Source organism: Staurois parvus, unplaced genomic scaffold (genome assembly GCF_062004578.1).
Source record: "Staurois parvus isolate SC_StPar_1 unplaced genomic scaffold, SC_StPar_1.0 ptg002511l, whole genome shotgun sequence".
Lineage (NCBI taxonomy): Eukaryota > Metazoa > Chordata > Amphibia > Anura > Ranidae > Staurois > Staurois parvus.
The window spans coordinates 1-63,083 of NW_028320307.1; the positions used below are offsets into that span (position 1 = coordinate 1).

The window sequence follows — 63,083 nt, forward strand, 5'->3', positions numbered from 1 at the left end:
ATCTGTACTACCACCCCTGCGAGGTCAGCATTCACTGCAACCAAATCTGTATTTCCGCCCCTGCAAGGTCACCATTGGCCACACCCAGTCTGTATTTCCACCCTGCGAGGTCAGCATTCACTGCACCCAATCCGTATTCCCGCCCCTGCAAGGTCACCATTGGCTACATCCAATCTGTATTCCCGCACCTGCAAAGTCACCCTTGACCACACCCAATCTGTATTTCCACCCCTGAGGGGTCACTATTCACCACACCCACTCCCTATTCCCAGCCCTGTGAGGTCACTATTGACCGCACCAAATCTGCATTCCCATCCCTGCGAGGTCACCATTCGCCACGCCCAATCTTTAATCCCACCCCTGTGAAGTCACCATTTGCCACGCCCAATCTGTAATCCCAACTGTGCGAAGTCACCATTCGCCATGGCCAATCTGTAATCCCACCCGTGCGAAGTCACCATTCGCCATGCCCAATCTGTAATCCCACCTGTGTGAAGTCACCATTCGCCATGCCCAATCTGTAATCCCACCTGTGCGTAGTCACCATTCGTCACGGCCAATCTGTAATCCCACCCCTGCGAAGTCACCATTCGCCATGCCTAATCTGTAACCCCACCCCTGCGAAGTCACCATTCGCCATGGCCAATCTGTAATCCCACCCCTGCGAAGTCACCATTCGCCATGGCCAATCTGTAATCCCACCCCTGCGAAGTCACCATTCGCCATGGCCAATCTGTAATCCCACCCCTGCGAAGTCACCATTCGCCATGGCCAATCTGTAATCCACCCCTGCGAAGTCACCATTCGTCACGCCCAATATGTATTCCCACCCCTGCGAAGTCACCACTGGCAGCACCCAATCTGTAATCCCACCCCTGCGAAGTCACCATTCGTCACGCCCAATATGTATTCCCACCCCTGCGAAGTCACCACTGGCAGCACCTAATCTGTATTCCCACACCTGCGAAGTCACCACTGGCAGCACCCAATCTGTATTCCCACCCCTGCGAAGTCACCATTCGCCATGCCCAATCTGTAATCCCACCCCTGCGAAGTCACCATTCGCCATGGCCAATCTGTAATCCCACCCCTGCGAAGTCACCATTCGCCATGGCCAATCTGTAATCCCACCCCTGCGAAGTCACCATTCGCCATGGCCAATCTGTAATCCCACCCCTGCGAAGTCACCATTCGTCACGCCCAATATGTATTCCCACCCCTGCGAAGTCACCACTGGCAGCACCCAATCTGTAATCCCACCCCTGCGAAGTCACCATTCGTCACGCCCAATATGTATTCCCACCCCTGCGAAGTCACCACAACCCAGATTTAATTCATATTCCTGCCAAAGTAAAGTCACTGCCAGCTAGACCAGACCTGTATACCTGTTCCTGTGAGGTCACCGTCTGTTGCACCAAATCAGTGTTCAAGCACGGGTGAGGTTACTGCCCACTAGACCCATCTGTATCCCCGCCCCAGAAAGTTCACTACCCACTGCAATCGATCTGTATTCCCACCCCAGTGCGGATGTGGCTCACCAAACCTGAGCCATAGTTTCCATACTACCAAGCCCCAAGTGGGGTAACCAACAGATGGACTCGATTTGAATCCCTGCCCTAGTTAGGTCACCTCCTGCCATTCCCGGTCCGTACTTTAGACAGTGCGAGGTCATTGCTCACGGCCCCGAATCTGTATTCCTTCCCCTAGCAAGGTCACCTCCCACCAGACCCGATTCGTATTCCGGCCACAGTGAAGTCACCCCTTCTGTACCAGATCAGTATTTCTGCTCCAGTTGAGGTCACTGTCCACCGCACCCAATCCACGTTCTAACCCCAGTGAGGTTAACGCCCACCGGACCCGTTCTCTGTCCCTGCCCCAGCGATGTCGCCACCCACTGCAATTGATTCGTATTCCCACCCCAGCGAGGTAGCGGCCCACCAAACCTGATACATATTGCCACAGCCCAAGTGGGGTCGTCACCCATTGGATCTGATTCGAATCCCTGCCCCAGTGAGGCCATCTCCTGCCAAACCCAATTCCTATCCCCCTTCCCAGTGAGGTTGTTGCCCACTGTCGCCATTCCATATTCCTGCCTCAGTGAAGTCGCTGCCCGCCCAATCCAATCCGTATTCATGCTCCAGTGAGGTCACGGTCTGTTGCAGCCAATCCATGTTCCTGCACCCGTGAGGGTACTGGCCCCTGGAACCCGGATCTGTATACCTGCCCCAGTGGGAACAGGACCCAGAGAAAATAGGATTTTTTTTGTACTCACCAAAGTCTATTGAGGGACACAGCTCTATTAAGCTACCTAGGTAATACTGCCACCTACAGGAGAAATGTCCACTAGGCACATAGGAAAAAAAAAAAAAAAAAGGATCTGGAGACCAACCCCCAAGGAACTATAATCCCTCCCACAAAATACTGCGCAGGTGTAGGGAGCTGTCCAAAAGATAACAATCAGAGAGGACTTTTGAGCAGGTAAACACAGGTGAACCAGCCTCCTGCACATCCTTACAGGGTTTAGAAACAGCATGCACAGAAGAGCAGGATTCTGTAGGAGGAGTTATAGTTCCTCAGGGGCAGGACTCCAGCATCCTTTAGGTGTTTAGTGTCATGGTCCCGTAGGTGGCAGTATAACTCTGGGATGCCCAAAGAACCTGGTCCTGCACTGGATGATAAAGAAACACAAATTAACCTATCAGTGCAATTTGCCTATTTTCTTGTAATTTGGATGGGGGGGGGGATTAGACCCTCTGTTAGGTTCTCACTGCTGTCTGTGTCCCCGCTTGGGAAATACACCCTCTCTACTTATTCCAGTGACCATGACAGGAAATGATGAAAAATCCAACATGTTATAAAGGTCACCAGACCGAACCTGTCCTGGTGACAAGTTTCTGAGAAGGGATTTCCACAACTTCCTGATGTGTCACCGGGACAGGAACTAAAGGAAATCTCCTCAACCAGACGCAGGCAGCAAACAATACCCTTTCCCTATTTAATCTACAAGAAAAAAAGAAATGTTTTGGCAATACATACATTTTAAGCCAGGGGTCAGCAACCTGTCAATAGCAATCTACCTGTAGGCAGCTAACAGGTAGATCTCAAACACAGCTTTGCTGGCCCTTCATCTTCAAAGCAGAGCGGGAGGCAGCACAGTACTGGACGGAGGGCGGGAGGCAGCGCAGTACTGGACGGAGGGCGGGAGGCAGCGCAGTTCTGGACGGAGGGTGGGAGGCAGCGCAGTTCTGGACGGAGGGCGGGAGGCAGCGCAGTACTGGAGGGCGGGAGGCAGCACAATACTGGACAGAGGGAGGCAGCGCAGTACTGGACGGAGGGTGGGAGGCAGCACAGTACTGGACGGAGGCGGGAGGCAGCGCAGTACTGGACGGAGGGCAGGAGGCAGCGCAGTACTGGACAGAGGGTGGGAGGCAGCACAATACTGGACAGAGGGAGGCAGCGCAGTACTGGACGGAGGGTGGGAGGCAGCACAGTACTGGACGGAGGGCGGGAGGCAGCACAGTACAGGACGGAGGGCAGCACAGTACAGGATGGAGGGCGGGAGGCAGCACAGTACTGGACGGAGGGCAGGAGGCAGCACAGTAGTGGACGGAGGGCAGGAGGCAGCACAGTAGTGGACGGAGGGCAGGAGGCAGCACAGTACTGGACGGAGGAGGGGAGGCAGCACAGTACTGGACGGAGGAGGGGAGGCAGCACAGTACTGGACGGAGGAGGGGAGGCAGCACAGTACTGGCCGGAGGGCGGGAGGCAGCACATTACTGGACGGAGGGCGGGAGGCAGCACCGTACTGGACGGAGGGTGGGGGGCAGCACAGTACTGGACGGAGGGTGGGAGGCAGCACCGTACTGGACGGAGGGCGGGAGGCAGCACATTACTGGACGGAGGGCGGGAGGCAGCACCGTACTGGACGGAGGGTGGGGGGCAGCACAGTACTGGACGGAGGGCGGGAGGGCAGCACCGTACTGGACGGAGGGCGGGAGGCAGCACAATACTGAACAGAGGGCGGGGGGCAGCACAGTACTGGACGGAGGGCGGGAGGCAGCACAGTACTGGACAGAGGGCGGGAGGCAGCACAGTACTGGACGGAGGGCGGGTGGCAGCACCGTACTGGACGGAGGGCGAGAGGCAGCACAGTACTGGACGGAGGGGAGGCAGCACAGTACAGGGTGGGAGGCAGCACCGTACTGGACGGAGGGCGGGAGGCAGCACAGTAAACCAGCCAGTGACTTGGTGGCTAGGAAGTCGGACAGTCCTAGCAACCAATCACCAGCTTGTTAATATGAAAAGTTAACTCTTGCAGCTCCCACTCTCCATCCAGTACTGTGCTGCCTCCCGCTCTGCACACCTACTGTAAGGTTGGTGACTCCTACCTGCACACTGCTGGGTTTGTGTCAGGGGGTGATGTGAAAGGGGCCAAGGACACTGCTGGGGAGGCAGAGGACACTACTTTGCGGAGGGGGGGAATCAGAGGACACTACTGTGGGGGAAGGAGCAGAGAACAATACTGCAAGTGGAGGGGGGCAAATGACACTACAATGTGTGTGTGGGGTGGGGGTAGAGAATACTAGTGGGGGGCAGTGTGATGTGATGGGGCAAAGGACACTGCAATGGGGGGGGGGGGGAAAGAGGACACTACAGTGGGGGGGGTATTGTAAATGGGGGTGCAGGACACTGCACTGAGCAGACACTGCAAAGGGATGGAGGGGGGAGTGAAGGGACAGAGGACACTACAGTGGGGTGATGTGAACATAGCAGAGGACACTTCTGTGGGGGGGGGGGGGGCAGAGGGCACCACAGTGGGGTGTTGTGAAGAGGGACAGAGGACACTTCTATGGGGGGGGGGGGGAAGGAGGACACTACAGTGGGGTGATGTGAAGGGGACAGAGGACACTACAGTGGGGTGATGTGAAGAAGGCAGAGCTCTATGGGGGGGGGGGGACAGAGGCCATTACAGTGGGGTGATGTGAAGGGGGCAGAGCTCTATGGGGGGGGGGGGACAGAGGACATTACAGTGGGGTGATGTGAAGGGGACAGAGGACACTGCTATGGTGGGGGGGGGGGGGGACAGAGGACACTACAGTGGGGTGATGTGAAGGGGGACAGAGGACACTTCTATGGGGGGGGGGGGGGCGGCAGAGGACACTACAGTGGGGTGATGTGAAGGGGGCAGAGCTCTATGGGGGGGGGGGGGGGGGACAGAGGCCATTACAGTGGGGTGATGTGAAGGGGGCAGAGCTCTAGGGGGGGGGGGGGGGGACAGAGGACATTACAGTGGGGTGATGTGAAAGGGCAGAGGCCACTTCTATGGCGGAGGGGGGACAGAGGACACTACAGTGGGGTGATGTGAAAGGGCAGAGGCCACTTCTATGGGGGGGGGGATAGAGGACACTACAGTGGGGTGATGTGAAGGGGGCAGAGGCCACTTCTATGGGGGGGGAGATAGAGGACACTACAGTGGGGTGATGTGAAGGGGGCAGAGGACAATCCTATGGCGGAGGAGGGGGGGACAGAGGACACTACAGTGGGGTGATGTGAAGGGGGCAGAGGACAGTGTTCTTCAGATTGTCTTTTTATTGGTTTTACAGTGTTTTTTTGTTTTTTTTTAAAGGGTGGCCCCCCCCCCCCCCCCCTTGGGGATCGTTACTTCCTTCATGTTGTCCAGTTGGATCTCACTCTCTGACGTTGCACACCTCAGCTTTCGGCTCTCATTCCTTGTTGCTGAAACTTCAATTGTTTGATCCTGAGACCTTCGACCACCAAAAGAGGGATGAAGATACACCGACACTAGAGCGCCCCCTGCTGCCCAGGACCCCCATCACACCGCAGGAAGACAGCAAGTTGCAACATTTTTAAAAAAATCTTTTTGTTTCATTACAGGAACTCTATGGCACTATAATCAATAACAAATATTCTACAGATATACAAGAATCCAAAAATAAGTGACATCACTTAGATTGCAAGCTCCCGGACACGACTCAAAGCACACAGCAGCTCAGTGCACGACACGCAGATCACTTTGGTGCAGAAGCCAGAGAAAAAAAAAGCTCACGAGTTTTGGAAAAAAAAAAACAAAAAGGAACAAAAATTTAAAAAAAATAAAAATCGCTAAACTGTCCTCCAGGGGGTTGGCTAGTCTGTGCCTGGACCCTGAAGATCCTCCCCTGGGGGGAGGAGTTAATAAATACATTCGTTATACTGGTAGAGATTGTCTGACCATGTCGGGGGATGGGAAGGGTTTGGGGGGGGGGGGGGGGGGGCACACGGTATAAACAGGATGGAAAGGAAGCGGAGCACCTGGATTTGTACCTGTCTAAACTTTCACATTTATATATATAAAAAGAAAATTGATCCCGGGTTCCCATCACAGTGGGATGTGTTCTTGAAGCCCCCCCCCCCCCCCCCCGCTAGATGGTCATCAGCGGGATACAGCCCACCCCGACCCCGCCTTCGTGACACACCATGGGGGCCATAAACGTCCAGCGGTTGGTCTCGGGGTCGTACATTTCTACAGAGTTCAGGTTGGACTGGCCGTCGTAGCCTCCCACGGCGTAGAGCCGCCCGCAGTTGGCGACCAGGGAGACGCGGCTGCGGCGAGTGTTCATGGGGGTGATGAGGTACCACTGGTCGGCCATGGAGTTGTAGACCTCGGCCACGCTGAGGAAGGCGGAGCCGTCGTACCCGCCGCAGATGAACATCTTGCTCCCCAGGGAGGCCGCTCCGTGACGGCAACGTTTGTTCAGCATGCTGGCCACGGGGTGCCACGTGGTGGTGTGGTGGTTGTAGTATTCCATCTGCGGAGGAAGCGGAGAGAAACGGAAATGACAAACACTCAGAGCACCAAGACGTAGTGAGGGGGGGGGGGGGGGTCACCAAACCACCGACTGCCCTCCGGTGGGAAAGGGGGAGTCTGATGGGGACCCTGGTGTAAGGGGGAGGGGGGAGCCTCCGATAGGGATCTTGGTGTAAGGGGGAGGGGGGAATCTGATGGGGACCCTGGTGTAAGGGGAAGGGGGGGGGACACCGATGGCGACCCTGGTGTAAGGGGGAGGGGGGACACCGATAGAGACCCTGGTGTAAGGGGGAGGGGGGACACCGATAGAGACCCTGGTGTAAGGGGGAGGGGGGACACCGATAGAGACCCTGGTGTAAGGGGGAGGGGGGACACCGATAGAGACCCTGGTGTAAGGGGGAGGGGGGACACCGATAGAGACCCTGGTGTAAGGGGGAGGGGGGAATCTGATGGGGACCCTGGTGTAAGGGGGAGGGGGGAGCCTCCGATGGGGATCTTTGTGTACGAGGGAGGGGGGACACCGATAGTGACCCTGGTGTAAGGGGGAGGGGGGACACCGATGGGGACCCTGGTGTAAGGGGGAGGGGGAGTCTGATGGGGACCCTGGTGTAAGGGGGAGCCTCCGATGGGGAACCTGGTGAAAGGGGGAGGGGGGACACCGATAGTGACCCTGGTGTAAGGGGGAGGGGGGAGCCTCCGATGGGGATCTTTGTGTACGAGGGAGGGGGGACACCGATAGTGACCCTGGTGTAAGGGGGAGGGGGGACACCGATAGCGACCCTGGTGTTAGGGGGAGGGGGGAGTCTGATGGGGACCCTGGTGTAAGGGGGAGCCTCCGATGGGGAACCTGGTGTAAGGGGGAGGGGGGACACCGATAGTGACCCTGGTGTAAGGGGGAGGGGGGACACCGATAGCGAACCTGGTGTAAGGGGGAGGGGGGACACCGATAGCGACCCTGGTGTAAGGGGGAGCCTCCGATGGGGACCCTGGTGTAAGGGGGAGGGGGGAGCCTGCGATGGGGACCCTGGTGTACGAGGGAGGGGGGTGCCTCCGATGGGGATCTTGGTGTAAGGGGGAGGGGGGACTCTGATGGTGACCCTGGTGTAAGGGGGAGGGGGGACACTGATGGCGACCCTGGTGTAAGGGGGAGGGGGGACACTGACCCCACTCCCTAGTAAAACACTCCCTGCACACAGTTAACCCTTTGATCGCCCCTCATGTTAACCCCTTCCTCCCCAGTGCCATTAGTACAGTGTCGGGGCTTTTATTAGCACTGATCACTGTACTGGTGTCACTGGGGATGTCAGTGACACCAAGTCAGTCCCCCCCCAGTGTCAGAATGCCCTCCGCAGTCCTGCAATAAGTCGCTGATCGCCGCCATTACTAGTAAAAATCTAATTTAAAAAAATAAATAAATCCCCGTATCTTTCCCGCCATTTGTAGACGCTATAACTGTCACGTAAACCAATTCATTTCCACGTCTCGGGATTTTGTAGCAAAGTAATGGATGGGAGACATTTTGGCTGAAATTTATGAGGAAATTTGATTTTTTATATTTATTTACTGGACGTGTTTAATAGCAAAAAGTCAAAAATATAGTTTTTTTTTCCCTCAAAGTTGTCGGTCTTTTTTTTTCTTAATAGCGCAAAAAAAATTTTAAAAACCGCAGAGGCGATTAAATACCACCGAAAGAAAGCTGTATTCGTGGGAAAAGAAAAGGACGTAAAATTTATTTCGGGTGCGGCATGACCGCGCAATTGTCAGTAACAGGAACGCAGCGCCGTAATGCAAAAAATGGCCTGGTCAGGAAGGTGGTGGGGGAGAATCCTCTGGAGGGGGAGGGGTTAGAGAGCTCTGTGTTGTTTACCAACACAGAGCTCTCTTCTGTCATTTGCCTAGCCGATCAGTGGGCTCCGGACACAAGTCATTGGCCAGGACCCACAGACCGGCAGTAGCGAATGACAGCACAGCCAGGGAGCATGCACGCCCCCTACCCAGGAGAGGCGGATCAGGTACATGATCCGGTGCAGGCAGGGCGGGGGGAGGGGCGCTCTCCTGCAGTAGATCTGTGGTAGGTGGTCGGGAAGGATTGTACAACAGGGAACAATGTGTATGGTGGGATTGATAGAAGGAAGGAATGAGGACGTACCGTGTTGAAGATCTGTAGTCCATCGTGTCCACCCGAGACATAAATCCGACCCTCAAATACAGTGACACCGGCCGCGCTGCGATTGGAGCTCATCGGTGTCACCACCGTCCACCTGGAATAAAGAGCACAACACCCAGATTACCTGAACCCTCTCATCACCCTGTGATTTGCTGCAAGGATACAGTGTTCTACAACGTTACAATGTACAGTCTGATCACTGGGGGAGGAGACTGAGGAAATGCCTCCTCCTCCTTCTACAACGTTACAATGTACAGTCTGATCACTGGGGAGGAGACTGAGGAAATGCCTCCTCCTCCTTCTACAAAGTTACAATGTACAGTCTGATCACTGGGGGAGGGGAGACTGAGGAAATGCCTCCTCCTCCTTCTACAACGTTACAATGTACAGTCTGATCACTGGGGGGGGGGGGGGGGAGACTGAGGAGATGACTCCTCCGCCTTCTACAAAGTTACAATCTACAGTCTGATCACTGGGGGAGGGGAGACTGAGGAAATGACTCCTCCTCCTTCTACAAAGTTACAATGTACAGTCTGATCACTGGGGAGGGGAGACTGAGGAAATGACTCCTCCTCCTTCTACAAAGTTACAATGTACATTCTGATCACTGGGGAGGGGAGACTGAGGAAATGACTCCTCCTTCTTCAAAGTTACAATGTACAGTCTGATCACTGGGGAGGGGAGACTGAGGAAATGACTCCTCCTCCTTCTACAAAGTTACAATGTACAGTCTGATCACTGGGGGAGGGGGGGGGGGCTGAGGAAACGCCTCCTTCTCCTTCTACAAAGTTACAATGTACAGTCTGATCACTGGGGAGGAGACTGAGGAAATGCCTTCTGTTGCCTGCAGCAGACTGATGACATCATCTTAGCCTAGGCACAGTCACTGGAGAGACTCCAGGACGGCCTTTGATGACGGTTCCTGTATATTGTGACACGTCAGGAAGCCCCGCCCCTGTAATCGTTTAGTTTGGTATACATATCGGATCTTTTCGGTACATTGGAGAGTCATGTGATGCGGACGAGACCCAATCATAGGATGGAACAACTGTCACTATTACTACTACAATCACAACTGTCACTTTTTCCGAATGTGAAATCCTACCGCCGGGACTCCTCGTATTGGTCTTACTTGTCAGTCTCGGGACTGTAGGTCTCCACAGAGTTCAGGGAGCAGTTCCCATCATAGCCCCCGCACACATAGATCTGTCCGTCCAGCACCACCGTGCCCATCGCACTGACAGGAAAAGAGATGAAGATAAGAAATACAGCACCCGGCCAGGACCCTCCCACCTGCCATGATCTGCCTGTACTGCATAGAGAGATACAGAGATCTAGCAAGTTTTAACCCTGTCAGATCATGTAGAATAATAATAGTGTGTGACTGTGGGGGAGGGGACAGTAGAGTGTAAGCTCCTCTGGTGCAGAGACTGATGGGACTGCGGGGGAGGGGACATTAGAGCGTAAGCTCCTCTGGTACAGAGACTGATGGGACTGTGGGGGAGGGGACATTAGAGCGTAAGCTCCTCTGTACAGAGACTGATGGGACTGTGGGGGAGGGGACATTAGAGTGTAAGCTCCTCTGGTACAGAGACTGATGGGACTGTGGGGGAGGGGACATTAGAGTGTAAGCTCCTCTGGTACAGAGACTGAGGGGGAGGGGACATTAGAGTGTAAGCCCCCCTGGTACAGAGACTGATGGGACTGTGGGGGAGGGGACATTAGAGTGTAAGCTCCTCTGGTACAGAGACTGAGGGGGAGGGGACATTAGAGTGTAAGCCCCCCTGGTACAGAGACTGATGGGACTGTGGGGGAGGGGACATTAGAGTGTAAGCTCCTCTGGTACAGAGACTGAGGGGGAGGGGACATTAGAGTGTAAGCTCCTCTGGTACAGAGACTGATGTCACTGTGGGGGGAGGGGACATTAGAGCGTAAGCTCCTCTGGTACAGAGACTGATGGGACTGTGGGGGAGGGGACATTAGAGTGTAAGCTCCTCTGGTACAGAGACTGATAGGACTGTGGGGGAGGGGACATTAGAGTGTAAGCTCCTCTGGTACAGAGACTGATGGGACTGTGGGGGAGGGGACATTAGAGTGTAAGCTCCTCTGGTACAGAGACTGATGTCACTGTGGGGGGAGGGGACATTAGAGCGTAAGCTCCTCTGGTACAGAGACTGATGGGACTGTGGGGGAGGGGACATTAGAGTGTAAGCTCCTCTGGTACAGAGACTGATAGGACTGTGGGGGAGGGGACATTAGAGTGTAAGCTCCTCTGGTACAGAGACTGATGGGACTGTGGGGGAGGGGACATTAGAGTGTAAGCTCCTCTGGTACAGAGACTGAGGGGGAGGGGACATTAGAGTGTAAGCTCCTCTGGTACAGAGACTGATGTCACTGTGGGGGAGGGGACATTAGAGTGTAAGCTATTCTGGTACAGAGACTGATGGGACTGTGGGGGAGGGGACATTAGAGTGTAAGCTCCTCTGGTACAGAGACTGATGGGACTGTGGGGGAGGGGACATTAGAGTGTAAGCTCCTCTGGTACAGAGATGGTCTCTGCAGGACGATACAATAACGGGATCTCTCTCACCTCCTTTTGCTGTTCATGCTTCCCACTTTGGTCCACGTGTCCGTCTCAGGGTTGTATACTTCCACAGTGCTGAGCCGTGATTGGCCGTCGTATCCCCCAATGGCGTACAGAAGCCCGTTCACAACAGCGACGCCCACTCTGCTGCGAGCCGTGGTCATCGGCTGACATTTCTCCCAGCGGTTGGCGATGGGGTCGAACACTTCCACCACGTTCAGAGAATCGCCTGCGTAGAAATGTGCTACTCGTCTTAAACATTTAACAGGGAATTCACATTCTGGAGAAACAGTTCAAACAGCACCGCAGATCCCCTTTCCGGTCCCTCCTCATCCCCCCATAATCCTGGGTCATTCTCTATGCAATGCAGGCAGATCGTGGCTGGAGGGAGGGGCCGGCAGGGTGTTGTACATGGCTTCCTGAAAACATCGCAGCACCCTGCCTCTGTGCTCCTCTCAAGAGCCCTCAGTGATGCAAGCAGTGGGCGACTCTGGAGAAGTTTTGCAAATATCATCGTGCCCTGATGGGTGGAGGTCAGTCTGGAGAAGTGGGTGTTCCTAGGCAGGCTGTACTTGTATGATAACACCCACATGTGATTCGGGGCCCCCCCCCCCATACTGAAGGAACTGAAGTCCAGTGAATGAAAGGGGTAGGGCCAGGGACAGTCAAGCTGGCGAGGAAAGAGCTGGATGATGCTGGAAGTCCTCCAGCCAGAAAATGAGGCAAAGATCGCAAGACCAGGAAGAGCGAGGGATCACAAGACCAGGAAGAGCGAGGGATCGCAAGACCAGGAAGAGCGAGGGATCGCAAGACCGGGAAGAGCGAGGGATCGCAAGACCAGGAAGAGCGAGGGATCGCAAGACCAGGAAGAGCGGGGGATCGCAAGACCAGGAAGAGCGAGGGATCGCAAGACCAGGAAGAGCGAGGGATCGCAAGACCAGGAAGAGCGAGGGATCGCAAGACCAGGAAGAGCGAGGGATCGCAAGACCAGAAAGAGCGAGGGATCGCAAGACCAGGAAGAGCGAAGGATCGCAAGACCAGGAAAAGCGAGGGATCGCAAGACCAGGAAGAGCGAGGGATCGCAAGACCAGGAAGAGCGAGGGATCGCAAGACCAGGAAGAGCGAGGGATCGCAAGACCAGGAAGAGCAAGGGATCGCAAGACCAGGAAGAGCGAGGGATCGCAAGACCAGGAAGACTAGAGACCAAGAGATCTGAACACCAGAAGACCAAGGGATCCAAAGACCAAGGGACCAGAGGTCCAAAGGATGAGCACACTGTTCCAGCAATGGACATTCCAATTCATCACAATGATGCTTAGTAGGGTTGAGCCAGGGTCAGTCAAGCTGGGGAGGAAAGAGCTGGATGATGCTGGACGTCCTCCAGCCAGGAAATGAGGCGAAGCTCTGTCTTGCTGCAGCTACTAATGCACATTGTGAGATGTTCACAGAGAAAGCCATTTCAGTCCAGGAGAGGAGCCGGTACAACTGTGCAAGATAAGGAAAGGATGGAGGTCAGATTAAAAATTTAGCTGGCTCCCCTTTGAAGCCATAACATCCTCCACTCTTCTGGGAAAAACATTGAACAAAATTTTGTAGGGTGTCGCTGGAGATTTGTGCCCATTTGTGAGGTCAGGTGCTGCGGGACGGGAGGATGAGAGGTGGAAAGACCAAAAGGGAACAAAAGGGATCAGAAGACCAAAAAGCTATGTACAACACCCTGCCGACCATCCCACCAGAAGACCAAAAAGGGATCGGAAGACCAAGAAGACCAAAAAAAGGGATCGGAAGACCAAGACGTCCAAAAAAAGGGATCGGAAGACCAAGAAGACCAAAAAAAGGGATCGGAAGACCAAGAAGACCAAAAAAAGGAATCGGAAGACCAAGAAAAGGAATCGGAAGACCAAGAAGACCAAAAAAAGGGATCAGGAGACCAAAAAGGGATCGGAAGAGCGAGGGATCGGATGACCAGGAAGAGCGAAGGATCGGAGGACCGGGAAGAGCGAGGGATCGGAGGACCGGGAAGAGCGAGGGATCGGAGGACCGGGAAGAGCGAGGGATCGGAGGACCGGGAAGAGCGAGGGATCGGAGAACCGGGAAGAGCGAGGGATCGGAGGACCGGGAAGAGCGAGGGATCGGAGGACCGGGAAGAGCGAGGGATCGGAAGACCGGGAAGAGCGAGGGACCAAAGGGGATCAGACGATCGGGAAGAGCGAGGGATCGGACGATCGGGAAGAGCGAGGGATCGGACGATCGGGAAGAGCGAGGGATCGGACGATCGGGAAGAGCGAGGGATCGGACGATCGGGAAGAGCGAGGGATCGGACGATCGGGAAGAGCGAGGGATCGGATGACCGGGAAGAGTGAGGGACTAAAGGGGATTGCAAGACCGGGAAGAGCGGGGGATCGCAAGACCGGGAAGAGCGAGGGATCGCAAGACCGGGAAGAGCGAGGGACCAAAGGGGATCAGACGATCGGGAAGAGCGAGGGATCGGACGATCGGGAAGAGCGAGGGATCGGACGATCGGGAAGAGCGAGGGATCGGACGATCGGGAAGAGCGAGGGATCGGACGATCGGGAAGAGCGAGGGATCGGACGATCGGGAAGAGCGAGGGATCGGACGATCGGGAAGAGCGAGGGATCGGACGATCGGGAAGAGCGAGGGATCGGACGATCGGGAAGAGCGAGGGATCGGACGATCGGGAAGAGCGAGGGATCGGATGACCGGGAAGAGTGAGGGACTAAAGGGGATTGCAAGACCGGGAAGAGCGGGGGATCGCAAGACCGGGAAGAGCGGGGGATCGCAAGACCGGGAAGAGCGGGGGATCGCAAGACCGGGAAGAGCGAGGGATCGCAAGACCGGGAAGAGCGAGGGATCGCAAGACCGGGAAGAGCGAGGGATCGCAAGACCGGGAAGAGCGAGGGATCGCAAGACCGGGAAGAGCGAGGGATCGCAAGACCGGGAAGAGCGAGGGATCGCAAGACCGGGAAGAGCGAGGGATCGCAAGACCGGGAAGAGCGAGGGATCGCAAGACCGGGAAGAGCGAGGGATCGCAAGACCGGGAAGAGCGAGGGATCGCAAGACCGGGAAGAGCGAGGGATCGCAAGAACGGGAAGAGCGAGGGATCGCAAGACCAGGAAGACTAGAGACCAAGGGTTCTGAACACCAGAGGACCAAAGGATCTGAAGACCAAGGGACCAGAGGTCCAAAGGACGAGCACACTGGTCCAGCAATGGACATTCCAATTCATCTCAATGGTGCTCAGTAGGGTTGAGGTCAGGGCTCTGTATGGGACACTCGAGTTCCTCCACCCCAGACTGGTCCTCCGTGTCTTTATGGAGCCGGCTTTGTACACAGGAGGGACAGTCATGGTGGATGAGAAAAGGGCCTTCACCAAAAGGATGGACGAGCACAATTGTCTGCAATGTCTTTGTATGATGTAGTATTAACATTACTCTGCACTGGAGACCCCTGAACTCCATTTGTAGGGGGGGGGGGGGGTTCACATACTTTTGGGCATATATTAGGTGCGATGGTCAGGAACTCACAACCCTTTGAACATATAGGAGATATATCTGGATCAGTAAGTTCTCCTTCCTGCCTGGCCCAGATGATGTTCGCCGTCCTCCAATGTTCAGACCATCGACCATTTCTGTGCCGGACGCTTCAGCCAGGAAACGTTCTGCAGCTGCTGCCAAGCCCAGCGACCTCAGAAAACGCAGAACTTCGCTGGAATGAATATTCAGGAATTCAAGGTACCTGCCGAGTTCAGTCCTCCCACGGCGTAGATCAGACCGGCGATCGATGTGCAGCATCGCGGTCGCGTTTTGAACGCTAGTAGGTGAGGTCTGCGCTCCGGCATCAAGTGGTAATCCTTCGCTTCGTCCACCAGATCCCTAAAACACACCACAAAGGTCAACTGAGAACGGCCATCCTGAACAAACGTGTGTGTATATATGTGTGTGATTCTGCGTTTCCGGGTAGGGGGCGCGCGCGAGTTGCATGCACGCCCTACCCGCGGCCTTGGCTGTCAATGACTGGGTCCTGGCCAGTGATTACTGGCCGCCACCCGGTGATCGCCGAGTAATACCAACAGAGGGAGAGAACTGTATGCAAGCACAGATCCCTCCCCTGTTAGCTCCTGCACACTGCTTTGTATGGCTCTGCATAACACAGCCATACAAAGCAGTGTGATTACAGTGAAGCACACAGTTAACCCTTTGATCGCCCCAGATGTTAACCCCTTCCTGCCCAGTGCCATTAATACAGTGTCGGGGCCTTTTATTAGCACTGATCACTGTATTGGTGTCACTGAGGATGTCAGTGACACCAAGTCAGTCCCCCCCCCCTTCAGTGTCAGAATGCCCGCCGCAGTCCCGCTATAAGTCGCTGATCGCCGCCATTACTAGTAAAAATGTAAAAAAAAAAAAAAAAATCACAGTATCTATACCGCCATTTGTGGACGCTATAACTTTCACGTAAACCAATTAATTTACACACATTGGGATTTTTTTTTTTTTTAGCAAAGACAATTTTGGCCTAAATTTATGAGGAAATTTGATTTTTTTAATTTTACTGGACAGGTTTACTAGCAAAAATGTTAAAAATATTGTTTTTCTTCTCAAAATTGTCGTTCCTTTTTTTTTCATAGCGCAGAATACATTTTGGCCTAAATTTATGAGGAAATTTGATTTTAATTTTTTACTGGACAGGTTTAATAGCAAAAACATTAAAAATATTGTTTTTTTTTCTCAAAATTGTCGGTCTTTTTTTTTTTCTTTATTTTTTTCATAGCGCAGAATACATTTTGGCCTAAATTTATGAGGAAATTAGCATTTTTGATTTTTACTAGACATGCTTACTAGCAAAAACATTAAAAATACTGTTTTTTTTCTCGAAATTGTCGGTCTTTTTTCCTTTTTTTTTCATAGCAAAACCCCACCCCCCCCCCAAAAAAACACAAAAAAACCCAAAAAAACGCAGAGGCAATCAAATACCACCGAAAGAAAGCTCAATTCATGGGAAAAAAAGAAAAAGGATTTAAATTTCATCTGGGTGCAGTGTTGCATGATCGCGCAATTGTCAGTTAAAGTGACGCAGAGCGCCATAATGCAAAAAAAAGGCCTGGTCAGGAAGGTGGGGTGGGGGGGGGGGGGAATAATAGCAAAAAATCCCCCCAAAAATCCAAAATATTGTTTTTTTTGCTCAAAATCGTCGATTTTTTTTTATAGTACATAAAATAAAAAAATGCAGAGACGATTAAATACAGTTGTGGCCAAAATTATTCAACCCCCAATGCTGTAAAGGGGTTTAGGGACTATAGTGTACATTTGGAATTGTATTCAGAATCAAATCCTACAAGGACGTTGTAACTACCCAAATGCAACTAAAATGACATCAATTGTTTATGTAATACAGTAGTAAATGGTTCTTATGTGGTTTCTTCATTGCCACAATTATTCAACCCCTTAAAGACTACCACTCTGAAGAACAGAGGTTCATACAGGTGCTTTCCATCAGGTATTGAAAACACCTGTGGATGTCACCGAGCAGCAATCAAGCATAATAAGCACCAATTAGGCAGCTTTAAAATGACTGTGATACTCAGCTCCTTCTAGACATTTACTGGTGTGGTTACAAACATGGTGAAGGCAAGAGAATGGTCCAGGAAGACAAGAGAAGAGGTGATTTCTCTTCACAGGAAGGGCAATGGCTATAAGAAGATTGCAAAGATGTTAAACATACCAAGAGACACCTTAGGAAGCATCATTCGCAAATTCAAGGCAAAGGGCACTGTTGAAACGCTACCTGGTCGTGGCAGAAAGAAGATGCTGACTTCGACTGCTGTGCGCTACCTGAAGCGTAGAGTGGAGAGAAGTCCCCGTGTGACTGCTGAGGAACTGAGAAAAGATTTGTCAGATGTGGGTACAGAAGTTTCAGCCCAGACAATAAGACGCACACTGCGTAATGAAGGCCTCCGTGCCAGAACTCCCAGGCGTACCCCCTTGCTGTCTCCAAAGAATAAGAAGAGTCGACTGCAGTATGCCAAAAGCCATGTGGACAAACCACAAAAGTTGTGGGATAGTGTTCTGTGGACTGATGAAACAAAATTAGAACTGTTTGGGCCCATGGATCAACGCTATGTTTGGAGGAGGAAGAACAAGGCCTATGATGAAAAGAACACCTTGCCTACTGTGAAGCATGGTGGAGGGTCAATCATGCTTTGGGGCTGTTTTGCTTCTGCAGGTACAGGGAAGCTTCAGCGTGTGCAAGGTACCATGAATTCTCTTCAGTACCAGGAGATATTGGATGGAAACGTGATGCAGTCCGTCACACACCTGAGGCTTGGGAGACGTTGGACCTTTCAACAGGACAATGATCCCAAGCATACCTCCAAGTCCACTAGAGCATGGTTGCAGAGGAAAGGCTGGAACATTTTGGAGTGGCCATCGCAGTCACCAGACTTAAATCCGATTGAGAACCTCTGGTGGGACTTAAAGAAAGCAGTTGCAGTGCGCAAGCCTAAGAATGTGACTGAACTGGAGGCCTTTGCCCATGAAGAATGGGCGAAGATACCCGTAGATCGCTGCAAGACACTTGTGTCAAGCTATGCTTCACGTTTAAAAGCTGTTATAACTGTAAAAGGATGCTGTACTAAGTACTAAGATTGAATGTCACTTGGGGGTTGAATAAAACTGATAATGCTGTGAGCACAGAAAAGACATTTGTGGTTATTTCATTATAACTGTTATGTTATATTTGTCTGACCTACAAGTGCCTCTTTAATGTAAATGTAAGCAAGATGACTGAATGATCAAAAGCAATGTCAAACTGGCCAAAACACTCAATTTCAGTGGGGGTTGAATAATTTTGGCCACAACTGTATATTGTTTTTTTCTCAAAATTGACGGTCTTTTTTTTTTCCTTTTTTTTCATAGCGCAAGAAAAACCCCAAAAAAACGCAGAGGCGATCAAATACCACCGAAAGAAAGCTCAATTCGTGGGATAAAAAAAAAAGGATGTAAATTTCATTTGGTTGCATGACCGTGCAATTGTCAGCTAAAGTGACGCATCGTCATAGCGCAAAAAAAAAAATGGCCTGGTCAGGAAATGGGGGGGGGGGGGGGAAATCCTCTGGAGGGGGAGGGGTTAAGGAGTATAGAGACACCAACAATAGCAATTACTCCGTAGAATGTTTTCTGGTAAATAAATGCAAAAAAACCCCAAAAAAACAAAATACAAAAAAAAAATGTTTATCCTGCCAGAAATCCAGTGCCACCCAGCTCAATCAAACAATGCCACCGGGACTACAAACCCCCTCCCCCACTTACCGGCATTTGTGACAGCAGCGCACCAGATCGTCCTGCTGCACGCGGTCGGTGAGGAACTGGGGGCGGCAGAGCGGCAGGCGGACTTTAGTCAGCAGTTCCGGGAGGAAGACTTCTCGCTGCTCCCGGTCGTAGCGAATCCACGCCAAGGCGGCTTCGAACACCTGCCGCGAGACGCAAGAGGACGCCGTCATTCATAGCTTTATTGACAACGGTTGTGAACATTCCCACAAAGCAGATATAAAAGACGCACGTTACAGCGGATCTGTGACCATTCGTACGTCAGCCAATAGATTGTTCTAAATCCAAACAGAAAACGAGTGTGCCCTGGTGTCAGCCTCCCCGTACAGCAGAGCTCAGACTAGGGGAGGGAGCAGCAATGAGGTAGTCGTGCTGCTGAACTCATGTGCCAACAAGGGGCATGCTGATAGGAGGAGAGAGCAGAGTGACAGGGACAGATGAGCTTATCAGTCTGCTGCTTCTCCTTTCGCTGTCCAATCACAGACTAGGGGAGGGCTAAGGCCTGTCGAAGTTACTAAATTGCAGCGTTTTTAAAAATCCTGCTTGCTGTCAGAATACGTTGGGACCAATGTAACCGGACAAGACGATAAACCCGTCCTCGTTCTCCTTAGGCACCTACCTGCTCCTCCACCTTCACATTCAGCTCATCCCGGGAGACCAGCTCCAGGACTTCATCAAAGGGCAGTGCCAGGAACTCCTCCGACATGGACACCTCCACAAAGTGCTCGTGGATGAATCGGTTGGCAGCGTCGTACAGCACCGCGCACATCATGGTCTCCGCAAACTGCCGCACTCCCAGACAATTCTTTGGGTGCAACCTAAAGAGAAGAAGACACGCAATGATTCCAAGAACCCGAAAAGGCTCAGAGCTCCACCACCATTATCACGGTCAGTCAATGGGCCAGTAGTCATGGGTGGACTAAGAGCTACACCACCATTATCACGGTCAGTCAACGGACCAGTAGTCATGGGTGGACTAAGAGCTACACCCCCATTATCATGGTCAGTCAATGGACCAGTAGTCATGGGTGGACTAAGAGCTACACCACCATTATCATGGTCAGCCAATGGACCAGTAGTCATGGGTGGACTAAGAGCTACACCACCATTATCACGGTCAGCCAATGGGCCAGTAGTCATGGGTGGACTAAGCGCTACACCACCATTATCATGGTCAGTCAATGGACCAGTAGTCATGGGTGGACTAAGAGCTACACCACCATTATCATGGTCAGCCAATGGACCAGTAGTCATGGGTGGACTAAGAGCTAAACCACCATTATCATGGTCAGCCAGTGGACCAGTAGTCATTGGTGGACTAAGAGCTACACCACCATTATCACGGTCAGTCAACGGACCAGTAGTTATGGGTGGACTAAGAGCTACACCCCCATTATCATGGTCAGTCAATGGGCCAGTAGTCATGGGTGGACTAAGAGCTACACCACCATTATCAAGGTCAGTCAATGGACCAGTAGTCATGGGTGGACTAAGAGCTACACCACCATTATCATGGTCAGCCAATGGACCAGTAGTCATGGGTGGACTAAGAGCTACACCATTATCACGGTCAGCCAGTGGACCAGTAGTTATGGGTGGACTAAGAGCTACACCATCATTATCAAAGTCAGTCAATGGCCCAGTAGTCATGGGTGGACTAAGAGCTACACCACCATTATCACGGTCAGTCAATGGGCCAGTAGTCATGGGTGGACGAAGAGCTACACCACCATTATCAAGGTCAGTCAATAGACCAGTAGTCATGGGTGGACTAAGAACTACACCACCATTATCATGGTCAGCCAATGGACCAGTAGTTATGGGTGGACTAAGAACTACACCACCATTATCACGGTCAGTCAACGGACCAGTAGTCATGGGTGGACTAAGAGCTACACCACCATTATCACGGTCAGCCAATGGGCCAGTAGTCATGGGTGGACTAAGAGCTACACCACCATTATCATGGTCAGCCAATGGACCAGTAGTCATGGGTGGACTAAGAGCTACACCACCATTATTATCATGGTCAGCCAATGGACCAGTAGTCATGGGTGGACTAAGAGCTACACCACCATTATCATGGTCAGTCAATGGACCAGTAGTCATTGGTGGACTAAGAGCTACACCACCATTATTATCACGGTCAGTCAACGGGTCAGTAGTCAAGGGTGGACTAAGAGCTACACCACCATTATCACGGTCAGCCAATGGGCCAGTAGTCATGGGTGGACTAAGAGCTACACCACCATTATCATGGTCAGCCAATGGACCAGTAGTCATGGGTGGACTAAGAGCTACACCCCCATTATCATGGTCAGTCAATGGGCCAGTAGTCATGGGTGGACTAAGAGCTACACCACCATTATTATCATGGTCAGCCAATGGACCAGTAGTCATGGGTGGACTAAGAGCTACACCACTATTATCACGGTCAGCCAATGGACCAGTAGTCATGGGTGGACTAAGAGCTACACCACTATTATCACGGTCAGCCAATGGACCAGTAGTCATGGGTGGACTAAGAGCTACACCACCATTATCACGGTCAGCCAATGGACCAGTAGTCATGGGTGGACTAAGAGCTACACCATTATCACGGTCAGCCAGTGGACCAGTAGTTATGGGTGGACTAAGAGCTACACCATCATTATCAAAGTCAGTCAATGGCCCAGTAGTCATGGGTGGACTAAGAGCTACACCACCATTATCACGGTCAGTCAATGGGCCAGTAGTCATGGGTGGACGAAGAGCTACACCACCATTATCAAGGTCAGTCAATAGACCAGTAGTCATGGGTGGACTAAGAACTACACCACCATTATCATGGTCAGCCAATGGACCAGTAGTTATGGGTGGACTAAGAACTACACCACCATTATCACGGTCAGTCAACGGACCAGTAGTCATGGGTGGACTAAGAGCTACACCACCATTATCACGGTCAGCCAATGGGCCAGTAGTCATGGGTGGACTAAGCGCTACACCACCATTATCATGGTCAGCCAATGGACCAGTAGTCATGGGTGGACTAAGAGCTACACCACCATTATTATCATGGTCAGCCAATGGACCAGTAGTCATGGGTGGACTAAGAGCTACACCACCATTATCATGGTCAGCCAATGGACCAGTAGTCATGGGTGGACTAAGAGCTACACCACCATTATCATGGTCAGTCAGTGGACCAGTAGTCATGGGTGGACTAAGAGCTACACCACCATTATCACGGTCAGTCAATGGGCCGGTAGTCATACTCTATATTGCCCCGCCCTCCATATCATGTGATTCAGGTCCTCCAATCCGCTCCATGGACACAGGTGTATACAATCAAGCCCCTAGGCATGCAGACGGCTTCTACAAACATTGGTGAAAGAATGGGTCGCTCTCAGGAGCTCAGTGACTCCAAGCGTGGTCCCGTGATAGGTGGCCACCTGGGCAATAAGTCCATCCGTGACATTTCCTGGCTACTAAATATTCCACGCTCAACTGTTAGTGGGATTATAACAAAGTGGAAGCAACTGGGAACAACAGCCACTCAGCCACCAAGTGGTAGGCCACGTCACATGATGGAATCGACAATGATGATCAGTGCCCAGCTGTGGTTCCCACCTGTACCCATCAATGACGCCCATCAGTGCCACCCATCTGTGCTCTTCAGTGCCGCCCACCTGTACCCATCAGCGCCGCCCAGCAGTGCCACCCACCAATGCCCATCAGTGCCACCCACCTGTGCCCTGCAGTGCCACCCATGATCTACAGAACCTGGAGGCCAAGTCAACACCTCAATCTCACTTTACTGTCCTATAATGAGGTTACCATCCATACCCTCTTCCTGGAATCTGATGGCTACGTACAGATCCTTAGACAGAAGGATGTCCTGTTCTCCCACATGGATGGTGCACGCCCTCGGGACTGGCAGCCACCCAGGCAGGATCATACAGAGCTCAATATACCTACTGGTTATGCCAGTCCTGACGTGATCATGAAGAACCCGCACAACGAGACTCACCTCTCCTTCAAGAAGGAGCAGCAGGCGTCCTTTATATTCTGCAGCTGCAGGAAGCTGGCGCCCATCAGGAGAGACTGAACGTTCTGCTGGTCTATGGCCAGGTGCCCGTTGTATGCAAAGTTTATCAGAGCTTCCAGAGCGCTGCAAATAGAGGAGAGGAAAGGGGTCATCATGGTGGATTCCAAATACACATTTATTGACTTCACCATTAAAAATACTGCCATGGGTCAGAAGGTCGAGTTCCCAAACCTTTACATGCAAGCTGGCTGATAGAACTAGAAAACCAAGACACGATCATGTGATCACACGCCGCACAAGTCAGGTGGAGAGGAACACCGGGCCAGGCTGGAGAGGAACACCGGGCCAGGCTGGAGAGGAACACCGGGCCAGGCTGGAGAGGAACACCGGGCCAGGCTGGAGAGGAACACCAAGGCAGGCTGGAGAGGAACACCAAGGCAGGCTGGAGAGGAACACCAAGGCAGGCTGGAGAGGAACACCGGACCAGGCTGGAGAGGAACACCGGGCCAGGCTGGAGAGGAACACCGGGCCAGGCTGGAGAGGAACACCGGGCCAGGCTGGAGAGGAACACCGGACCAGGCTGGAGAGGAACACCGGACCAGGCTGGAGAAGAACACCGGACCAGGCTGGAGAGGAACACCGGGCCAGGCTGGAGAGGAACACCGGGCCAGGCTGGAGAGGAACACCGGGCCAGGCTGGAGAGGAACACCGGGCCAGGCTGGAGAGGAACACCGGGCCAGGCTGGAGAGGAACACCGGGCCAGGCTGGAGAGGAACACCGGGCCAGGCTGGAGAGGAACACCAAGGCAGGCTGGAGAGGAACACCGGGCCAGGCTGGAGAGGAACACCGGGCCAGGCTGGAGAGGAACACCAAGGCAGGCTGGAGAGGAACACCAAGGCAGGCTGGAGAGGAACACCAAGGCAGGCTGGAGAGGAACACCAAGGCAGGCTGGAGAGGAACACCAAGGCAGGCTGGAGAGGAACACCGGACCAGGCTGGAGAGGAACACCGGACCAGGCTGGAGAGGAACACCGGGCCAGGCTGGAGAGGAACACCGGACCAGGATGGAGAGGAACACCGGACCAGGCTGGAGAGGAACACCGGGCCAGGCTGGAGAGGAACACCGGGCCAGGCTGGAGAGGAACACCGGGCCAGGCTGGAGAGGAACACCGGGCCAGGCTGGAGAGGAACACCGGGCCAGGCTGGAGAGGAACACCGGGCCAGGCTGGAGAGGAACACCGGGCCAGGCTGGAGAGGAACACCGGGCCAGGCTGGAGAGGAACACCGGGCCAGGCTGGAGAGGAACACCGGGCCAGGCTGGAGAGGAACACCGGGCCAGGCTGGAGAGGAACACCAAGGCCAGGCTGAAGAGGAACACCAAGGCCACCAATATCAAGGCAGGCTGGAGAAGACCACCAGGCCAGGCTGCCCTGAGCACCACCCTCATGCGCACCAGGCTCGTGCTGGAGCCTGATGCGCATGAGGGTGGTGCTCAGGGCAGCCTGGCCTGGTATTCTTTAACCTTGGCCACTTTAACCTTTAAACTGCTGGAGTCAACTGACCGCTTGGTGTTAGGATGGTGGAATTTGCTGATTCCACCATCCTAACACCAAACGGTCAGTTGACTCTGTTCTCCGGCAGCTTAAAGAATAAAGCGGACCTTCACCCAGGAAGGGAAGGACAGCTCCACCTCATCCTCCTGTTAAAGGAAACAGAAGAGGGCGCTACCATCTAAGTGTAGACTGTCTGCACTCAGATGGCGCACCCTGTTCCGTTTTCTTTTGATACGTTCATTAGGTTACTCAAAGTATAACTAAAAGCAAAACATTTTTTTAGTTTTGGATATACGGGAAATGGATCAGAACACATCAGTTTTTTAAATGCTCCAATGAGCAGGCCTCTCACACGCCGCACAAGTCAGGTGGAGAGGAACACCAGGCCGGGCTGGAGAGGAACACCAAGGCGGGCTGGAGAGGAACACCAAGGCGGGCTGGAGAGGAACACCAAGGCGGGCTGGAGAGGAACACCAAGGCGGGCTGGAGAGGAACACCAAGGCGGGCTGGAGAGGAACACCAAGGCGGGCTGGAGAGGAACACCGGGCCGGGCTGGAGAGGAACACCGGGTCGGGCTGGAGAGGAACACCGGGCCGGGCTGGAGAAGAACACCGGGCCGGGCTGGAGAGGAACACCGGGCCGGGCTGGAGAAGAACACCGGGCCAGGCTGGAGAGGAACACCAAGCAAAGCTGGAGAGGAACACCAAGGCAGGCTGGAGAGGAACACCAAGCAAAGCTGGAGAGGAACACCAAGCCAGGCTGGAGAGGAACACCAAGGCAGGCTGGAGAGGAACACCAAGCCAGGCTGGAGAGGAACACTAGGTTCCGGGTTCCCGTCATTGCAAGTAAGGGATGCTGGAAGTGAAGCTTTGCGACTTCACAGCATGTTTCCTACTGCGCATGCGTGAGTCTCGCTACGCCTTGTGACTGGTCCCATAGTTTTCTGGAACCTGAAGACTTGGGGGAGGGGGGGGTTAGGGGGTCAAGGAGGGAGGGGGTACCAGTCAAAACCAAAAAGTGCCAAAATGTGGTAGTGGAGGATGCACACAAGCAGAGCTTCCCCTTTTGGGAGGAGCTCGGCTTCAAGGTCCGCCTGCACAGCTTCTGCATATATGCATATGGGTGGTGGGAACATCTGTGAACATGGGATGTGCTACAAGGGTTCAAAAGACTTCAGGGAGTGTGCAGTGCATCCCGTCCTTCCACCCCTCTGCTGCTCCCCCTTCATACTTGCTGGGAGTTCTCAATAATTAAATGAAAGTCGGAGTTGCTGTGTAAATACTGCCGCTGTGAAAGCTTAGGACCATCTGACACAGTGTTTGTATACTATGTTCAGACAAGATATATACAAAGTAACATTGTTTATAAACATCGATCAGACGGGAGATACAAAGTAACATTGTTTATAAACATCGATCAGACGGGAGATACAAAGTAAGATTGTTTATAAACATCGATCAGACGGGAGATGGAGATACAAAGTAACATTGTTTATAAATATCGATCAGACGGGAGATAGAGAGATACAAAGTAACATTGTTTATAAACATCGATCAGACGGAAGATAGAGAGATACAAAGTAACATTGTTTATAAACATCGATCAGACGGGAGATAGAGAGATACAAAGTAACATTGTTTATAAACATCGATCAGACGGGAGATAGAGAGATACAAAGTAACATTGTTTATAAACATCGATCAGACGGAAGATAGAGAGATACAAAGTAACATTGTTTATAAACATCGATCAGACGGGAGATAGAGAGATACAAAGTAACATTGTTTATAAACATCGATCAGACGGAAGATAGAGAGATACAAAGTAACATTGTTTATAAACATCGATCAGATGGGAGATAGAGAGATACAAAGTAACATTGTTTATAAACATCGATCAGACCGGAGATGGAGAGATACAAAGTAACATTGTTTATAAACATCGATCAGACGGGAGATGGAGAGATACAAAGTAACATTGTTTATAAACATCGATCAGACGGGAGATGGAGAGATACAAAGTAACATTGTTTATAAACATCGATCAGACGGGAGATGGAGAGATACAAAGTAACATTGTTTATAAACATCGATCAGACGGGAGATAGAGAGATACAAAGTAACATTGTTTATAAACATTGATCAGACGGGAGATAGAGAGATACAAAGTAACATTGTTTATAAACATCGATCAGACAGGAGATAGAGAGATACAAAGTAACAATGTTTATAAACATCGATCAGACGGGAGATGGAGAGATACAAAGTAACATTGTTTATAAACATCGATCAGACGGGAGATAGAGATACAAAGTAACATTGTTTATAAACATCGATCAGACGGGAGATAGAGATACAAAGTAACATTGTTTATAAACATCGATCAGACGGGAGATAGAGATACAAAGTAACATTGTTTATAAACATCGATCAGACGGGAGATAGAGATACAAAGTAACATTGTTTATAAACATCGATCAGACGGGAGAGAGAGATACAATGTAACATTGTTTATAAACATCGATCAGACGGGAGATGGAGAGATACAAAGTAACATTGTTTATAAACATCGATCAGACATTAAAGTATCTCTTTGTGGTGACTGTCACTTTGCGGGTTGGCAGTTGGGGTTTGTACTCACCTGGGGTCCATCCCCTGCATCACTATCTCGTCCTGCTTACACTCCATCATGTCATTGGTGAACATGGCGTGGAAATAGGGGATGGAGGCCGCCAGCACGATCCGATGGGCGCTGAACTTGTGCTCCCCCACCTGTAAGAAGGAGAACGAATGTTAAAGATCCCAGAATTCGATCACAACACTTTGGGGTTACGTTTTGACGGGACTGGAGGGGGACAATGTGATTGGTGAGGACTGTTCTCAGTCACCCCCGACAAGGACAGCCTGGCTGTAAGTCAATGGCAGTGAATGGCACAGACTCCGGCACGGCTCGGGGCAGAGCTCCTCCCCCTCCATTAATACCACACAAGCCGGAGCCGTCAATGGAAAATCCTGGAGAGGGAGGGAGTCCATTAAAGGGTTAATGGTGTGCGAGACGTCAGTGTGGTGCCCCTGCTCGCACCGAGCCGCGCGCACACCGAACCACGCACACCGAGCAAATCGCACCGAGCCACGCGCACACCGAGCAAATCGCACCGAGCTGCGCGCACACCGAGCCGCGCGCACCGAGCCAATCGCACACCGAGCCACTCACACCGAGCCGCACACCGAGCCGATCGCACACCGAGCTAATCATACACCGGGTGCCAATTAATCACGAGGAATTAACCAATAATCTGCTTTGTGCCGCTCTGAGAGCCGGCGTTACGTCGGCTGCGACACAGACTGGGAGGGCGATATTTATAGACGGGTGAAACCATTATGTTATATTCTCACAATGTGCATCAGAAGCTGCGGCAAGCCAGACAGAGCTCACATCCAGCATCATCTAGCTCTTTCCTCCCCAGCCGGACTGTCCCCGCCCCTTTCATTCAGTTCCATCAGTCATGCGAATGTCACCGAGGCCTCCATAACTCCTCCCAAGAGCCAGCCCACTTCTTGCATCAGGGCTTGAGAGGAGTACGGAGGCAGGATGCTGTGATGTTTTCAGGAAGCTACGTACAGCCCCCTGCCGGCCCCTCCCACCAGCCATGATCTGCCTGGATAGAGAAGCACAGGGACCCAGTGATTATGTCTTTGGTTCTAAAATAGGCATAAAACGTCCTTAGCATGCTGATGGGGGGGATGGGGGGGGGGGGAGGACCACAAAAGGTCAAATACCAGCAGATTAAACTTTAAAATAACATGGAGCTCCCGTATTTCCCCCAGCAGAGCAGAGAGGTGTGTGCGGGTGAAGCCGATACAGAGGTCAGTAATACGGGAGGTGCGTCTGGGTGTAGCTGGCTCTACGGAGAGGTGGGTCTCCGTGAAGCTGGCACTCAGGGAGGGGTGTGGGAGAAGCTGGCACTGTAGAGAGGCGTATGTGAGTGAAGCTGGCTCTGCGGTCAGTGATCGGGAAGTATCTGCTCTGCGGTTCCGGTGAGGATGGCTCTGCACTGAAGCCGATTCTGGGGTTTGGGTGAAGCGGTTCCGGTGAGGCTGGCTCTGCGGTGAAGCTGGCTCTGAGGTTCCGGTGAGGCTGGCTCTGCGGTTCTGGTGACGCTGGCTCTGCAGTGAAAATGGCTCTGCGGTTCCAGTGAGGCTGGCTCTGCGGTTCCGGTGAGGCTGGCTCTGCAGTGAAGCTGGCTCTGCGGTGAAGCTGGCCCTGCGGTTCCGGTGAAGCTGGCTCTGCGGTTCCGGTGAAGCTGGCTCTGCAGTGAAGCTGGCCCTGCGGTTCCAGTGAGGCTGGCTCTGCGGTTCCAGTGAGGCTGGCTCTGCGGTGAAGCTGGCCCTGCGGTTCCAGTGAGGCTGGCTCTGCGGTTCCAGTGAGGCTGGCTCTGCGGTTCCAGTGAGGCTGGCTCTGCGGTTCCAGTGAGGCTGGCTCTGCGGTTCCAGTGAGGCTGGCTCTGCGGTTCCAGTGAGGCTGGCTCTGCGGTTCCGGTGAGGCTGGCTCTGCGGTCAGCGATGGGGGAGGGTGCAGGGAGCGGGCAGACGGCCCCAGGTGCTCACAGACGGGATTTGTTGCTGATCTCTCACTAAGCGGATAAATCACACCACAGACCTGAAGCTCATTTACTTGACACCGGCTCCTCTCTCCGGCCCCTTCCTCCGCACTGTGAGGGGCTCCGCAATGTACAAAGCCTGGAGGAGGGGGGGGGAGAGGGGGGCAGCGGAACCCTACGGAGCCCCTATGACCATCCGCTGCTCATCCAGCTGGACAGAGAACAGCTCAGCCAATGGGGACGGAGCAATGTTGTATAGAGGTCACAATGTATCGGATCCACAGAACACGGATCATGTAGAGTCGGATCTCTGCGGGTGGAGAGGGGCCCGGAGCTCCGCCCCCATCTGGACACATTTCTGATGGCGGCGGGATTTCTGGGGGCTCATTATACAGAGGAACCGGGGAGCGCAGCCGGGAGCAATGTAACACTGCCAACCTCGGAGCGGTGTGGGGGGGCGGGGAGGAAAAGGGGGAAACTGGATGGGGAGGGAGGAAAAGAGGGGCGCCCAGCAGGCGGGGAGGAAAAGGGGGGCGCCCAGCAGGCGGGGAGGAAAGGAGTGAGCAGCCAGGAAATGGGGTGATTTGTATTTCTGGTGATCCTGCCATGAAGACTCTTCCTATTATAGGGTGACACCTGTTCCCCAATCTTCGCTCCGTGTTGTCACTCCCCTGATGGGCCGCTGCAGTGAGTGCAGGAAGTGGCAGAAAGAGGTTGGAGGAGATCAGCGGCACTGAGATGGGGGAAGGGCTGGGCTGTGCCGGGAGAAAATATCACATCCCATCTAAAAATCTCCCAGAGAGCTGACAGAACTCCACCCCTAGGCGGAGCTCCACCATTATCCCCGGAGCACGAGGACCTCGGGGTGATGTGAGGACAGGGAGTCATGTGACCTGATGACTCATCTCCATACAATACACCCCAACCCAACCCCGCCCAGGACATGGAATAAACCTAACTGACACCAGACCCGGGGAGGGGATCCGTATAGTTAGGGGAGGAGGGGTCAGTATAGTGGGGGTGGTCAGTATAGTTGGGGGAGGCGATATGTATAGTGGGGTGGTCGGTATAGTTGTGGGAGGGGTCAGTACAGTTGGGGGAGGAGGGGATCAGTGGGGTGGTCAGTATAGTTGGGGGAGGGGTCAGTATAGTGGGGTGGTCAGTATAGTTGGGGGAGGAGGGGATCAGTGTAGTGGGGTGGTCAGTATAGTTGGGGGAGGGATCAGTATAGTGGGGTGGTCAGTATAGTTGGGGGAGGGATCAGTATAGTGGGGTGGTCAGTATAGTTGTGGGAGGGGTCAGTATAATGGGGTGGTCAGTATAGTTGGGGGAGGGGATCAGTATAGTGGGGTGGTCAGTATAGTTGGGGGAGGGGATCAGTATAGTGGGGTGGTCAGTATAGTTGGGGGAGGAGGGGATCAGTATAGTGGGGTGGTCAGTATAGTTGGGGGAGGGGTCAGTATAGTGGGGTGGTCAGTATAGTTGGGGGAGGGGTCAGTATAGTGGGGTGGTCAGTATAGTTGGGGGGAGGGGTCAGTATAGTTGGGGGAGGAGGGATCAGTATAGTGGGGTGGTCAGTATAGTGGGGTGGTCAGTATAGTTGGGGGAGGGGATCAGTATAGTGGGGTGGTCAGTATAGTTGGGGGAGGGGTCAGTATAGTGGGGTGGTCAGTATAGTTGGGGGAGGGGATCAGTATAGTGTGGTGGTCAGTATAGTTGGGGGAGGGGTCAGTATAGTGGGGTGATCAGTATAGTTGGGGGAGGGGTCAGTATAGTGGGGTGGTCAGTATAGTTGGGGGAGGGGTCAGTATAGTGGGGTGGTCAGTATAGTTGGGGGAGGGGTCAGTATAGTGGGGTGGTCCGTATAGTTGTGGGAGGGGTCAGTATAGTGGGGTGGTCAGTATAGTTGGGGGAGGGGTCAGTATAGTGGGGGGAGGGGTCAGTATAGTGGGGTGGTCAGTATAGTTGTGGGAGGGGTCAGTATAGTGGGGTGATATATATGGTTGGGGGAGGAGTCGGTATAGTGGGGGGAGGGGAGGTCAGTATATTTGGGTGGACATTATAGTTGGGGGAGGAGTCAGTATAGATGGGGGAGGGGTCACGTGCAGTCTCCGGCAGTGAGTGGTCTCCCCAGTAGGGGGCGTCACCCACCTTGAGGGTGACGTCACACAGCTTGCCCTGGCGGCGGATCTCCTCCATCACCCCGTAGCCCCGGCTCGGTAGGTCGCCCACAGTGACATGGACCAGATCTTCCAGCTCCTCCAGCTCATCCACCATCTTGTGTCACTGCGCTCCCTCTGGCCCCGCCTCTGCTCCAGACGCACTTCCTGCACCGGCCCCGCCCCTCCTCCCTCCTTCGATCCAATGGCCGCTGCCTGGATCCGCCGGGTGGGCGTGGTGGAATGCGGAAGGAGAGGCGACCTGAAGGAAGGGCGGTGGGAGGGAAGGAACCTGGTTACAAATGTCCCCGCCCTCGTCCGGCCCCCGTCACCATGGTGACCAGGCAGTGTGTACACTGAGGTGGAGGGGAGACCCAGGGATGGCGGTGAGGGGGCGGGGCGGTGGGAGGGATAGCGCCTGTCTCCCAGTGGTTCCTCTCTCATCGGAACTCCTCCCAACAGCAGCGGCAACCCCGCCTCCTGAGCTCCGCCCAGCCGGACGTCACATGCTGGCGCCCAGCAGATATATAAAGGGAGAGGAGAAATCTACAGACCCCGGAGAGGAAGTGTGGGGGAGGCGGGGCACACATCATGATCTCTGCACCGGGCATCTGATTGTTGACCTCTGAACTGCGTTACCTTCTCATGTGCTGTGCATAACCTGCTCCTGACCTCTGCGTTACCTGTTTGTGACCTCTGACCTCTACATTACCTGCTCGTGACTTTTAAGCTGTGCGTTACCTGCTTGTGACCTCTGACCTCTACGTTACCTGGTCGTGACCTCTGACCTCTGTTACCTGCTTGTGACCTCTGAACTCTGTTACCTGCTTGTGAGCTGTGCATTACCTACTTCTGACCTCTGCGTTACCTGCTCGTGACTTCTAAGCTGTGCATTACCTACTCCTGACCTCTGAACTTGGCATCACTTACTCCTGAACTCTGTGTCAATAACTCCTGATCTCTGAATTACTCCTGACGCCTAAACTCTGCGTTACTTCTTATTTCAGGCACTTATCTAGCACTTTTACACACACATATATATATTGTACATTCCCATCAGTCCCCGCCCCCGAGGAGCGTACAATCTAAGGTCCCTAACTCACATTCATACATACTAGGGACAATTTAGACAGGAACCAATTCACCTACCAGCATGTCTTTGGCGTGTGGGAGGAAACCGGAGAACTCAGAGGAAACCCACGCAGGCACAGGGAGAACATGCAAACTCCAGGCAGGAGGTGCCATGGCTGGGATTCGAACCAACGACCCCGAGTACTGCCATGTGGAAGTGCTCACCATTTAGCCACTGTGCTGCCCCAACTTCTGACCTCTGAATTCTGCATTACTTACTTTAGTCCTGCCCCCTGAACTTTATATTACTTATACCTGACCCTTTAACTGCATTACCTACTCCTGACCCCTGCGTTAGTTACTCATAAACCCTGAACTGAGTTACGTCCTCCTGACCTCTGAACTCTACGTTACTCCTGACCTCTGAACTCTGCATTACTCCTGACCTATGAACTCTGCATTAGGCACTGCTGATCCCTGAACTGTGTTAAATGTGACCTTTTATCTCTGTGTTAGTTTCTCCTGACCTCTGATCTCTGTGTTACTCCTGACCTCTCATTTCTGCATAAGTTACTCAACCTCTGACCTCTGCGTTTGTTATTCCTAGCCTTTGAACTTTGCGTTAGATACTCCTGGTCTCTAAACTGCATTACTTTCTCCTCACCTCTGATTTCTGTACTACTTACTTCTTACCTCTGAACTGTGACCTACTTACTTCTGAACTCTGCGCTACGTGCTCCTGACCTCTTTGTTCTGCTTTACTTACTCCTGACCTCGGAACTCTGCACTAGTTACTGCTGTTTTTTGATTTCTGTACTACTTACTACTGAATTCTGCATTAGTTATTCCTGAACTCTGCACTAATTACTCTTGACCCCTGAACTCTGCATTATTAGCTACTGACCTATGCACTCTGCATACTCCTGATCCCTGCGCATTATATACTACTGAACTCTGCACTACCCTTGCATCATCCTTACATGCTGAACTCAGTCCAGACATCCAAGTCAAAACTCAGACCAGTCAGTCAGGCCAGAACTCAAATCCATCGGCCAAGCCAGTACAGAGCTTAAACCAGCCAATCATGCTAAACCCATCAGCCAGGCCAGAACTCAGACCAGTCAACCAGGCCAGAGCTTAAATCAATCAGGCTAGACCGTAAACCAGCCAGCCAAGAACTCAAACCAGCCAACCAGGCTAGAACTCAGACAAGTCAACCATGTCAGAACTCAAACCAACCAACTAGGCTAGACCTTAAATCTATCAGCCAGGCCAGAACTCAGACCAGTCAACCATGCCAGAGCTTAAACCCATCAGCCAGCCAAGAATTCAAACCAGACAGCCAGGCCAGGGATCAGACCAACCAACCAACTAGGCTAGACCTTAAACTCAGCCAGAACTGAAAACCCATCAACCAGGCCAGAACTCAAACTAGCCAGTCAAGAACTCAGACCAGTCAACCAGGCTCGACCTTAAATCTAACAGCTAGGCCAGAATTCAAACCAGCCACCCAGGCCAGAACGCAGACCAGTCAACCATGCCAGAGCTTAAACCCATCAGCCAGGCCTGAATTTAAACCAGCCAGCCAGTTCAGGACTCAAGCCAGCCAAGAACTCAAACAAGTCAACCACGCCAGGGCTCAAACCAACCAACCAGGCTAGACCTTAAACTCATCAGCCAGTCCAGAACTCAAACCAGCCAACCAGGCCAGAACTAAAAAAACCATCACACAGGCCAGAACTCAAACCAGACAATCATGCTAAAGTTCAAACCAGCCAACTGGGCCAGAACTAAAAACCCATCTACCAGGCCAGACCTCAAACCAGCCAAACAGACCAGAATTCAAAACAACCATCCAACCGGGCCAGACCTTAGAGTGTTGCTAAATCCACAACAGTACAATCAGTCTGTAGATACAGTGACCCATATTTGTTATACTTGCTGTGGAACCTAAGGGGTTAACCCTCTGCATTGTGTAAAAAGGCTGTTTGATCCTGTCTTCTCTGCCCCTCCTCTTGTTGAAATTACCACCTGATACAGACTGAACCTGTGGTCACATGCACATGCTCAGTTGGTGTGTATTGCTAGAGAGGTTTTTTTTTTGGGAGAGTGCATGTGATCAGCACAGGGCCAATCAGCACTGTCCAGTCAGGGGTCCTGCATCCTCTTAGAGCAGAAAGAAAACAAGCTTTAGCTAGTGGTGGGCTGGACACTGATAGAAGTCACAAGGCTGCTATATACTGCTGCTGAGAAAAGGGATTTAGCAGTTTATATTTACTAAAATAATTGCATTTCCATGATGTGTGCACTGTGGGAGAGCGGATATAGTGAATGCTGGGTCTGGGGAGAGGGGATATAGTGAATGCGGGGTCCGGGGAGAGTGGATATAATGAATGCGGGGTCCGGGGAGAGCGGATATAATGAATGCGGGGTCCGGGGAGAGCGGATATAGTGAATGCGGGGTCCGGGGAGAGCGGATATAGCGAATGCGGGGTCCGGGGAGAGCGGATATAGCGAATGCGGGGTCCGGGGAGAGCGGATATAGTGAACGCGGGGTCCGGGGAGAGCGGATATAGTGAACGCGGGGTCCGGGGAGAGCGGATATAGTGAACGCGGGGTCCGGGGAGAGCGGATATAGCGAATGCGGGGTCCGGGGAGAGCGGATATAGCGAATGCGGGGTCCGGGGAGAGCGGATATAGCGAATGCGGGGTCCGGGGAAAGCGGATATAGCGAATGCGGGGTCCGGGGAGAGCGGATATAGCGAATGCGGGGTCCGGGGAGAGCGGATATAGCGAATGCGGGGTCCGGGCAGAGCGGATATAGCGAATGCGGGGTCCGGGCAGAGCGGATATAGCGAATGCGGGGTCCGGGCAGAGCGGATATAGCGAATGCGGGGTCCGGGGAGAGCGGATATAGTGAATGCGGGGTCCGGGGAGAGCGGATATAGTGAATGCGGGGTCCGGGGAGACCGGATATAGTGAATGCGGGGTCCGGGGAGAGCGGATATAGTGAATGCGGGGTCCGGGGAGAGCGGATATAGTGAATGCGGGGTCAGGGGAGAGCGGATATAGTGAATGGGGGGTCCGGGGAGAGCGGATATAGTGAATGCGGGGTCCGGGGAGAGCGGATATAGTGAATGAGGGGTCCGGGGAGAGCGGATATAGTGAATGAGGGGTCCGGGGAGAGCGGATATAGTGAATGCGGGGTCCGGGGAGAGCGGATATAGTGAATGCGGGGTCCGGGGAGAGCGGATATAGGGAATGAGGGGTCCGGGGAGAGCGGATATAGCGAATGCGGGGTCCGGGGAGAGCGGATATAGCGAATGCGGGGTCCGGGGAGAGCGGATATAGCGAATGCGGGGTCCGGGGAGAGCGGATATAGCGAATGCGGGGTCCGGGGAAAGCGGATATAGTGAATGAGGGGTCCGGGGAGAGCGGATATAGTGAATGAGGGGTCCGGGGAGAGCGGATATAGTGAATGCAGGGTCCGGGGAGAGCGGATATAGTGAATGAGGGGTCCGGGGAGAGCGGATATAGTGAATGCGGGGTCCGGGGAGAGCGGATATAGTGAATGCGGGGTCCGGGGAGAGCGGATATAGCGAATGCGGGGTCCGGGCAGAGCGGATATAGTGAATGCGGGGTCCGGGCAGAGCGGATATAGTGAATGCGGGGTCCGGGGAGAGCGGATATAGTGAATGCAGAGTCCGGGGAGAGCGGATATAGTGAATGCGGGGTCCGGGGAGACCGGATATAGTGAATGCGGGGTCCGGGGAGAGCGGATATAGTGAATGCGGGGTCCGGGGAGAGCGGATATAGTGAATGCAGAGTCCGGGGAGAGCGGATATAGTGAATGCGGGGTCCGGGGAGAGCGGATATAGTGAATGAGGGGTCCGGGGAGAGCGGATATAGCGAATGCGGGGTCCGGGGAGAGCGGATATAGCGAATGCGGGGTCCGGGGAGAGCGGATATAGTGAACGCGGGGTCCGGGGAGAGCGGATATAGTGAATGCGGGGTCCGGGGAGAGCGGATATAGTGAATGAGGGGTCCGGGGAGAGCGGATATAGCGAATGCGGGGTCCGGGGAGAGCGGATATAGCGAATGCGGGGTCCGGGGAGAGCGGATATAGCGAATGCGGGGTCCGGGGAGAGCGGATATAGCGAATGCGGGGTCCGGGGAGAGCGGATATAGCGAATGCGGGGTCCGGGCAGAGCGGATATAGCGAATGCGGGGTCCGGGCAGAGCGGATATAGCGAATGCGGGGTCCGGGGAGAGCGGATATAGTGAATGAGGGGTCCGGGGAGAGCGAATATAGTGAATGAGGGGTCCGGGGAGAGCGGATATAGTGAATGCGGGGTCCGGGGAGAGCGGATATAGTGAATGCAGGGTCCGGGGAGAGCGGATATAGTGAATGAGGGGTCCGGGGAGAGCGGATATAGTGAATGCGGGGTCCGGGGAGAGCGGATATAGTGAATGCGGGGTCCGGGGAGAGCGGATATAGTGAATGCGGGGTCCGGGGAGAGCGGATGTAGTGAATGCAGGGACCGGGGAGAGCAGATATAGTGAATGCGGGGTCCGGGGAGAGCGGATATAGTGAATGCGGGGTCCGGGGAGAGCGGATATAGTGAATGCGGGGTCCGGGGAGAGCGGATATAGTGAATGCGGGGTCCGGAGAGAAGGGACGTAGTGAATGCGGGGTCCGGGGAGAGCGGACGTAGTGAATGCGGGCTCCGGGGAGAGCGGATATAGTGAATGCGGGGTCCGGGGAGAGCGGACGTAGTGAATGCGGGCTCCGGGGAGAGCGAATGTTAGGGCGAACAATGCAATAATTTACCAACATTTTGGGTAAAATATAAAAGACGAGGTTGCGCCAAGTAAATAGATACCCAACATGTCCAACCTTAAATTTGTGTGCGTCTATGTAATGGTGACAAACGTCAGTACTCTATGTTTTCTATAGGAGACTCTTTAACCACTTGCCTACCAGGCACTTATACCCCCTTCCTTACCAGGCCAATTTTCAGCTTTCAGCGCTGCCGCACTTTGATTGACAATTGCGCAGTCATGCAACATTGTACCCATATGAAATTTTGATCATTTTTTTCTCACAAATAGAGCTTTCTTTTGGTGGTATTTAATCGCCACTGGGCGCTTTACTTTTTGCGCTATAAATTAAAAAAAGTGCAAAAAATTTGAAAAAAAAAAAAAAGTTTATTTGTTTCTTTTATAAAATTTTTCAAACAGGTATTTTTTCTCCTTCACTGATTTGCGTTGATGAGGCGGCACTGATGGGCACTGATAGGCGGCACTGATGGGCACTGATAGGCAGCACTAAAGGGCACTGATAGGCAGTACTAATGAGGTGGCACGGATAGGCGGCACTGATAGACAGCACTAATTAGGGGTCACGGATAGGCGGCACTGATATGCAGCACTGATAGGCGGCACTGATAGGTGACACTGATGATGGGTACTGATAGACGGCACTGACTGACATCACTTCTGGGCACTGACTGGCGGCACTGACTGGCACAACCCCTGGGCACTGACTGGTGGCACTGACTGGCAGCACTGGTGGGTGGCACTGGTGGGTGGCACTGGTGGACAGCACTGGTGGGTGGGCACAGGTGGGTGGCACTGGTGGGCACAGGTGGGTGGCGCTGGTGGGCACAGGTGGGTGGGCACAGGTGGGTGGCACTGCTGGGCACATGTAGGTGGCACTGCTGGGCACATGTAGGTGGCACTGCAGAGTGGCACAGGTGGGGGCACTGCTGGGCACAGGTGGGGGCACTGCTGGGAATGGGTGGGCGGGGCTAGTGGGCGCACAGCTGATCGGAACTTGCGGGGGTCACTGCTGGGCACCGATCATCAGGGCACTGATCATCAGTGCCCTGATGATCGGTGCCGATCCCCGCTCTGACAACTGCCGGTTCTCGGCAGTACTTTCCTCACGATCTGACAGCGTGAGGAAAGTGCAGCCGAGAACCGGCACTTGCATTTTCCTGTGATCAGCGTGTCATTGGACACCGCTGATCACGTGGTAAAAGGCCGGTGGGATCGGCCTTTCACCACATCTCGTGATCAGCTGTGTCCGTAGGACACAGCGATCACGGAGATCGCCGGGTGCGCGCCCCCTGGGGCGCGCAGGAGAGCGTGTTCTGGGAGGACGTCATATGACGTCCACTCAGAACTGGCCGGCCGCGGTGAAGCCGTCATTCGGCTATGCGCGGTCGGCAAGTGGTTAAAAGCTCTTCACCCAGGCCAGAACTCAGACCAGTCAACCATGCCAGGGATCAAACCAACCAGGCTAGACCTTAAAACCATCAGCCAAGCCACTACTCAAAGCCGTCAGCCAGAGCTCACACCAGTCAGCCAGGATAGAAATCAAACCAGCCAACCAGGTCAGAGCTCACACCAGCCAATCAGGCAGAACTAAAAACCCATCACCCTGTCCAGAACTGAAACCAGCCAACCAGTCCAGAACTAAAAACCCATCACTCAGGCCAGAATTCAAACCAGCTACCCAGTCCAGAACTCAAATCAGTCCACCATGCCAGGGCTCAAACCAGCCATCCAACCAGGCTAGACATTAAACTCATCAGCCAGGCCAGAATTCGGACCAGTCAACCATGCCAGGGCTCAAACCAACCAACCAGGCTAGACCTTAAACTCACCAGCCAGTCCAGAACTCAAACCAGCCAACCAGGCCAGAACTAAAAACCCAGCACACAGGCCAGAACTCAGACCAGTCAACCATGCCAGGGCTCAAATCAACCAGTCTGGACCTTAAAACCATCAGCCAAGCCACAACTCAAACCAGCCAAGAACTCAAACCCATCAGCCAGGGGAGAGCTCACACCAGTCAGCCAGGACAGAACTCAAACCAGCCAACCAGGTCACAGCTCACAGCAGCCAACCAGGCAGAACTAAAAACCCATCACCCAGTCCAGAACTCAAACCAGCCAACCAGTCCAGAACTAAAAACCCATCACCCAGGCCAGAATTCAAACCAGCTACCCAGTCCAGAACTCAGTCCACCATGCCAGGGCTCAAACCAACAATCCAACCAGGCTAGACGTTAAACTCATCAGCCAGGCCAGAACTCAAACCAGCCAGCCAGGCCAGAACTCGGACCAGTCATCCATGCCAGGGCTCAAACCAACCAACCAGGCTAGACCTTAAACTCATCAGCCAGGCCAGAATTTAAACCAATCAAGAACTCAAACCAGCCAACCAGGCCAGAACTCAGGCCAGAATTCGGACCAGTCAACCATGCCAGGGCTCAAACCAACCAACCAGGCTAGACCTAAAACCCATCAGCCAGGACAGAACTCAAGCCAACCAAGAACTCAAATCCATCAGTCAGGTCACAGCTCACACCAGCCAACCAGGCCAGAACACAGACCAACCAGCCAGGCCAGAACTTAGCCCATGTTGTCCAGGTAGATCTCTAGCTCTCAAAAGTTGTGACCAGTCTGTAGCACAGACAACACTGCGCCAACACTGGACTGAGCTCCTCTTTTATACTCCTTACCGTTCCTATCAGGGGCGGACTGACCATATGGAAACTCGGGCACTGCCCGAGGGCCCGGGGTCAGTAGGGGGCCCCCATGAGATGCCCCTGGTACTTTTTTCATAGGCTTTTTTGAGTTTGGGCGAGGACACAGGGGCCCCATGATCCCCTATTGCCCGGGGGCCCCATGAGTTGTCCGTCCGCCCCTGGTTCCTATATTAGTGGATAATACAACATACAGCAAGTCATTTCCCACAATACTTCATTCACACACAGAGACCACCACACTGCCCACCACAGACGAGTTCCTGAAATCTTCAGTGTCCACGAGTGTAGAGGGGGGCTTTCTAGAGATAACCGTTTTCCATGCAGGTAAAACAACATACTGCTACGTGTGCTTGCAGTATAGAGCAAAATATTAACTGCTGGAAGGGAATTCCCGAGTCCCACGATTCCGTGTGCGTAGGGAGGTGGCGTGTTCTGCAGATATCACATACAGTAAAAGGATTATTTGTCCAGACGTGACCCAAATTTACTCCCAAACCTCCCTATTCCCCCGTGTCCTTCCCTGTCCCCGTGTCCTCAGCAGTAGCTTTGAAGGTGGTACCTGGACCTCTCTGGGCTGGAAGATCGCAGGGTTAGCCTGGGAGATGACCTTCAGGCACTGGGCTCTGCTTGTGATGGCTCCCTGAGCTGTGTACTGTTAGTTATTCTGGCCAAACATGGCTCAGATTTTGTCCGATTCCAACCTAATCTGCCAAACGTCGAGCTGTGAGTGGCCCTTTCTATGCCAACTGGCTAGACCAGGGGTCTACAAAACTGCTAATCAAAGGGCCACTTTACTGTCCTTCAGACTTTAGAGGGGCCAGACTGTGGCCATTGGGAGTAGAAAAGGTTCTGACATCAGTGGGAAGAACAATGCCCAATTTTAGTGTCAGTGGGAGGAATTGTGCCCCATCATTGGTGTCATTTGGCCCCATCTCTGGTGTCATTGGGAAGAATTGTGCCCCATTGCTGGTGTCATTAGGAGGGATTGTGTCCTATTGTTGGTGTCATTAGGAGGAATTGTGCCTCATTGCTGGTGTCATTGTGAGGTATTGTGCCCCATTGTTGGTATCATTGGGAGGAATTGTGTCCCATTATTGGTGTCATTGGGAGAAACTGTGCCCCATCGTTGGTGTCATTAGGCCCAGTTGGTGTCATTGGGAGGAATTGTGCCCCATTGCTGGTGTCATTGTGAGGAACTGTGCCCCATTGCTGGTGTCATTGTGAGGTATTGTGCCCCAATGTTAGTGTCATTGGGAGGAATTGTGCCCCATTGCTGGTGTCATTGTGAGGAACTGTGCCCCATTGTTGGTGTCATTGGGAGAAACTGTGCCCCATCGCTGGTGTCATTAGGCCCAGTTGGTGTCATTGGGAGGAATTGTGCCCCATTGCTGGTGTCATTGTGAGGTATTGTGCCTCATTGATGGTGTCATTGGGAGGTATTGTGCCCCATTGTTGGTATCATTGGGAGGAATTGTGTTCCATTATTGGTGTCATTGGGAGAAACTGTGCCCCATCGTTGGTGTCATTAGGCCCAGTTGGTGTCATTGGGAGGAATTGTGCCCCATTGTTGGTGTCATTGGGAGAAACTGTGCCCCATCATTGGTGTCATTAGGCCCAGTTGGTGTCATTGGGAGGAATTGTGCCCCATTGCTGGTGTCATTGTGAGGAACTGTGCCACATTGTTGGTGTCATTGGGAGGAATTGTGCCCCATTGTTGGTGTCATTAGGCCCAGTTGGTGTCATTGGGAAGAATTGTGCTCCATTGCTGGTGTCATTCGGAGAAATTGTGCCTCATCGCTGGCATCATTGTGAGGAATATTGGACCACCACTGGTATCTTTGAAAGGAATTGTGCCCCATTGTTGGTGTCAATTGGAGAAGCTGTCCCCCATTATTGGTATTTTTAGGAGGAATTGTCCCCTGTTGGTGTCAACGGGAGGATTTGCGCCCGATTGATGGTGTCATTGGGAGGATTTGCACCCCATTGATGGTGTCATTGGGAGGAATTGTGTCCCATTGTTGGTGTCATTGGGAGGATTTGCGCCCCATTGATGGTATCATTGGGAGGACTTGTGCCCCATCGCTTGTGTCATTGGGAAGAATTTTCGTCTATTGTTGGTATCATTGGGAGGAATTGTGTCTCATTGCTGGTGTCGTTGGGAGGAATTGTGCTCCTTCTTTGGTGTCAGTGGGAGGAATAGTGCCCCATCATTGGTGTCAGTGGGAGGAATAATGCCCCATTGTTGGTATCAGTGGATGAAATTGTACCCCAAGGGCCAGATTATAAGGAGCAAGCAAAGGGCTGCACCTGGCTTCCAATCCACACTTTGGAGACCACTGGGCTACACAAATGTCGATATGAAAATCTGTAGCAGCCGGGTGGACTGCAGCCAATCGTACGCAGTCACTGTTTGGGTATCCTGATGGACGCAATAGCAGGCAGGGGGGATCCCTCCCTCTATGTTGTCTAGTGTGAACGGGGGGGGGGGAAGCTTAGCCGTAGAACCCATTCCATGGCACAGCCTCTAGAGTGACCCAGTCTCTGAAGACTCCGCCCATGTGTGAGCTGGAGGCGGGGTATGAAATGGGAACCTCGATATTAATAACCACACATCCGAATTAGGAAAAATATTTTAATCATCATTTTTAAAATTTACATTTTGTCGTAGAAAGAGATGAATAAATACTAATGAGTACCCGAAACACGCTGGAGGGAGCCAAGTTCTGAGCTTCAAGGATACCTGCCCTGAAGGAGCCACGGCTGAGCACCTTCTGAAAATACTACCAGCCTGGCTGTCATACTGCTCCTCCGGCTTCCACTATGAGGCGCTGTTCTGGAGCAACTTCTTATCTTCACAATTGTCAACTGTTAGTGACTCAAAGTCCTGAAGCCACTGAGGACACAAGAGCCGGGGACCTGGCATTTCCAGGAGGGGTCAACGATGGCAGCCAACGTACGGGTGGGAGGAAGCCTTCTGGAGTACAGAGCTGACACCTTGTACTGTGTTCTCAGGTTCCCGTTACCCACCACCCTCATCATCCTCACAAATCTCACCCCTAAGATTCCAATCTCCAGCTCCAACTATAATCCAGGAACGTTCCTTCAGACTGAGAAAATGTTTTCTGTTGAAATAAATAAAATTAAAAAAAAAAAACAACTGAGCTGGACCGGCTCATGGTCATGTAGAGAAGGGGGACACTGTAGGTATAACGAGGACCATCCGATCCCCAACCATCAATTCAGGACGTGAAATGCAGCAAAACCGATCTGTGGGCTCCTACATTCCATGGACACCTCTCCTTCCCAGAGACCCTGAAAGGTACCAGAGACCCTAAGAGGTAACAGACCCCATCAGCAGCAATCCCAAGAGGTAACAGAGACTCCACCACCAGAGACCCCAAGAGTTACCAAAGACCCCACCACCAGCAATCCCAAGAGGTAACAGAGACCCCACCACCAGAACCCCCGAGATGTTACAGAGCCCACCGCCAGAGGTTCTGAAAGGCAACAGAGACCCCACCTCCACAGTCCATGAGGGGAACCAGAGATACTAAGAGGTACCAGAGATCGAACCACCAGAGACCCCAAGAGGTACCAGAGACCCCACAACCAGAGTCCATGAGAGGAACCAGAGACCCCGAGAGGTACCAGAGACACTAAGAGGTAACAGAGATCGAACCACCAGAGATCCCAAGAGGTATCAGAGACCCTAAGAGGTAACAGAGACCCCACCACCAGAGTCCATGAGAGGAACCAGAGACCCTAAGAGGTACCAGAGATCGAACCACCAGAGACCCTAAGAGGTAACAGAGACCCCACCACCAGCAATTCAGAGAGGCAACAGAGACCCCACCACCAGAATCCCCGAGACGTTACAGAGAGCCCACTGTCAGAGACCCTGAAAGGTAACAGAGACCCTACCACTAGTATCCTCAAGAGGTAACAGAGACCCCACCGCAAGATTCCCCAAGAGGTAAAAGAGACTCCCCTGCCACAGAGCCAGACAGGTAACTGAGACCTCACCGCCAGAGACCCCAAAAGGTAACAAGAGTCCCTGAGACAGCAGAGACCTCAAGAGGTAACAGAGACCCCAGCACCAGCGACTCCGAGAGGTAACCGAGACCTCACCACCAGAGACCCTAAGAGGTAACAAGAGTCCCTGAGAGGTAACAGGGACCCCACCACCAGAGTTGCTGAGAGGTGACAGAGACCCCACCGCCAGAGTCCCTGAGAGGTAATGGAGACACCACCAGAGTCCATGAGAGGTAACAGAGACCTCACCACCAGAGACCCTAAGAGGTAACAAGAGTCCCTGAGAGGCAGCAGAGACCCCAAGAGGTAACAGAGACCCCACCACCAGCGACTCCGAGAGGTAACCGAGACCTCACCACCAGAGACCCTAAGAGGTAACAAGAGTCCTTAAGAGGTGACAGAGACCCCACCGTCAGAGTCCCTGAGAGGTAATGGAGACACCACCACCAGAGTCCATGAGAGGTAACAGGGACCCCACCACCAGAGTACATGAGAGGTAACAGGGACCCCACCACCAGAGTACATGAGAGGTAACAGGGACCCCACCGCCAGAGTACATGAGAGGTAACAGGGACCCCACCACCAGAGTACATGAGAGGTAACAGGGACCCCACCACCAGAGTACATGAGAGGTAACAGGGACCCCACCGCCAGAGTACATGAGAGGTAACAAAGACCCCACCGGAAGATTCCCAGAGAGATAACAAAGAGCCCACTGCCAGAGTCCCCGAGATGTAACAGAGACCCCACCGCCATAGTTGCTGAGAGGTAACAGAGACCCCGCCACCAGAGACCCCACTGCCACAGGCCCAGAGAGGTAACAAGGACTCCACCACCAGAGTCCCTGAGAGGCATGAAACTAGTCATAGACACCTGAGGGCTGTCCAAGGTAGACCACATTCCCCAAACATCTCTCCAGCCCAATGCTCCCTACACCCAAGCTGGAGCATTGCAGATGTGTGGCCGAGTGTTCAAAGCTTGAAGAGGAATTCCAGGGATGGATATTTTATTGGTAGTTACATTGTTCCAGCTATGACCAATATAAACAATGTACAGTATATACCGTCCCTGGCCAGAGACCCTGGAAATCACGGAATTAGACACCGCTACTACACCGCTACTACACCGCTACTACACCGCTACTACGGTGATCTCCACCAGCTCCTGGGTGCCGAGCTGAGCTGATGCAGTAGGTCAGCCACTCGGCCCGGGCGCCAATCATCCGGTGCTATAATCCCCTCTGTGTACTGGATCCGGTGCTATAATCCCCCTCTGCGTACTGGATCCGGTGCTATAATCCCCCTGCATACTGGATCCGGTGCTATAATCCCCCTGCGTACCGGATCCGGTGCTATAATCCCCCTGCGTACTGGATCCGGTGCTATAATCCCCCTGCGTACTGGATCCGGTGCTATAATCCCCCTGCGTACTGGATCCGGTGCTATAATCCCCCTCTGTGTACTGGATCCGGTGCTATAACCTCCCTCTGCGTACCGGATCCGGTGCTATAATCCCCCTCTGCGTATTGGATCCGGTGCTATAACCTCCCTCTGCGTACTGGATCCGGTGGTATAATCCCCCTCTGTGTACCGGATCCGGTGCTATAATCCCCCTCTGCGTACTGGATCCGGTGCTATAATCCCCCTCTGCGTATTGGATCCGGTGCTATAATCTCCCTCTGCGTACCGGATCTGGTGCTATAATCCCCCTGTGTACTGGATCCGGTAGTATAATCCCCCTCTGTGTATTGGATCCGGTGCTATAATCTCCCTCTGCGTCCCGGATCTGGTGCTATAATCCCCCTCTGCGTACTGGATCCGGTGGTATAATCCCCCTCTGTGTACTGGATCCGGTGCTATAATCCCCCTGCGTACTGGATCCGGTGCTATAATCCCCCTCTGCGTACTGGATCCGGTGCTATAACCTCCCTCTGCGTACTGGATCCGGTGGTATAATCTCCCTCTGCGTACCGGATCTGGTGCTATAATCCCTCTGCGTATTGGATCCGGTGCTATAACCTCCCTCTGCGTACTGGATCCGGTGGTATAATCCCCCTCTGTGTACCGGATCCGGTGCTATAATCCCCCTCTGCGTACTGGATCCAGTGCTATAATCCCCCTCTGCGTACCGGATCTGGCGGTATAATCCCCCTCTGTGTACTGGATCTGGCGCTATAATCCTCCTCTGCGTACTGGATCTGGCAGTATAACCCCCCTTTGCATACCGGATCCGGTGTCAGTAATGAATCTGGTGTCAGTACTGGATCCGGTGTCGGTAATGGATCTGGTGTCAGTAATGGATCTGGTGTCACTGCTGCCCCAGGCTGTTATATTCATGTACAATGCAGTCCAGGGTGTTGAAGGCCTCCTGGAAGTCCTCATCCTCACAGCCGTACCTCCGGTACCAATGCAGGTAGGCCCCGGCGTTGTACATGGTGCGACCTTTACCCACAATGCTGCTCACCAGGTCGGCCGCGCTGGAGTGGTTGGCGCAGACGGTCAGGGAGTGGCTGTGACAGGAGGGATCCAGAATATTCTGGGGATCTGCAGAACAAATCAGACAATATTATTACGTCTCAGCTCTGGATTGTCAAAATGGTAATTTATTGTATCTGCATTCAGTGTGGTGGTGAGATCCCCCTCTCTGGACTGGATCTGGTGGTGAGATCCCCCTCTCTGGACTGGATCTGGTGGTGAGATCCCCCTCTGGACTGGATCTGGTGGTGAGATCCCCCTCTCTGGACTGGACCTGGTGGTGTGATCCCCCTCTCTGGACTGGACCTGGTGGTGTGATCCCCCTCTCTGGACTGGATCTGGTGGTGAGATCCCCCTCTGGACTGGATCTGGTGGTGAGATCCCCCTCTCTGGACTGGATCTGGTGGTGAGATCCCCCTCTCTGGACTGGATCTGGTGGTGTGATCCCCCTCTCTGGACTGGAACTGGTGGTGAGATCCCCCTCTCTGGACTGGATCTGGTGGTGTGATCCCCCTCTCTGGACTGGAACTGGTGGTGAGATCCCCCTCTCTGGACTGGACCTGGTGGTGTGATCCCCCTCTCTGGACTGGACCTGGTGGTGTGATCCCCCTCTCTGGACTGGATCTGGTGGTGTGATCCCTCACTGTATACTGGATCTGGTGGTGTGATCTCCTCTCTCTGTAGTGGATCTGGTGTTGTAAGCGCCCTCTGTAGTGGATGGTGGTGTGATCCCCCTCTCTGTACTGGATCTGGTGGTGTGATCCCCCTCTTTGTACTGGATCTGGTGGTGTGATCCCCCTCTCTGTACTAGATCTGGTAATATGATCCCTCTCTGTGTACTAGATCTAGTGGTGTGATCCCCTCTCTCTGTAGTGGATCTGGTGTTGTAATCCCCCTCTCTGTACTGGATCTGGTGGTGTAATCCTTCTCTGTGTACTGGATCTGGTGGTGTGATCCCCGTCTCTGTACTAGATCTGGTAGTATAATCCCTCTCTGTACTGGATCTGGTGGTGTGATCCCCTCTCACTGTACTAGATCTGGTGGTGTGAGCCCCTCTCACTGTACTAGATCTGGTGGTGTGAGCCCCCCTCTCTGTACTAAATCTGGTGGTGTGAGCCCCCCTCTCTGTACTAAATCTGGTGGCGTGATCCCCCCTCTCTGTACTGGGTCTGGTGGCGTGATCCCCCTCTCTGTACTGGGTCTGGTGGTGTGATCCCCCTCTCTGTACTGGATCTGGTGATGTGATCCCCTCTCTGTACTGGATCTGGTGGTGTGATCCCCTCTCACTGTACTAGATCTGGTGGTGTGATTCCCCCTCTCTGGAATGGATCTGGTGGTGTGATCCCCCTCTCTGTACTAGATCTGGTGGTGTGAGCCCCTCTCTGTATTGAATCTGGTGGTGTAATCCCCCTCTCTGTACTGGATCTGGTGGTGTGAGCCCTCTCTGTATGGGATCTGGTGGTGTGAGCCCCTCTCTGTGTACTGGATCTGGTGGTGTAATCCCTCTCTCTGTACTGGATCTGGTGGTGTGACCCCTCTCTGTACTGGATCTGGTGGTGTGAGCCCCTCTCTGTACTGGATCTGGTGGTGTGACCCCTCTCTGTACTGGATCTGGTGGTGTGACCCCTCTCTGTACTGGATCTGGTGGTGTGACCCCCCTCTCTGTACTGGATCTGGTGGTGTGACCCCCCTCTCTGTACTGGATCTAATGATCTGGGAATGACACACACGGCCCATCTAGGGGGTGAAACATGTCAGAGGAAGGCTCCGGGGGGAGGGGCTCTTGTAGGCAGAGATGACTGACCTGTCCAGCAGTGGATGGGGGAGGGGTTCCAGGAGACGCAGCGATAGGCCTGCCTCAGCCTCATCAGTACGGAGTCCCGGGAGAGGAGGAAGGAGTAATCCTGCGAGTTCCGGGCCACGGCCAGAACCGACACGCTGTGGTGCTGGGAGAACGAGTCAAGGGAAGAACCCGGAATATCCAGCAAATTGGACCTTTCCCAGAACCTGGAGAACCCGGAATATACAGCAAATTGGACCTTTTCCCAGAACCTGGAGAACCTGGAATATCCAGCAAATTGGACCTTTTCCTAGAACCTGGAGAACCCGGAATATCCAGCAAACTGGACCTTTCCCCAGAACCCTGTCAGGTTTCCTCTTTTCTGGGTTTCCTCCCTGCCGGGTTTCCTCCCTTTGATTCCCGTTAGCAGCCGGTAAAGCAGCCGATCGCACCGACTTCAATACTTGTGAGGCCGCAGGAGGGATCTGCAGTGTAATGGACCCATAAAGAGGACCTGTCACCGCCCGTGCTTCCATAAGGGATGCTGTTCATAGCTTGTGATAGCTCATAAAGTTGATAAAAAAAAATTAAAGTGCTCCCCTCCCCCCCAAAAAACTGTTATAGGCTGGGGGGGAGGGGGGTACCAGCAGGACTTCACTTTGGTGAAAGGATACAAGTTGGCCCTGAGGACTGGCCCGAGGAACCGTCTCCAGCGCACCGGACGTCACCTGATCCCACAATGCCGCTCCCCTGCCGGAACACAAATCATACGGATTGTCAGAACAGATCAGCCCCTGACTTTGTTACAATGTACAGCCTGATCACTGGGGGAGGGGAGACTGAGGAAATGCTTCCTCCTACTTCTACAAAGTTACAATGTACAGTCTGATCACTGGGGGGAGGAGACTGAGGAAATGCTTTAGGAAGTGAAGGAGGCCACAGGGTGATCCTCCCGCATGAGAGGGGGAAGCAGCCTCACCTTCGGCAGACCTGAACCGTTTGCAGGAACTTCATGCTGGGCATCGGGCACAGGGACCGAATCAGCTCCCAGGGCTCCAGCCCCAAACTGACCGAGCTGCAAGACAACCGACAATCGTCCTCAGGAGACGAGCGACATTCTGCCATTCCGACACTTAGCAGGCCGATGGCTGACAAGAACAACATTCCACATACCTGGCCTGTGTAACAATCACATCTGATTCACCCTTTTATGCAAGGGGCTGTGTCTCCCTACTCTGTGTGCATCAATAGAAACACACAGCCCCATAGCCTAGGATGGCAAAACACTCCCCTGCCCCTCCCCTCTCCCTTGTGGCTCTCTACACTGTGTGCATCAATAGAAACACACAGCCCCATAGCCTAGGATGGCAAGACACTCCCCTGACCCTCCCCCCTCCCTTGTGGCTCTCTACGCTTTGTGCATCAATAGAACCACAGAGCCCCATAGCCTAGGATGGCAAGACACTCCCATGCCCCTCCCTTCTGGCTGCTGGGGGCATCAATAGGAACACACAGCCCCATAGCCTAGGATGCCAAGACACTCCCTGACCCCCCCTTCCTCCCTTGTGGCTCTCTACGCTTTGTGCATCAATAGTACCACAGAGCCCCATAGCCTAGGATGCCAAGACACTCCCCTGACCCCCCCCCCCCCTTGTGGCTCTCTACGCTGTGTGCATCAATAGGAACACACAGCCCCATAGCCTAGGATGGCAAGATACTCCCATGCCACTCCCTTCTCCCCCTCTCGTGTCTTTCTATGCTGTGTGCATCAATAGAAACACACAGCCTCATAGACTAGGATGGCAAGACACTCCTCTTCCCCCTCCCTCGCCCCCCCCCCTCCCTTTTGGCTCTCTACACTGTGTGCATCAATAGGAACACACAGCCCCATAGCCTAGGATGGTAAGACACTCCCCTGGCCCTCCCTCTATCTCCCCCTCCCTTGTGGCCCTCTACACTATGTGCATCAATAGAAACACACAACCCCATAGCCTAGGATGGCAAGACACTCCCATGCCCCTCCCTTCTGGCTCTCTACGCTGTGTGCATCAACAGAAACACACAGCCACATAGCCTAGGATGGCAAGACACTCCCATGCCCCTCCCTTCTTCTCCCCCTCCCTTGTGGCTCTCTACGCTGTGTGCACCAATAGAAACACACAGCCCCATAGCCTAGGATGGCAAGGCACTCCCCTGCTCCTCCAAGCGAAGTGTGAAGACAGGAAGTTCAGGGAAGTAGCACTGAGAAAGCAGATGTAAGTGCTGGGGTAAGAATTTTACCAGTTTTCTGGGGAATGTGTATGTTATTGTAATGCTGAGGGCTGAATACTACTTTGATGGTTTTTGGTAAGAAATATAAAGTTCAAACGCAACAATCGGAGGACTCCATCCCAATACGCAGAAGTGAGCAGAAAGACCACTGATAAGAGGTACCTTCTCGTCTTCAGGGAATACACGGGATACAGAAGGCCGGCTAGACAAGAAGCGATGTGCGTATTCATCGCGCTGAGGGACACTACTGGCTGAAGGCCGGAGGAAGAGAACGTTTTCTTTTCAGCTGTGGCGGCCACCCTCTTCATCACATCGTCATTGGAGAAGAGTAGGACCCCATCGCAGTACCTAAAAATCAAGCACACATCTTCACTTACATGTAGAATGGGACCCCATCGCAGTACTACAACACAAGCCCATGTCCTTAATTAGATGTAGAATGGGACCCCATCGCAGTACCTATAAAACAAGCCCATGTCCTTAATTAGATGTAGAATGGGACCCCATCGCAGTACCATAAAACAAGCCCATGTCCTTAATTAGATGTAGAATGGGACCCCATCGCAGTACTACAACACAAGCCCATGTCCTTATATAGATGTAGAATGGGACCCCATCGCAGTACTACATAACAAGCCCATGTCCTTAATTAGATGTAGAATGGGACCCCATCGCAGTACCTATAAAACAAGCCCATGTCCTTAATTAGATGTAGAATGGGACCCCATCGCAGTACCTATAAAACAAGCCCATGTCCTTAATTAGATGTAGAATGGGACCCCATCGCAGTACCATAAAACAAGCCCATGTCCTTAATTAGATGTAGAATGGGACCCCATCGCAGTACTACAACACAAGCCCATGTCCTTATATAGATGTAGAATGGGACCCCATCGCAGTACTACAACACAAGCTCATGTCCTTATATAGATGTAGAATGGGACCCCATCACAGTACTACAACACAAGCCCATGTCCTTAATTAGATGTAGAATGGGACCCCATCGCAGTGCCCAACAAAACAATGACACGTCCTCACTTAGATGTAGAATGGGACCCCATCGCAGTACCCAATAAAAAAATCTAAACGTAGAACAAGACCCTTCACACTACCAGATTCTGCAGGAGTTAACGCCAAACGTTTGATTTCTCATAAAGGCAACATTAAAATAAAAAAATAAAAAGCACAAGATGTCCTCAGTGTTCAGAGCTGAATGCCACCAAGGCCCCCTCCCCCTGACCCAAAGCACTGAACCCTCCCTTGATGGGGAGTCACCTTTCATTGCGGTGTACTGATGCAGAGAGCAGTCATGTGACCTGGTATAAGCAGAGCTCAGGCTGAGAAAGGGAGAAGCAGCACTAGGAGACAGTAGTTGTGTTGCAGTGCTCATATGCTAACAATGAACATGTTGACAGGAGAAGAGAGCAAAGTGACACAGAGACAAGCTCATCGGTCTGTTTCTTCTTTTCTTACATATATGTGTTCTATCTACATGTTGATCGCTTGCCTCGAATTAAACTTTAACCACTTGCTGTCCAGCTGCTGTATATAAACGGCTGGACGGTGGCAGTCCAGGGGCGGGTTGCCGTTTATAAACGGCGCCCACCATTTTGGACTGTGCGCGCTCCCTGGGAGTGCGCAGCACCGCGATCCAGTGCCCGCTGTGTCCTCCAGACACAGTGGAACACCAATCGTCATACAAGACCTCTGTGTGAGGTCCCGATCATGTGATCACTGATTGGCCAATCTTCTGACGTCATTGCTTACTACGTGTGAAATCTGTGAATGATCACAGAGGTCACCTGGAACAGGGCCATTCACAACAGCCTTGCACCATGTGACAAGCTGTGACCAATCACAGCTCACACAGTAGTTCTCAATGGCTGCAGTAATGCAGCCAGAGAGAAGGAGAAATGATTGCGTTTACAGCCTTTATCACCCCCCACAAGTAGTACAGTGTCACCATGGTGACTGTACTGCTAGGGTGACAGTATGTATAAAAAAAAATAACATAAATAATATAAAAAAATAAAATAAAAATTAAAAAAAAAATTTTTTTAAATTATAATTTTTGGTTATAAACTAATTTGGGCTATTTTTTTTTTTTTTACTAAAAAGATAACGGAATACATTTTGGCCCAGATTTATGAAGAAAGATTATTTATTTGTAAAATTTTATGAGAAAAACACTTTTTTTCAAAATTTTTTGACTTTTTCATTTATATAGCAAAAAAAAAATAAAAATCCCAGCGGTGAATAAATACCACCAAAATAAAGTTTTATCTGTCTCAAAAAAATGCTAAAAATTCATATGGGTACAGTGTTGCATGACCGCGCAATTGTCATTCAAAGTGTGATAGCGTGAAAAATGAAAATTGGCCTGGAAGGGGGGAAAGTGTCCGGACTGGAAGGGGGGGAAAGTGTCCGGACTGGAAGGGGGGAAAGTGTCCGGACTGGAAGGGGGGGAAAGTGTCCGGACTGGAAGGGGGGGAAAGAGTCCGGACTGGAAGGGGGGGAAAGTGTCCGGACTGGAAGGGGGGGGGAAGCGTCCGGACTGGAAGGGGGGAAAGTGTCCGGACTGGAAGGGGGGTGGAAAGCGTCCAGACTGGAAGGGGGGGAAAGTGTCCGGACTGGAAGGGGGGGAAAGAGTCCGGACTGGAAGGGGGGGGGGAAGCGTCCGGACTGGAAGGGGGGAAAGTGTCCGGACTGGAAGGGGGGGAAAGAGTCCGGACTGGAAGGGGGGGGGGGGAAGCGTCCGGACTGGAAGGGGGGAAAGTGTCCGGACTGGAAGGGGGGGAAAGTGTCCGGACTGGAAGGGGGGGAAAGTGTCCGGACTGGAAGGGGGGGAAAGTGTCCGGACTGGAAGGGGGGGAAAGTGTCCGGACTGGAAGGGGGTGAAAGCATCCGGACTGGAAGGGGGGGGGGGGGGGGGAAGCGACCGGACTGGAAGAGGGGGAAGCGTCCGGACTGGAAGGGGGGGAAAGTGTCCGGACTGGAAGGGGGGGAAAGTGTCCGGACTGGAAGGGGGGGAAAGTGTCCAGACTGGAAGGGGGGGAAAGTGTCCGAACTGGAAGGGGAGGGAAAGTGTCCGGACTGGAAGGGGGGGGAAAGTGTCCGGACTGGAAGGGGGGGAAGTATCCGGACTGGAAGGGGGGGAAGTATCCGGACTGGAAGGGGGGGAAAGTATCCGGACTGGAAGGGGGGGAAAGTGTCCGGACAGGAAGGGGGGTGGAAGCGTCCGGACTGGAAGGGGGGAAAGTGTCCGGACTGGAAGGGGGGGAAAGTGTCCGGACTGGAAGGGGGGGAAAGTGTCCGGACTGGAAGGGGGGGAAAGTGTCCGGACTGGAAGCGGGTGAAAGTGTCCGGACTGGAAGGGGGGGAAAGTGTCCGGACTGGAAGGGGGGGAAAGTGTCCGGACTGGAAGCGGGTGAAAGTGTCCGGACTGGAAGGGGGGGAAAGTGTCCGGACTGGAAGGGGTTAAATTAAAAATAATAAAAAAGGCGGGACAGATCTCAAGAACATCCGTCATCATCAGTGGGACTTCATCATCAGTGGGACGTCATGGCAATCCGGCAGCTTCACTCTTTGATAAAGCATCAGCATTCATTCTACCAGAAGGACCCTCAGCTCACCTCTGCAGGAAGGACAGGCAGAGCAGGGAGTTGTAATGCTGCAGCGGGGTGTCGCCGGTCTCATGGGGTGCCGCAGTCACGCTCAGGATGTGACCCGCCGGATAGCTGTCTCTGATCTCCTGACACAGACGGGAACCCAGACCTGATGGGGAAGACGCATCAAATAAATAACCGGCACCCACAGAGGACGCAAAAAATACAGCAAAATATCCATTTGAAAGGAAAACAGTGCTTGAAATCAAATGACTGGCAGCCTGCGATACAGCAGAGTCCTTGCAGAGTCCATCAAGCGCCAGAAAGGACATCATCACAAACCTGGTGGTCTTCCATTAGGGAGGAAGCTGGAGATGAAGGACTCCTCAAGGTGGAGGACGAGGACTCGCCAACAGCAGGATCGCCATGCAGAAAAAAATGCTCACCTGGTCTCATGCGGCTGTAGCGCCCCTCTTGTTAGCTAGGGGGAGCTAGCTAGGTTTTTCAGTTAGCAGCCTGGTGTGAGTTGCAGCCTGGGATGAGTCAGCCAGGTCATTTTTTTAGGTCGGGGCTGAGGGCTCTGCAGATCAGTTCCCTGATACCTCCCCCTGCTCTAGAAACTTGAGAAGTTTCTAGAAGGCAGTGGGTGAGGGTGAGGAGGGGCTGATCTGCATACTTAGGGGACTCTGACCAATCCCCAAGCAGGAGGTTTGGCCTGAGGTCAGGGCAACCCTCAGGTGTGAGACAGCCTAACCGGGAAATGGTCAGTGTTAGGTGGAAGATGGAGTGAAGGCTGGAGTGTGGAAGGGGGACCCAGGGAAGGGGCCTACCTGCAGGCGAGATCTCTCAGCCTCAACCTTCCCCTGAGAGAAGGCAGCCACCAACCCTCAACGTTACAGGAGAGGACTGAGTGAGTGATCCCACACCCCCTGGGCCAGATAAGTGGAGAGGGCAGTCAGGTGGCCAACCCAACTAGCTCCTCATGTGGAGCTGCTTGGCTAAACTGGCAGTTTTTGGGCCCCCATTCTCAGGGATTCCCTCAGGCAGCTGGGTGAAGAGGAGGACTTATCTGGGGTCTGGAAGGCTGGAGAGCTCTCCATGAAACTTTGTGGACTTAGTTGCTAAGGAGTTGTCCTCAAGTTGCAGTTTCCTTGGGCATCCCATACACCCCTCAACCCCATCCAAGTTCAAAACCCCTTTATAAAACCAAAAAAAGCCAAGCTCAAGGACTGTATACGGTCTCCAGGTCTGAAGAAAATGCGTGTTGCCCGGCTGTGCAGGACTATAGGGGGACCCAAAATTCAGCCACTCCTAAGGTGGTAGTTCTAACCATCGTGGCCACACCATCTATGGTGACTGATATTCTGCAAGTTCTCCATCAGCCGCAGAACAATCAGCTCTAGGCCTTTTGGCTGAGATCCAGTGTAGTACGGTCTCAATGAACAGGTAGGGGGCGCTAGTCAGTAATTCCTGATGTAATAAGGTGTTTAAGGTGGGAGGGATCCTTTTCCTCCAGGAAATTCTAGCCTGTTATCCAGTTGTAGGTAGGACTCTCCCCAAGCACTCTCACCCCAATACGGTCAGAGACTGCAGGCATAGTACAGGAGACGGTCAGAGACTGCAGACATAGTACAGGAGACGGTCAGAGACTGCAGACATAGTACAGGAGACGGTCAGAGACTGCAGACACGGTGTAGAAGATGGTCAGAGACTGCAGACATACTACAGGAGATGGTCAGAGACTGCAGACACGGTGTAGGAGATGGTCAGAGACTGCAGACACGGTGTAGGAGATGGTCAGAGACTGCAGACATACTACAGGAGACGGTCAGAGACTGCAGACACAGTACAGGAGACGGTCAGAGACTGCAGACACAGTACAGGAGACGGTCAGAGACTGCAGACACAGTACAGGAGACGGTCAGAGACTGCAGACATACTACAGGAGACGGTCAGAGACTGCGGACACGGTACAGGAGACGGTCAGAGACTGCTGACACGGTACAGGAGACGGTCAGAGACTGCGGACACGGTACAGGAGATGACCAGAGACTGCGGACATACTACAAGAGACGGTCAGAGACTGCAGACATAGTACATGAGACGGTTAAGAGACTGCGGACATAGTACAGGAGATGGTCAGAGACTGCAGACATTGTACAGGAGACGGTCAGAGACTGCAGACATACCACAGGAGACGGTCAGAGACTGCAGACATAGTACAGGAGATGACCAGAGACTGCGGACACAGTACAGGAGATGACCAGAGACTGCGGACATAGTACAGGAGATGGTCAGAGACTGCAGACATAGTACAGGAGATGACCAGAGACTGCGGACATAGTACAGGAGACGTCAGAGACTGCAGACATAGTACAGGAGACGGTCAGAGACTGCAGACATAGTACAGGAGACGGTCAGAGACTGCGGACACAGTACAGGAGACGGTCAGAGACTGCAGACATGGTACAGGAGACGGTCAGAGACTGCAGACATGGTACAGGAGACGGTCAGAGACTGCAGACATGGTACAGGAGACGGTCAGAGACTGCAGACATAGTACAGGAGACGGTCAGAGACTGCGGACATAGTACAGGAGATGGTCAGAGACTGCAGACATACTACAGGAGACGGTCAGAGACTGCAGACATAGTACAGGAGACGGTCAGAGACTGCAGACATAGTACAGAAGATGACCAGAGACTGCAGACATAGTACAGGAGATGATCAGAGACTGCAGACATAGTAAGGAGACGGTCAGAGACTGCAGACACAGTACAGGAGATGACCAGAGACTGCAGACATAGTAAGGAGACGGTCAGAGACTGCGGACATAGTACAGGAGATGGTCAGAGACTGCGGACATAGTACAGGAGATGGTCAGAGACTGCGGACATAGTACAGGGGATGACCAGAGACTGCGGACACAGTACAGGGGATGACCAGAGACTGCAGACATAGTACAGGAGATGGTCAGAGACTGCGGACATAGTACAGGAGATGGTCAGAGACTGCAGACATAGTACAGGGGATGACCAGAGACTGCGGACATAGTACAGGAGATGGTCAGAGACTGCAGACATAGTACAGGAGATGACCAGAGACTGCGGACACAGTACAGGGGATGACCAGAGACTGCGGACATAGTACAGGGGATGACCAGAGACTGCGGACATAGTACAAGAGATGGTCAGAGACTGCAGACACAGTACAGGAGATGGTCAGAGACTGCGGACACAGTACAGGAGATGGTCAGAGACTGCGGACACAGTACAGGGGATGACCAGAGACTGCAGACACAGTACAGGAGATGGTCAGAGACTGCAGACACAGTACAGGAGATGACCAGAGACTGCAGACATACTACAGGAGACGGTCAGAGACTGCAGACATACTAATATTCAGAGTAGTTCTATCGGTTTGTGATGTGTATGGTCACGGTACGTGAAGCCCTGAAATCTGCTGCAGATTTTACTGCCACCAACGGAAGCGGACAGAAGTGTCCCGGTCTTTATGTGTATGGCGGTGATACAGAAGGCGGATCGGCGATTGATCTCATTCCCTCCCCTGGACCCGCCCACAGCAGACGGTTGGTGTACGTACCGGAGCCGGTGCCGCCACACAGGCTGTGCAGGATCACCGTGCCGCTGTAGCAGTCTCTCCTCTCCACCTCCCTGCGGAAACCCTCCATCGTCCGCTCCAGCAGACTCCGATCCGTCCCCACGTCACGGAACCCTGGGGGGGGCGACAGGAACGGAACGTCAAATACGTGTACCGAGAGCACCGACCACAGCCAATCACAGACCGGCTTTCATAATGCTGGCCAACAAACAGGATTCCTATTGGTAATAAAGAGCTCCCGAGATTTTTGTTTCGTGCCGTGGAATCCTAGCAGTGCAATCAGTCTGTAGATGCAGTGAAGCATGCTGGGTATACTCACTGTGCGACCTAAGGGGTTAATCCTGCGCACTGTGCAAATAAAGGCTGTTTGATCCTGTCCTCTCTGTTCCTCCTCTTGTTCAAATGTCCACGTCTTATCTCCTGATAAGACAGAATGAACCCGTAGCTCTTCTGCGCATGCTCAGTTTAGTGTGTAATGCTAGTGATGTTTTTTTTTTTTTCCAATACTTGTGATCAGCACAGGGCCAATCAGCGCTGTCCAGACAGAGGGTCAGGGGTCCTGCATCTTCCTAGAGCAGAAAAGAAAACTCCTCCTACAAGCTTTAACCAGCGCCCTGCTGAACACTGATAGAAGTCACGACTGCTATATACGGCTGAGGAGAAAAGAGATTTAGTAGTTTATATTTACTAAGGCGCAGTTCACAGCTATGCAGTTTGATCTGGTTCTGCAGTGCGATTTGCACTGCTCTTTTTTTTCTTGTTGCCCCAGGGTCCGGGGAGAGCGGATATAGTGAATGCGGGGCCCGGGGAGAGCGGATATAGTGAATGCGGGGTCCGGGGAGAGCGGATATAGTGAATGCGGGGTCCGGGGAGAGCGGATATAGTGAATGCGGGGTCCGGGGAGAGCGGATATAGTGAATGCGGGGTCCGGGGAGAGAGGATATAGTGAATGCGGGGTCCGGGGAGAGCGGATATAGTGAATGCGGGGTCCGGGGAGAGCGGATATAGTGAATGCGGGGTCCGGGGAGAGCGGATATAGTGAATGCGGGGTCCGGGGAGAGCGGATATAGTGAATGCGGGGTCCGGGGAGAGCGGATATAGTGAATGCGGGGTCCGGGGAGAGCGGATATAGTGAATGCGGGGTCCGGGGAGAGCGGATATAGTGAATGCGGGGTCCGGGGAGAGCGGATATAGTGAATGCGGGGTCCGGGGAGAGCGGATATAGTGAATGCGGGGTCCGGGGAGAGCGGATATAGTGAATGCGGGGTCCGGGGAGAGCGGATATAGTGAATGCGGGGTCCGGGGAGAGCGGATATAGTGAATGCGGGGTCCGGGGAGAGCGGATATGGTGAATGCGGGGTCCGGGGAGAGCGGATATGGTGAATGCGGGGTCCGGGGAGAGCGGATATGGTGAATGCGGGGTCCGGGGAGAGCGGATATGGTGAATGCGGGGTCCGGGGAGAGCGGATATAGTGAATGCGGGGTCCGGGGAGAGCGGATATAGTGAATGCGGGGTCCGGGGAGAGCGGATATAGTGAATGCAGGGTCCGGGGAGACCTGATATAGTGAATGTGGGGTCCGGGGAGAGCGGATATAGTGAATGCGGGGTCCGGGGAGAGCGGATATAGTGAATGCGGGGTCCGGGGGGAGCGGATATAGTGAATGCGGGGTCCGGGGAGAGCGGATATAGTGAATGCGGGGTCCGGGGAGAGCGGATATAGTGAATGCGGGGTCCGGGGAGAGCGGATATAGTGAATGCGGGGTCCGGGGAGAGAGGATATAGTGAATGCGGGGTCCGGGGAGAGCGGATATAGTGAATGCGGGGTCCGGGGAGAGCGGATATAGTGAATGCGGGGTCCGGGGAGAGCGGATATAGTGAATGCGGGGTCCGGGGAGAGCGGATACAGTGAATTCGGGGTCCGGGGAGAGCGGATATAGTGAATGCGGGGTCCGGGGAGAGCGGATATAGTGAATGCGGGGTCCGGGAGAGCGGATACAGTGAATTCGGGGTCCGGGGAGAGCGGATATAGTGAATGCGGGGTCCGGGGAGAGCGGATATAGTGAATGCGGGGTCCGGGGAGAGCGGATATAGTGAATGCGGGGTCCGGGGAGAGAGGATATAGTGAATGCGGGGTCCGGGGAGAGCGGATATAGGGAATGCGGGGTCCGGGGAGAGCGGATATAGTGAATGCGGGGTCCGGGGAGAGCGGATATAGTGAATGCGGGGTCCAGGGAGAGCGGATATAGTGAATGCGGGGTCCGGGGAGAGCGGATATAGGGAATGCGGGGTCCGGGGAGAGCGGATATAGTGAATGCGGGGTCCGGGGAGAGCGGATATAGTGAATGCGGGGTCCGGGGAGAGCGGATATAGTGAGTGCGGGGTCCGGATATAGTGAATGCGGGGTCCGGGGAGAGCGGATATAGTGAATGCGGGGTCCGGGGAGAGCGGATATAGTGAATGCGGGGTCCGGGGAGAGCGGATATAGTGAATGCGGGGTCCGGGGAGAGCGGATACAGTGAATTCGGGGTCCGGGGAGAGCGGATATAGTGAATGCGGGGTCCGGGGAGAGCGGATATAGTGAATGCGGGGTCCGGGAGAGCGGATACAGTGAATTCGGGGTCCGGGGAGAGCGGATATAGTGAATGCGGGGTCCGGGGAGAGCGGATATAGTGAATGCGGGGTCCGGGGAGAGCGGATATAGGGAATGCGGGGTCCGGGGAGAGCGGATATAGTGAATGCGGGGTCCGGGGAGAGCGGATATAGTGAATGCGGGGTCCGGGGAGAGCGGATATAGTGAGTGCGGGGTCCGGATATAGTGAATGCGGGGTCCGGGGAGAGCGGATATAGGGAATGCGGGGTCCGGGGAGAGCGAAAAAAAAAAAAAAAAACCCCAAAATGGTGCCCCCGTTGTGTTCCGGGAGCACAGCCACCCCTCCTCATAGTCATCGGTCACACCGCTGTGATTTGTTTGCAATTTCAGCTGCGATTTCTGAAGACCTTATTGCGACTTGTGAAGATTTTCAGCGATTTCTTGCGATTTGTGGCACGATTTCCATTATATTCTATGTATGTGAAAACGCAACAAAACTGCAGAAAAAGTCACGCGAGGACTGCTTTGGTGTGACTTTTATGCGACTCGAGCACCACAGACTGCAGTGTAAACTCTCAAAAGTCACATCTAATGCAGGCCATAGACGGGTCGAAAACCGGACGTTTTTTATACAAAAGAAAAAACGAAAATTCAGTCGTTCGATTGGCCGACATTACCATTACCGCTATTATATTTGACATGAAAGTCTTGCGGTTGCAACAATGTATCCATTTGTATCCATTTGTATCCATTTCAGATACAGATGTTTTTATTCGGACACAAATGGATACATTGTTGCAACCGCAAGACTTTCATGTCAAATATAATAGCGGACTGGAATTCTTCTTTTTCTTCCAGGTCACGGCTCATGCGCAGATTTTTTATCTGTAAAACGATCGGCCGATTTGCCCATCATTGCCGGGAAAATTGGTCGATCGTCAAAATCGGATGATTTTTTTTCCAACTTTACCGATGAAATAAAACGTACCAAAACCCCGAAAAACCAATTAACCCACTAATGGTGCGAAAATTGGCCTGTCTATGGCCTGCATTAGTCACCGGTCACACCGCTGCGATTTGTGTGCGATTTCTGAAGACATTATTGCAACTTGTGAAGATTTTCAGTGATTTAATTTTTGCATTTTCCATGATATTCTGTGTATGTGAAATTGCAACAAAACTGCAGAAAAAGTCACGCAAGAACTACATCAGAAATGGCGCCGCATCAAATCGCACGTGTTAAGGCGCCGACATTCACATTCGATAGATGCGATTTCAAGTCCCAAATCGCACTTTTTACAATTTAGGAGGGGAGGAGATTGGAAGCGTGTCCATTCTCCTCTCTCCTCAGTAGCACCCGCCATGTCAGCCCCCCCGGCCCACAGACAGGCCAACAGAGCCCGGGATACACAGCAGGACTGGCGTTACACGTAAAAAAAAAACGCACCAGAAAGAGTGTCAGCAGCACACCCAGGATCTGCGATACGGATCCAAAAGCTTCAATAAGCGATCACATAGTTACAGCAAAGCAACGTTTCAGAGTGTCGCAGGACCCCTTCATCAGGCATGGGCCAAAAATGTACTGGAATGTGCCAGAAACAATCCAGAACATGCCAAAAACACATAAAAACGCACTGGAACGTGCCAAAAACACACCAGAGCACATCAACACGCACCGGAGTGTGCCAACAATGCACCGGAATGTGCTAAAACCGCATCAAAACGCACCAGTATGTGCCAGAAACAATCTGGAACATGCCAAAATGCACCGAAGCATGCCAAAAATGCACCAGAGCACATCAAAACGCATCGAAATGTGCCAAAAAATGCACCAGAATGTGCCAAAACTGTATCAAAACGCACCAGAACGTGCCAAAACCGCATCAAAACACACTGGAATGTGCCAAAAAAACTCCAGAACATGCCAAAACCACATCAAAACGCACCGGAATGTGCCAGAAACGCACCAGAACATGCCAAAAACACATCAAAATGTACCAGAATGTGCCAAAAATGCACCGGAACATGCCAAAAACACATAAAAACGCACCAGATTGTGCCAAGAATGCACCGGAACATGCCAAAAAAGCATCAAAATGCACCGGAACGTCATGCAAGAACTACTTCAGAAATCGCGTTGCAGCAAATCGCACGTTACGACGCCGACATTCATTAGATGAGATTTCAATCCCCGAATCGCAGTGGTATGACTGGCCGCTATTGCAACTGGTGAAGATTTTCAGCAATTTCTTGCAATTTGCAGAGCGACTTCCATTCTATTCTATGTATGTGAAATCGCAACAAAAATGCAGAAAAAGGTCACCCAAGAACTACTTTAGAAATTGCGTTGCAGCAAATCGAACGTGTTAAAACGCCGACATTCACATTCATTAGATGGGATTTCAGTTCCCAAATTGCACCGGGTACTCACCGCAGGCCCAGTTGTTTCCTCGTCCTCTCTGCCCCACGATGACGTTGGCGTCTCTGAAGTGTCTGCGGAGGAACAGAAGCAGCGATTACAGCGCGATACGTGAGGAGAACGCCGGATACAAACCGGCTGCATTTGTGCGGGCTGGGCTGTGTGCGTCTATTGACACACACAGTGCGGTTTGGTCCCACCCCCCGTTGCAGTTTGGTCCCGCCCCTCGTCTATTGACACACACAGTGCGGTTTGGTCCCGCCCCCCGTCTGTTGACACACACAGTGCGGTTTGGTCCCGCCCCCCATCTATTGACACACACAGTGCGGTTTGGTCCCACCCCCCGTCTGTTGACACACACAGTGCGGTTTGGTCCCGCCCCCCGTCTATTGACACACACAGTGCGGTTTGGTCC

At 52.9% G+C, this 63,083-nt stretch overlaps 2 protein-coding genes across 3 annotated transcripts; both read right to left on the reverse strand.

Moving 5' to 3' along the window:
- Positions 1-5,864: 5,864 nt before the first annotated feature.
- Positions 5,865-31,406, reverse strand: KLHL18 (kelch like family member 18). Of its 2 annotated transcripts, none has more exons than XM_089666072.1 (10): positions 31,239-31,406; positions 27,128-27,258; positions 22,918-23,058; positions 19,525-19,723; positions 18,888-19,048; positions 15,316-15,452; positions 11,566-11,803; positions 10,108-10,212; positions 8,958-9,069; positions 5,865-6,809 (listed from the first exon to the last, which is right to left on the reverse strand). In XM_089666072.1, exons 1-10 carry the CDS (start codon positions 31,362-31,364, stop codon positions 6,423-6,425), a joined length of 1,737 nt encoding a protein of 578 aa, XP_089522198.1. In that variant the 5' UTR covers positions 31,365-31,406; the 3' UTR covers positions 5,865-6,422. The 2 variants fall into 2 exon arrangements, with proteins under 2 accessions (XP_089522198.1, XP_089522199.1); XM_089666073.1 differs by having other exon boundaries at positions 11,566-11,788; positions 31,239-31,405.
- An 11,087-nt stretch (positions 31,407-42,493) lies between these two features.
- LOC149430708 (tubulin delta chain-like) lies at positions 42,494-62,742 on the reverse strand (the record flags this gene model as incomplete). The annotated part of the gene is made up of 8 exons (XM_089666071.1): positions 42,494-46,450; positions 48,186-48,327; positions 48,836-48,911; positions 49,141-49,236; positions 50,595-50,780; positions 54,065-54,206; positions 57,641-57,772; positions 62,681-62,742. Coding segments are annotated over 8 exons (1,072 nt in total), but the record flags the coding sequence as incomplete, so codon positions are not given.
- Positions 62,743-63,083: the final 341 nt, after the last annotated feature.

What these genes read in the sequence shown, in the direction of transcription:
- KLHL18 (XM_089666072.1), bottom strand. Translation starts at nt 31,364, where the DNA reads ATGGTGGATGAGCTGGAGGAGCTGGAAGATCTGGTCCATGTCACTGTG. An exon ending in TGTGTGACGTCACCCTCAAG is followed by an intron (nt 27,259 to 31,238) that starts GTGGGTGACGCC and finishes TCCTTCTTACAG; the next exon opens with GTGGGGGAGCACAAGTTCAG. An exon ending in TACAGTCCCGAGACTGACAA is followed by an intron (nt 9,070 to 10,107) that starts GTAAGACCAATA and finishes TCTTTATTCCAG; the next exon opens with GTGGACGGTGGTGACACCGA.